This window comes from Numenius arquata, chromosome 1, assembly GCF_964106895.1.
Source record: "Numenius arquata chromosome 1, bNumArq3.hap1.1, whole genome shotgun sequence".
Classification (NCBI taxonomy): domain Eukaryota; kingdom Metazoa; phylum Chordata; class Aves; order Charadriiformes; family Scolopacidae; genus Numenius; species Numenius arquata.
Genome location: NC_133576.1, coordinates 10122492 through 10190830, shown reverse-complemented (window position 1 = coordinate 10190830; position 68339 = coordinate 10122492). Strand labels below are relative to the sequence as shown.

The following is a 68339-nucleotide window of genomic DNA, read 5'->3' as shown; positions in this document are numbered from 1 at the left end:
GAAGAAGAAGGTGGCGATGAGGATGAAGGTAGGAATAATTGGTGTAGGGAGAATGGGAAGAATCAGGCTGTGGGGGAATAGAAGATCATGGAGGGAAATTCCTCCTCTGAGCCCTCTGACTGTGATATTACATCCCTTTAAATGCTGCTTCAGTTAACCTGTGATTTCCTCTCTTGCTTGTGCTTAGAAGGAGACGAGAATGGGCAAGAGCAGGATGGTCATGCAGAAAAACGATCTGCAGAGGAGGAAGAGGTGAGTGATAGTGTGAGAGTAATGGCAGTGAGAAGGAATGAGGTTGCCTGCTACGTGCTGACCAAATCCGCGTGGATGCCGTTGCTGAGCATCTCAAATTGGCCTGGGGTCTCTCTCCTTACTGCTGCAGCAGCAGATGGGTAAACAAATCTGACGTGGCAAGGGGATAAAAAACCCCTGTAGACTCCTTGTAGGACCCAGGCCCTTCGGCTAGCAGTCTCAGTGCTGAGTGTTGGAGAGTCAAGGTGCTTGAGATTGTGTTGCGTGATGACCCTTCAGACACCTGTGACCGCTGGGCTTCAGGCCAGAAGATGGATTTGTAAGGGTGGTTCACAGGGTCTGTCTTAAGTGACGTGAGCCCACGCTCATTGTACCTCTGGAAAGTAACAGCGGGGATGTTCCTCCATTCGGAGCTATCCGTGTCTTAACCCTGACTGTCAACAGAACAGTTGTGATCCTTCAAAGAGGAATGGATTTAGGGCGGGCCAGACGGAGATTTCCATATGGAGGAAAGAGCAGCAGTAAGAATTTTGTGGGGAAATGGTGTGCCTTGGTGTGGTGACTGTTTGGTAGTAACTGTTGGTTTTTTTTTTTTTTTTCCTCTCTCTTTGTCCTATGTAGGATGAAGTGGATCCAAAGAGACAGAAGACAGAGAACGGGTCTTCAGCTTGAGTCCTCCCCTCCCATCTCCTCTGTTCCGTCCATCTCTCCTCCTCCATTCCAGCCTGTGCTTGCACTGTCCATTAGCCTCTGGCTTCACACAGTCTCAGATGAGGAAAGATTAGAAATGCTCTCAAACAGGGAAGACAGCAGCTTCCTTCTCACCCGAAGACCTAGCCCATCCCTGACCTTCCCCAGCTGAAATTATTCCAGCCCCCAACCCCCCTATCCTTTCAGCTCTGACCCACTTCCAAGTGATCCTCTTCCTTCAGGAATCTCATCGTTTCCGGGGGCCATGTATGTGACCTTGCCAGGCCCGTGTGCCAGGCTCCTCGCCCGCCTCCTCCTTCCCTTTTCACTTGCCCTATTTTTTTTTTTTTTATTTTTTTTAATTATTTTTTTCTTTTTGTCACTGGTGTGTCTGAGATCCTTGACAACTTCTGCTCCCAGACCTGCTGTCAGATCTCCTCCCTGAGTCCAGGAGGCTGCAGGCACAGATCTCATGGAGCGTTTTCCAGTCCTAGGCCTCCTCTCGCCTGCTTTCCCGCTGAACCCTGAGAGACAAAGGAAAAGAATCTTACAAGCAAATAACGGTTCTATTAAACGACACAAGGAGACAGAATTTATTTTAAGCTTCTTTTTTTTTTTCTAGTTTACATGACAGCAAGCTGGCCCTCGTGAATTTTTTCAGAAGATGAGGCTTGTTTTTATATACGAATTTCATCTGAACTGCGTATTTTTTTAATTTGGAGGCTTTTTTAAAACAAACCAAGAGAGAAACGATTGGGGACCAAACTTTGATTTCCATTTTTTTTCCCTTCAGATTTTCTTGTGACCATTTTTTGTAAATTAAAGGCAATACAGCCACAGCATTTTCTATGGCACAGACATCACGAGGATGATAGATATAAATATATATATTGTTTTCAACTAGCACTGTAAATAAAAGCGTTTAAAAATATTTCAAACAGCTTGTGTTGGAGGGTCGTGTCTGTACCTCTTGGGTTATGTCCTGAGCCGCTCGGCAGAAGCTGGTTTGTGGAAAGATGGGGTGGCTGGGCCAGCAGCAGGTTGAGCGAGGAACCCGAAGGTCTTAATTACCCGTGTTAATTACACAGGTGGCCCCTGTGTGCTGGAGACAAGAGTGGGGGGGTCTCTGCCAGGTGGTGACAGGTGGAAGCCATCACTGGTCCTCAGCACCAGGGGACGGAGGCTCGGAGGGAGCCCGAGCTGGGGCTGCAGGACACGGCTGAGGGTGGCTCTGAGCGAGCGCTGCTCGGTGGCCTCTCGGCCCCGCTGGCTTCAGGCGTGACCCACCCCGTGTCGGTGGCAGCAATGGGGGACGTGTTTTAAGAGGCAACAGCTTCAGTTCTTTGTCCCGCCAGCTGCCCGGGAGAGATCTGCCAGGCGTTTTGTCTCTTTATCTTTGCAGACCTTTAAAGCTGCTGTTACTGTTCCTTCCTTTTTAAACTCGCGCTCTGGCAGTCACACAAGGAGGCACCGAGAGCGGGAGCTGTAAATGATACCAGCTTTTGTCTGAGCAGCAGTGGCTTCGTGCTTGTCCGACGGCGGCAGCAGATCGGCAGATACTGGACGTGCGCAGAGTTGCTGGGCTCCAGAGGGGCCAAGTGTCGACCGTCATTTTCCCTGAACATCCCGTGTGTGGCTGTGGGACTGGCCCCAGGGTGCAGAGGGACACCAAAGCGTGGTGCAAGTGGGACAGCTGCCACCAAGCCCCTTCCCACCCACAAAGGTCTCTGGCGGCCTGTGCCAGCCCGGTGGGATCTCACAGCACTGCTCCCTCAGCTCCCACTTGGTGGTGGAACCTCAGCTGGGTCTGGACCCATCTCAGCCCAGGGGCCACCACAGCCTTGGTGCTCCTGCTTCAGTCCCATCCCACCTTCCCAGCTCAGTGTCAGGGAGGAGATTTGGGCCCTTCTCCTCCAGCAGGGATGGGCCTGGGGCATCCCCATCTCCAGCTGGAATTGTGTGCTGGGCCCTGCATCCCCTCTCTCTCTGCTGCCCTGGGTCACCCTCAGCCACGTTTGCTGCAGCCCCATCCCACCCCGCAGACCTCCGTCGGCAGATACTTTCACACTGGAGCAAGTCCTCAGGACTCCCCCAGACTTTCTGCTGGCCGGTTGCCTTTTACTGTTTGGTACTGAAGATAAATTGTTAGCGGATGATACAATCTCTGCAGAGGCTGACGACAGTTTTCACGCTTCTTCCCCACCACTGCAGCAGCGCCTGACTACGAGTAGTGAAGAATGTACTCACCAATGAGAAGTTGTGGAGAGATAACTCCATCTCTGCTTTCTATGTGGATCAAACACCAGTACCTGTGGCTCTATCCAGCTGGTCACCCAGAAGGAAGTGAGGAAGCACCCAATTATCGGGCCATCATGAGCAATGTGAGCAGCCATCCCTCATTTCCTCTGAGGGAAGCACTGCAGGACAGAGGGAAGTGACAAAGGGCTCCCAGCCAGGTTTCCCATGTCTCTATGGACCCCTTGACTCCACAGCTTCTACTAGTTCTTCCATCATATTCAGTTTTATTGAACACCTTTTTCATCATCTGTGGATAGTTAGAAGATAGAGCTATAGTTATGCAAATAGAAGAATATCTGCTTTGCCATTTTTTCATCTCGGTGATCTGTGGGACATCATCACTGACTTGAGGTGAGGGCTACAGACAACATAATGGAAAATCGCACAGTTTCTTCCCTTTCCTTGGACCTGCAAAGATCCATGCTGTACCTGGTGGCGTTTTAGCTGACAAGGCCACCACAGCAAGAAGTTGCATAGATTTCCAGAAAAGGTTGGTTGAGGATACACGGTTCTGCACTGCACTTTATCTCAATCCTGCCCATGTGCTTGATTTGCATCCAAACTTCAAGATGCTTTTCATCGTTCTGTCTAATTCTTCTTCCACAGTGAGATCAACAGTGTGGTGCTGGTGTCATCAAGGTAAGAACAAAGCCCATCTCTGTCAGTGATTCCTCAGAAGTAATGATACCAATCAGGGGCCATATTCACCTCCTGGGCTCTGTGCTCCACTCATCTAATTTAATTCCTGTGGCCACCTGTCAACCTCATCAGCTGGGGGCAGAGCTCCCTCAAGGCTCTCAGTTTTGCCAAAACTGACACTAAGAGTCAATGTGTGCTGGGATTAAACTGCAGGAGACTGTCTGTGCAGAAGTGTGTACTGGCTGAACCTAACTGTCTTTTGATTAGGTCTTACCACTGGGTCAGGTGTGATCGTAGACCAGACCTTGGTTTTCAATAAGCCCGCAACAAAGTCCTCAGTGGTTTCACCTGAGAGAGGTTTTGGTGTCAGGAGACCTTTCCTAAGGGGCTTGCTCGCTCCAGTCACAGTATCATTAGAGCTGTCAAGGAGGTGTCTGGTGCTCATGGTCCCTTCCTTGCTTCTGATGGCACCTGTTCCAAGTTTCTAGCAGCTCTGGTCCTGCCAACAGAGCGGCACTGGAGACTTCCTTCTTTCTCATCCTCCTCTGGGTCTGCTTGCTTTGAGAGGGTTGTGGAGGTGGCACAGTCATGCTCTCGCAGGCTCCGTTAGACTTCCCTCTAGACTGACAATTTCTGCTTCTGAGGGCCCTTTTGTGTGGTTTAGAAAAGCAAACGCAGACACCACTGCAGAGAACGGGTAGAGCCGCCTGCCAGGTCTTATCTGGGTCCCTCTCCTACCTCAGACAAGCGAGTGACCCCTGGCTCCCTGGCAGGGATCACCAGATGGCTGGGACCTGGACCCACCAGGTCAGGGAGCTCACCACCTGAAGGCTGTGGCCGGGGGTGCCAAGCCTGCCTAGGACAGCACCCCTGGGATGCAGGCTGCTCTTTGTTGGGTGACTGTGCAGGCGCAGCCCCCTGAAGAGGACAGCTCTGGGTGCGGTGGTGAACGGCAGATGACAAGGATGAGAGGAGGCAGCTGAACTCCATGTTAATTGAATAAAACCAGTTAATGCTTCTGGTTAAGTAGAGCAACCTGAGCTAGCTTTGGAGACAGCGCTGCTGTAACCAAGGGGGTTGGGGCTAGAGATCTCCAGAGGTCCCTTTCCACCTACATCTTTCTGCAATATATGAACAAACAGAGGCCACCGTGGAAAGTTTGAGCTGAGTCTGAAGATATTTTGAAGCTCTGAGCCCAGAAACAAATGCTCTTTGCATTTTATAACTCCTCATTTCCCCCTTAGGCAAATGATCCTCGCCACCCAGCCTCTTTGGTCTTTCACACCAGTTTAAAGCTCATAAATGAAACGAGACCAGCATAATCAAAACCATCACACGGGCAGAACTGTGAACCCTCCTTCAGACCTGGAAAAAGTGAGCCCTCCAGCCACAGCTGCTCTGGGAGGAAACCCCTTCTTGCTTCAGGAAAGTCCATAATGACCCTGTGGTGCTAACTTAAAAAAAGTAATGAAGATTAATTACTTCTCTCCCCCACATCTTCCTCTGGGATCTGGGGCTTCTTTAGGCCCTCTGGTTAGGAGACACATTGCTCAGCCGCTTCTCATATGCCATATGGGAAACTGAAACAACTTGCCTTCCCAGATCCTTAAGAAGCCCGTGTACTTTTCCCTCCCACCTCTCTCCCTTATTTCAAGAGCAGAGTCAAAGGCAGACACGCTCATGGACGATCCAGTCTGTGTGTTTTCTCAGGCAAGAAGTCTGTGTTTACATGTGTGGGCTCAGACTGGGGACATATGGCAGATGGACAGGACTGGAGTGCCTGGTACTATCAGTGGATGAGTTTGGGTTTTGTTTCCTGGTGAGCTCTTATGGTTCAAGCAAAACATGGACATTCACAGGGGTGAGAAGAGACCTAGGGTGTAACTATTCAAGGGTCTCAGCCACAGAAGATGGCTTATGGACCAAGCAGGTGCCATCAGATACAGCTTCACTTTTGTGGGAGGCATTTTCTATCAGGCATAGAAGAGTATGGTTTCCCATCTCAAGCTGTTCAGGAAGCCTGACTCCCAGCTGGAAGTATCTGTGCACAACAGTAGTTCCTTAGCTGAGCCTCAGAGAACTGGGACATCAGAGCAGATAAGCTTCACCTTGTCAGGTGTACACAAGCAGGCAGGTTATGGTAGATGACCAGGTGGCTTACCGTAAATCACCCATTAAAGAGGACAGAAGAGCAGGTGATCCATGTATATGCTGTGGGTGATATCTAGCTGATGCTACTTGTCATTGGGAGGCTGTAGCAGCCTCATGTTCTACAGATCTCCAGCGTTTTTTATGATGACTTTTATTGTCCCCATTCTCTACCATGTACTTTGTCGCAAAAAGCCCAGTTGAACATTTCCAATGTCCTAGTGGGGTTCAAGATGCTTTGTTTTCAATTCAGTCGCTTAATCCATGAAGTGGTGTCCTAATGTCAGCAGGGTGTTTGGCCATATGTCCTGCAATGAAGAATCTTGTCCCTAAGTCTGAAATGCTACTGGAGCTTCACGCATCCAAGATGAAAGATCCTAAAACTAGTAAAGTCTGTAAGATGTAGCAAAACCAGTCAGTTTCCAGAGCTCTGTGATTACATACGTATGCCAATACTTCTCTGGCAGCTCAGGTAGAGTCATGTCTTAGACTTTCCCAGGTCTTTGGTTTTTGGATGCACTTATTAGGCTGCATAATTTGTAATGAAAATTTTCAAAGACCCTTACCTGAAGCATCCTTCAGCAGCTTTTCTGTTGTTGCACATCCAAATGACTTCACAAAAAGATCTTCGCTGGACAGCATGAACTCAGGTAGCGCTGAGCTGGAGCTCAGAAATCCCACCTGAGAACTTCCGGCTAGTTGCTGTTTTCTTATGTGAAGGACAGTTTCTTAACTATGTCAGCTCCAGTACTGAAAACAGCAGAGGCTGTCAGATGTGGCTCCAACAAACCTTCCAGTATAGCAGCATGGTAGATATGGACCCAGATTTGAGCTAGGAATTTGCCAATTCTTCACAAGGTAAATTTCACAGAAGATTCAGTGGAGAAGTCTGGAAAAGCCAACGTTGTAATTCAAATAAGTCGTGAGGTTTTGCTCATAACTAAAGAATATACAGACTGCTTCAGGGCCTGTGAGTCCCTTTTCCTAGCTGTAGAAATAAACATTCTTGTAGAACACTGCTAGCAGTGTGCTGTGTTGACTGTAGTTTCTTGTTGGGAGAGGACCCTGTCCCACCTCAGTTTCTCTGTTTTAAAGTGTTTCCAGATCAGATTCCTACAGGCGTTCCCAGTATTCCTGTTGCTTTTACTTCCCAGGATAAAAAGCCTGCAGATAGCTGATGGAATCATAGACTGCAGACAAGAAGGAAGACTGCTACCATGGAATCGGAATACAGTGGTGACACCTGTGGTGTCCCAGTTACTATACTGTAGAACATCTCAGCTCCGTACATGCTCTCATCATTGAAGACTCCAAGGAGACGTCCAGGAAACCCAGTCCTCCTGCATAATTTGGGACACAAAGGCTAAACCCAATCTTTTCTTTCAAGACCTCTGCTTCTTATGAAAAAGATCGCCACTCTGGGAGAATAGGCAGTACAACCAAATGTGCCTCAAACTGATACCTCTTTCAGCTTGGAGGGTGCACCTTATGTTGCTTTTCTTGATCCTCTTGAACGGATTTACTAGTGAGAGACGAATCTCTGGAGTCCTTTAAGAATAGGTCTACAGCTTTCCTGCCTAAAGGGCCCCCTGGTGGCACCAAACTTGACATGCCTGTAAGCACTTGACTGAAAGATTGTGTGCAGCCCTCATCCGAGTTTCCACATACCCAAAATGCCTGGCACAGAGCACGCTGTGAGCTGTTTCTTAGAACGGAGGAACCAGGAATGGCTCTCATCACACTGCTGGTGTTATGAAAGGCCTAACTCAAACCTGGAGAAATGAGAAGTACCTGCGTGGTCAGTCAACATCGGATTTGCCTTGGCTGGGTGTCCACAGGGTGATTTGAACACACACAGGTTGCTCTCTGGCTTCCAGGAGAAACGGTCCTTTGCCTCGAGAGTCCAAGGCAGGTCCAGGAGTCCCCAGGCAACCATAGTAACTGCCCCAAGTGTCTTAAAATCTGTCAGGGCTGCACTGTCAGCTAGGTTTAGGACCCTGCTCGGGTAGTCCACTTCTCCCAGAGCCGTTTACAGACATCAGCCAGCCATTCAGAATGTAATTCTACGTGACAGCAATGGCATTTTAAAGGTTTTCCGTCCTTTCCGCTCCTCAGCACAGTTTCTCCTCCGCTCAGTTGTGCTCGGGCAGCTGCCTGTAGGAACCTGCCATGGAAGTCGTTTGAGTTATTCCCTATTCTAATTACGCACTCACCTTTCCTTCTCCTCCTCCTTTCAAACCTCATGTTTACATTGCTCTGGCTTACAGCCCTAGGAAGGGCCGCATTAAGCCCCATGAAGGGCCATATTCCCAGAAACCGTGCGGGGGGGGGGGGGGTGAGTCATTCCCAGTGGCATTGAGACAGGAAGGGAAACATGGAAGGGAGTCTCTTGGATCAGTTTCCTCAGGAGAGCAACTGTAAGGTGGAATCCCACCCTCAGGCACCTGGGAAGGTTTCCAGGTCATCTTCTGACCCTTCAATGAGCATGCCCCTTCACTTTGAGGAGCTCTCTTTTTTTTTTTTTTTATCCACCTCAAACGTTTGTTTTTCACCAACCAGGGCAGGAAATCCTCTTAGTCTCTTTTTTTTGTTGTTGTTGTTGTTTTGGTTTTGGTGGGGGCTTTTTTGTTTGTTTGTTTTGTTTTGTTGTTTTTTCTTTTGAATAACTACTCTTGGGCCAGTATTTTGGCTGTAGCCTCCTTTTCCATTATTAAGGTTTCTGAACTTTACCTTGGCTCATGACTGGACCATTTTGTCCGTATTTCCTCCTCTACACGAGCTGAACTGGTCTCACAGTTCAGACAGGGGGCACACAGAACCCTTGAGGTTACCGGTCTTTCAGAGTGACTTTTATTTTGACTTAATGAGCAACACACAGAAGAAAATGATAGTAATTAAAAAAAAAAAAAAAAAAGGCATGAAAAGAAGAGAAACCCCTGTATCTCCTTCAAGTCTGGAACAAGTGAGCCCTCTGAACACCTGTAGCTAGGGAAAAAACAGCAGGTCCCTGCTAAACTCAGGGGAAAGTCCCCACACCTACATGCCGCCACCACCTCAGTTCGTTTGAGTCCAGGAGCCTTTTCCTTCCTTTTCCCTGTGGGTTTATGTGCCTCAGCTCAGCAGTCGTGCTCCTCTGCTGTTCCCCAGCCCTGTGCTGGAGTTTTCTTGCAGAGCAAGTCTAGCTGGCATTTTTCCTGAGTCTCAAAAGAGGCCCCCATACACTCTTAGGGAAGCCCTCCAGTCAGGGCTGTGAGTAAGGGAAAAGCCTGGGGAAATACAAATAGGTAGTGTTTTATTCTCATGATGGTGATCAGCTGGCTTGGCTTCCTCATTCCTGCAGAGCGCCCCACATCCCAGGGCAGGGCAAGAGTATGCCATCAGTCATTTTTCACGTCAACAGCCTGCAGGTGGTGAAGGGGCCACCACCTGAGTTCTTCCCATGTTAGAACCTTGCTGTGAAAAACATGGACCTCATTTCCAGCCAGATTTTGGTTTTAATTTCGAGCCACTGGTCATCCTTATGCTCCTCTGCTGGAGTGGAGAACCTGCCTCTACTTCACATCTTCTCCTCATGGGGAGAAAATATCAAAGACAGATTGTGAATGTAGGAGTGTAAAAATGGTTGTCCCAATGGTCCCTCTCCGCTATGGCTGATAAAATATCCCTAAGGAAAGGCACTGAGAGACACAGGATCATACAGAAGCTTCCTGTAAGCAAGAGCTAAGGGTATCCCAAGCTGGCAGGCATACCCAGGCCATCAAATTCAAAAGCCAGCGAGGAACTGATCCTCTACAAATCACCTAATTTATACTCCTGGTCTCCACAACATCCTCTAACAATAATTCTACTGTCTTCGTGACACATAAGATTAATTTCCTTTTGTTTGCAGTAAAATTGCTGCCTGAGCTCACCACTCTTTCCTTCGGATTAGGTAAAATATATCAAACGCCTCAAGTTCTGTACATTCAAAAGCAAGATCTCCAGGCCCCAAGTCATTTTTTTTTTTTTTACCACTCTTCTAAATCCTTTCCCATTTTTCCACATCCTTTTTTTGAATCATGGACACGTTCCAGTAACTTGTGCTGTAAACAGAGGTAACACAATCTGTTCGCTCTTTGAGATCCCATTTTATACAGCATGCTATCATGTATCTCGCTCCCTGGAGTCTTTTCTTCCCAGGATACTGTATTCTGTTCTGGAAGTGTGATCCACATACTTTGTTCCTCAACATATAACCTTATGTTTTAATTCTAAGTGTGATTTTACCAGGGGTCTTAGAAGGCAGTTGCTTCCTGTTAACCTTGCCAGATATGAAGTGTGCACCATGCCAGGAGAGACAGTCACACCTGCAGAGCTGTGAAGCCCTCCTAACCACATTTTGGCAGCGTTAAGACAGACATGGACATCAGAAAGCAGTTGGATGTTGAGCAAATCATGTGGCAGCCTAGCACTGGAAGCTCCACAGAGTCTGAATTTCTAGGGCGCTTTCATGTCATCAGCAAAGGGTCTGAAGTATTTACACAGGACACAAAAGCATTAGCCGCTTTATCTTCTACTCTCACGCACACTGTACAGCTAAAGAGGGTCCTTTGGTCTTTTGTGGCTTTCTGTGAAAAAACTGGCAGAGAAGCCTGTTACAGCGGAGAAAACGCTGCTCTGCACGGCTTGCTTACCTCCTCAAGAATGGGACCTGACACCTGCAAACAGAAATTTCTTAGAAGTAGGAAAAATGATAAACGGTACTAAACCAAAAAAAAAATAAAAATCATGCTTAAACTCATGTTTTCCCCATGTGGTCTTAATTGCACCCTAGTGACCAACTCCTGGTGCAATTTTCTAACATTTGGTTTGCTGTCTCTCCATCTTGGGAACCTAGACCTCTCTCAGCCCTCATGGTGACATGGGAGGTCTGGACCCTTCTTGGGAATTTTAAAGCCCCTTTACACAGAAGTACAGTTCCATCTCTTTGGTCCCAGCCTCCTCTGAGGGTAAATAAGAGTCAGTCCTTGCACCAACGAAGCCTGTTGTATGTGCCATAATGACAGCCAGTCACCTTCCAGCGTGGTGAGAATGGGGGTACCTCCAGAACCAGCGGGGTCTCTTTGCAGTGCTGAAGGCTAGCCAAAGCACAAGAAAAGGCACGAGACAAGGACCACAGGTTGCAACAAATGAACTTCCTATAGGACACAAGGAAAAGCCTCTCCTGTGAGCGTGTTTCAGCAGTGGAACAGGTTTTTGGAGAGGCTGGAGAGTCTCCACGATTGGAGGTGTTCAGGATTTGCCTGGGCCAGGCCTTGAGCAACCCAGTCTAGTTTGAGAGCCACCCTGCTGGGAGCAGAGGGACCCCAGAAGTCCTTTCCCACATGAATCTTCCTGTGATGCTGTGACTAGCAAGGGGGTTTATTTGATTTTGTAGGTTTTTTTTGTTAGTAGAAGCTATCTTACAAAATGATGCAGGCTGCCACCTGCCATGAGGTGCCAAATGGAGAAGAAATTGGAAAAACAGCTCAGCTGCCACCACACTCTGAATTTCAGTCTGTCATACAATCATGTTAATCCAGCATAAATGCGTAGTGTTGCAGAAAGGGGCAATCCCATCTTCCCTTTCATCTCTCCTGCTCCCTCTCTTTTGTCAACACTGATGGGCACCAGAGAATTGATCCAGCTGAAAAGTAAACTATAAAGAAATAAATCCCTTTTGATTTACAATGAGCCCTTTCTGTTTAAAAATGCACCATCTCCCTCCCTAGCAATTTTTGTTGAAAGCAAAGTGGTTTGGGATCACCAAATCAGAGACATTATTCTCTTCAGGAGTATTCTGGAGGACTGCTGTCCCATTTCTTGCCGTGCCATCATCCACGTGAACCTTCCCAGGGATTGTATTCTTCTGCAAATGATTTGTCATAGCATCACATGCTTCTTTAGTTACCCTCAACTTCTTTGTATCTAGCTTTCCCACTAAAAAGGAAATAACATATTCTTTATTAATAAGTATTTGCCTGTAGCCTCCAGAGCTCCAGTGTGCCATAAGCTACAGGCTCGTGTTCTCCTGCCATGACGCACCATGAAAACACAGCACATGGATCAGATCTACTTCTTCACTGCTCCTCAGGACACATGCGATTGAGCCTAGAGCCAGACCCCTTTGTGCCCTCTGCAGCGCTCAGCCCCCAGCATCTGAAACATGTCCAAGGTGCCGCTACTGTGTCAGCAAGACCCACACTGCTGCCAAGAGTAAGACATAGAGAGGATTCAAGCCCCATGAACAGAAGGCACGTCCTTCTGTGGCAGTTTTTGAGGGGATATTTGCTGTATTGTCAGTTGAGAGTAACAGCAGCACTGGGGATCTGAGCCTGGCATATCTGGATCAGCCTACCTCTCTCTCGGTACCAAGGACACCATTGATGTTTCCCCCAGATCAGGTCTTGGAAGGTCTCACACCTCCAGACACAACCCACATCAGCTCTGGAGATCCCCCAAGCCAAAACAGACCTCAGGAAAGGCAGACATACAGTCTCCCTGCAAAACCAGCAGTGACTGGCAAAACAAAGAAGCCACACCTAAGAAGGGGCTTGCATGTAATCCACCAGGGGAATCTGGGTACCTTGGTTTCGCTACATGTCCAGCATCATCCTCCAAGCCTGTCCTAACACCACTCTTACCACCAGTCTTGGTGCTGACAGCTCTTTCAGAGGTCTTGTTTGCTGGCCATTTCTTCCAGTCCTCACCCGCTTTCTGGACTACCCCGACGTCCAGCAGTTTTCTATCATCCAGCTCCACTGTTGGCACTGGAGCTCCCAGCCCTCCGGGGCCCAGGGACCCTGCAGATGGTGAAACCTTCTCTCTCTCACTACCCCTGGGAGAACAGACCATATTTTGGGAGTCCCACTCTCAGATCGAGGTTCAGCTCCGACCAGAGCACTCCTCAGCCCCTTTCAGCCCATATCTGAGTCAAGGGAATCTTGTAGGACCGTTCTGCTACTGCTCCAGTCACTCAGCGATACGTGGCACATCGGGTCACTGCCTGACTCCTTCACCCCAGTTTCAGTCCACTGTAACTGAGAGCTTTATCCTCGCAGCTGGCACGCTTCTCCCACGCCTGGGCTGGAGACCTGGGTATCTCTTTGCTCTTGAGAAAACTCACTGCAGCCCTGGGATGTTTGGGAGGCTATCACATATTTTTCCATTGAATTAAAAGCGTGGTGTGAACGCTGCAGTGAGAAGTGAGTCAAATTGTAACCTAGTTTGCTGCATGGCTTTTTGTAGTTGATCCACCTCGCCCTCTCTGTTGCGAAACACAGAGGCTGTGGCATCAAAGACATCCTGCAGCATCAAAGATGCTGTGTATCTAGGTATTGGCCAAGGTGCCAATATCCATCACCGTCTCCACAGGTAGTTGTGGATGTCCAAAGATTATCCTGAAGCATCCCATCTCTTCCACAGGAAGGACCTTGGAGGCCTTGTGAAAGAGTACAGTTACACACTGCACTCTGCAGCTAATGCTGGCCAGATACAAGACGCTAGCTGCCAAATATGCCCATGAATGCTGCAGAATCTCTTCAGTGATTAAATCACCGTGGGGTTTTTTTTTAGCAGAAATGCAGCCCACAGCTTCACTCAGTACCCTCCAGTGTTGTTCCTGACTTTCTGATTCAGGCTTCTCTGGGATATTCAGCTGCTGAGGATTGTCACACGAAGGTCGCTCACCTTTTAGCGTTGTAAAGAAAGAGGCTGCAGACTTGTCCAAAGACTCCACAGAGCTATGCTTTCCTAAAGGTGTTCCCCTGGGACTCTGGGAAGCAGGCCACCGCTAGATTCTCCTCAGCTCCACATCAGAGAGCTGTGGTGACCCAGGCACTGTCCATTCAGCAAATCCTCTAAAAAGGACCTTTTCAAAAGTAAAGAGCCTCCCAATAAATGTCAGGCAGCCAGCCACTCTTCCTCCTCTTAGCACTTCTGCAGAGGCACATTTTGGCTTTGCCAAGATCTACTGGGAGATGTGAACTTTCTCTTTTTTAATCCTCTTCTCCTCAGCCCTTTTTGGGACCTGTCACCTCAGATAAATGGATCCTTCCTCCAAGACCACTCTCTGATGCGCAGGGTACCCTGGCCCTGGGGAGACAACACGCTGCTTCCAGGCATTGCAGAGGGACAGAAGGCTGGAGCAACCACTTCCTCCCATGAGAAAGGAAGCACATTTGGTACCCACCTTGGACTTAGAGAAGCTGAGCAATTTCACATGGATCTCAGGGACAGTGCCTTGGTAGAAATCATCATAACCCTTCACAGCGCAATTTCTTAGGTCAGTCAAAGGTCTGCAAATAAATTATAGGGCACCTCAAAAAGCCAGCACGAAGCAGAAGATGGCGATTAGCTACAGACTTGACGCTGGCAAGGACCAGAACATGAGAGTGGAATCACTCAGAGAAAAACATGGTATCACAGAAATCTGGAAACGCAACGGAAATTTCCTTCAGCAAGACTAACTCAATGACGCTGCACAATAGTGTTTTCTATTCCTATTTTTCTTGGTAAGTGTAGTTTGCACCCGTTAAGACATGCCAAGAGAGACAAGAAAAGCAATGTGTTAAGGTTGTGCGCAAGGTGGCTGCTGCGGGTAAGTCTGGAACCTGGCTGAAGCTCCTTAAAGCCTAACATGGACAAAGGAGTATTTTGTGAGCTGGGCTTCTTCTATGCCTGGTCCTGGGCTAGTCCTGTCGCAGCCTGCCCCTCGTTCCCCATGGCTCTGCCCAGAGTCCCAGACGTCCCCCTCAGCCCCTCTGCCCAGGGGACTCACGCAGGCAGTTCTGAGAAGGTGCCCCTGCGCTGACCTTGCTCCGGTCACTGTTATTTCTGCGGTGGGGTCCTGTTCTGGGAGATGACGAAAATGACATTCAAGGGAGTCAGCATTTAAAATGGGTCGTTAGAGAGAAACGTCACAGGTGTCTTTGCTAAAGATAGCCTGGTGCTGAGTAAAACAGTGCTTCCAAAACCTTCATTTCACAACGTGCTCACTCAGCATAATCACTAACCCCTCGGCCCCAAACGCCCCCCGGTGCCAGGCAGCTCCTGCCACTTTCTTGGGCTCTCCATCAGTCCCTCCTGACCACCTCTCGGGAAGCGGCAGCAGGATGGGAACATGTCTCTCTCCTTTGCCGATTCTTACAAGAAAGAAACATTTCCTAGAGCACGGGTTCAGTTATGGGTGGTCTGGGGGACTAGAGGGGAATAGCCAGGGTGCTGAGGCTAAGAGTGGAGAGCGGTTTGGGGTGGAGGAGGAGAGCAGTGAGCTCAGTGTGTCCTCCTGGCGAAGTCAGGGGAGGGGGAGCAGATGGCACCAGGCTGTGGAGCTCTAAGTATCTCCCCACCACGGTTCCATCTCCCTTCTCTCTCTCTCGTGTTCACCCACACACTCACACCATTCTCGCACTGCTGATTCAGGGGAAAGAGAGAGGTTGATGCTTTCTGCTTGGACTGGGCACCACAAACTGTTTTTCTTCAACAGTAGGAAAAAACACCTCCCGCCAACGGTGACAAGTTCTCCCCCATCTTCTCTCCTCTCTTCCTCTCTCATACAATCTCATGGACTGCATAACACAGAGGACACGAAGGACCACTACAAAGCAGTCCCCTGAGGACACTGAGGCGCACAAGGTTGCACCAGGTTCCCATACACCAATCTCACTCCTCAGGAGGCTGAAGAGCCGCATGTGATGAAAGAGATGAGAGCCATCACCACAACAGGGAGCTGCTGAAGTGAGGCGTACCACTTGCTCTCTTTTATCCTCCACCTTCAACCACCCAGCGGAGTAAAACTCGAGAGTGAGCAAGGATCCTTCCACAGTGAAGAAGCGGCCACTCTGAGTCACCTCCCTTCCCTCACCCCCAGGAAAAGCCCCAGCCCAGCCCTCAGCGGACAAGCCACAGAGGGGCTCAGGTGTCTGACACCCATCACAAAGGGCTGATTAAGTCTGAAAGAGTCAGATCCAGTGGGTTGCTGGAAAGTGTGAGCCACAACAGTGGGGGTTCTCTGAGGCAAAAGGGACCCCAGGATGAGGCACACAGGTGGAAATGTATTGCCCTATGAAAAGCTCAGCAGCTACAGGGGAGCTATGATGAGCCCCCCTCAGTGCACGAGCTCAGGTGGGTTTTACCCAGCGCTGCTGGAGGAGGAGGGTCCCTTCCTCACACCCCTCGCAGTGCCACAGTGCGCAGCCCCTCTTCTCAGTGCTGGTTGCTTCTCCTGAATGCTCCTATCTGTCTCCTCAGACCACCTCAGCTTTGCCCCACACTGCCCCTGGGTTACAGATTGATGGGTTACATGTGCCCTGGCTGGAGGTCACGATAAACCCTTTCCTGCCTGTGAACTGGCCAATGAGAAGAAGCCAAAATACCAGCGCATTTGAAGGATTAAAGAAGAAAAAACAAAACAAAACAAAAAACAGAAAAACAAAAACAACAACAAAAAAGAACAGCAAGAAAGAGACCAACATGTTCTCAAAAGCCCTGTAACAATTACAGATAAGCTGTAAGAGGCGGAAAGATGAAACCAAAAAAGGTAAGAGATGAAAGAAAAACATGAAGGGCACTTGCTGGGAAGTGTCTTCTACACTTTTTCCATTGTCTATATAGAAGCGAAACTTGTAAGAAAAACAACAGCGACCCAAAGAATTTCCACTAAAAGTTGCTTAGAGCAGTGTCTCCGGTCCCTCCCTCCTCTCTCTCACTGGCTTCAGCTCTGCCTTCACGTGCCTCAGACTTACACCGGTTTCTTTGTCGTGACGCACCTTCTTAGTGATATGAGGAAATTAGCTGCCCACCTGCAATATAAGGGCATCTAGGGAAATACTTTCATCAGAGAGAGAGACAGCACGACAGCAAGCACGTCCAGCTGACACCCCCCACCCTTGGTTCATCCACCCACTTTAAGATCTTCTTCGCCCATGCCTCATTTTTGCTGATCTCTTAAAGCTTCTGATCAAGCACAGACCTGAGTGGGAAGCCGCAGCCCCTCACCTCTCCTGGATGCCACCATGAGGCCGGTGCCCCTGGTGCTGTTCCTCACTTCCACTCTGCTGGCTTTCAATGGTAAGAGGGGCTGAATTTATCAGGGAGGGCAGAATAGCTCAGTAAGCTGAGTCAGGGTGTTACTTCGTCCCTGACAGGTCTGGAAGGGAGAATTTGTGCCCTTCTAACCCATCCAGAGATGGTCAGATATTGCCTTCTGCTCAATGACTCCCACCTTTTGCTCAGCTCTCTGTCTCCTTACAGCTGGCCACATACTACCAGGAGTAGCAGAGCGGGAAAAAAGGGAGCAGAAAGTGTGGGCCAGAGCGGGGAGTTCAGCCATCCTGCCTTGCCACCTGAACCCCAGGAAGATGCGAAAGAGCTGGAAGCAGCTGCCTGACAAGACATCCGTGCTGTGGAAGCGGCATGGGGGAAGGTACACCAGGGCCAAGACAGATCTGTGTCCTTTTGGGGACTGGGGAGGGTGGGAGACACTTTGAACCCCCTTTCTCCTTCCTCACATTCCCCCCTTCCTGTCCCCCACCCTTGATCTCGCCTTTGTCTCCGGCACGAGCTGCTCACTTGCTCTGCTCCCCAGTGCCCACCAGGAGCCACACGTGGTGCTGGAGGTGGGGTACTCCGGCCTCCGGAAGACAGCGCTGCCCATGAGACCCCGGGTATCAGTCCAGGACTCTGCCTTACGCAACGGCAATTTCTCCCTGCAAATCAACCCGGTCCGCAGCGAGGACGCCGGGCTGTATGAGGCACAAGTGGCATATGACACGGAGGTCCAGAGCTGCCAGGTGGAGCTGGGGGTAATTACAGGTAGGAGAGGATGGACACCCTTGGAGAATGTTGATTTTAGGTCCAGGGAGGCTGTAAGGGTGGGATGGGGTGGGAATGCGGTGTTTGCCAGGGCAGGTTAGAATACAGGCAGCAGCCTCCCGAAAGTGCACAGCTTCCTGCTGTCTGCTCCGGAGATATGGCTGCCCAAGGGACAAAGCTAGGACAGGAGGGGCACAAAGAGATGGTTTGGTAGTGCTCCCGTGATCACAGCTTCCCCTCCCTTCCCTCCCTTTCTTTTTCTGGCAGTAACCATCAGTCCACCCAGCCCTGTGGTAGAAAACGAGCCACTCTTGTTGAGCTGCAACTCTAGCCACCGGGCCAGCCTTGTGGAGACATGCTGGTTCCACAACGGGCGCCTGGTCCCCACCTCTGGGACCTTCTGCCCTTTGCATGGGGCTCTCTCCATCCTCCGGCCAGCCATGAGTGATGCGGGCTCCTGGCGCTGCCAGCTCAGATACTCCGATAATGAGATCATTTCTGCCACGTACAACCTGAAAATTCTAGGTGAGCTCTAGCCTCTGCATTGCTACTCCAGCATCCCCAAGTTTCTCCCTTTGATGTGACTGACCAACCCCAGTGTCTCCGGCTTCCCTGCTCCCACCCTGTCCTCACTTCCCAGGCCAGTCAGCTCCCAGCGGAACTCTTTCCAACCACGGCCCCACATTGTCCTTTCTCTTTGGCTCAGGTTTTGATGGCCCAAGTGACCCAGTCTATGCTGCAGCTGGGTCTGCAGCTGATCTACCGTGCACCTTGAGCTACCTTCCCAGTGCCTTTGGGATCAATGTGGTGACAGCCCACTGGAGCCGCCTTGCAGGAGGACACTTGCAAGACCGGGGCATCTCGCAGAATTCGAGCAACAGAAACTTCCCCCTTCATCTCCCTGCAGTGGGGCCAGGTGATGCAGGGCAGTACCGCTGTGCTGTCTCCGTTGGCAGAAAGACAATCAGCAGGGACGTGACCTTGGCAGTGGTTACAGGTGAGACGAGAGACAGGGAGATACATCACCCCTCTGGGGTCCCCCACCGCTTGCAGATAAACCTCCCTGCACATCAAGTGCAGTGAGTGTGGGTTGCTCTTGCTCATAAGTTCTCACCCCAGAGCGGGAAACAAGGTGCAATTCAGGGCATTGCACTGCACTGGACTCTGCTGAAAGCAGGGGTTTTCTCAGGTAACTTGATTATTCTTCTTAAGACTGAGGAAGATGAAGAAAACAAATTAGAGGAAGTAATAATGGAGGGGTGTATTAGAAGAAGGAGGGATGGGAAAGAGATGTGGACCTGCCTGCAGTCTTTCCTGAGGATAGTTTTTTCCTTTGCTGCAGTCACCCCGAGCATCCAAGGACCAGTTTCTGAGGGGTCTCGCTTGCTGCTCATCTGCAGCCTCACGCACCGCCGGGGACATGAACGTTTCCAGTGGAAGCACCTTGACTCTGCCCCCACTAACAGCAAGCGGGCTGCGGCCATCTCCCATAACCTGGAGGAGCACAGGTCCCAGACGGATCCTACCTTGGAAATACCCCGAGTGTCACAAAAGGATACGGGCACATGGGAATGCAGTGTATATGGCCCAGAAGGCAGACTGGCAGCAGTGCAGTACGAGCTGCAGATCACAGGTACTCTCCCCCATGGATCTGTAACCGATCCCTTCTTCTCACCCTGTTCAATGTCCTGGTGCCCTTTCCTCTCTCAGCCTCACCCCTTCCTTTTCCCCTTTGATCGTTTGGATCCCATCTTGTTGTCATCCTGCCTTAGCTCTCACTAGTTCCTCCTGTTTATCCTTCCTGCACCCTTTTCCAGTTTCCCTCTCTTTGTGCAGTCCCAGCCTTGCCCCAAAGCAAAATCAACCTTCCCCTCCTTCCTAACTGTTGTTCCTCCTCACAGGTGCCCAGGTCTCCAGCCCTCCCACCATCTTCAGTGGGCAGGTTACTTTTGGGCTCATGGTCACCCTCTTCCTCCTGCTTACAGTCTGTGTTTTGGCTCTGGCCCTACAAAAAAGGGTAAGTGTCCATCACCCCGTTTCTGTTAGTTTTCCTGTACAACATCCCTTATTATTTGACCTTCCCCTGGGTACGCTAGAGACAGCAGCAAAATGTCTCAGGGACACCACAGCCAGAGGAAGAATGGGGCTCGGGCAGCCTGATGAGGCTGTCAGGGACATGTAGTGAAAGCTCCATCCTGGGCATCGGCAGGTTCGGCTAACTGTGGCATTCATCTAGGGGTAGGTCAGATACTTCAGAGGAGGGGTAAAACCTCCTAGCAGACAATCACATCGCAGGCTTGAGAAGCTTCTTGTTTATTCTTGCAGAGATCAAGCCACGCTGTAATAGAGGAGGGTTAATTTCCAAGCTTTTGTAGGTGTCCTCTCTCTTATCCCTTATCTGGATGCTCTGCTGTAACCAGAGTCTCCAGTTCCACTTAAATGCCTGCTGGTCCCCAGACGCCAATCTCGATGCAGGTCTGTTGCTGCTGGCTCAGCCCTCACACCTCGGCTGTCTGCTTCTGGCAACTTACTGCCCTTCATTTGCTCAGCTTGTTCCAGTATCTCAGCTTCTGAAAAGTCTGCCTCGCCTTTATCATCCAAAGAGCAGGCCAGGACTGACCCCTCCCCAGCATGTCATTGGGAAAAAAAACTGTGCAAACAAGTCAGACCGTTTCTCGGCAGTTTTCATACTGTTTCTCTTCAAATTAGTTGCGTGGCAAATTCTTCCTTCAGGGTTTCTCTTTGCTGACAAGGGACTTCTTTCATGAGTAGCCTTCCACTCAGCTTCTTGGAAAGGGGCCACAGTGAAAACCCCCTTCTAGCGCAGAAGGGGCCGGGGGCTCAGAGTGATCTCAGGTTGGGAGAACTTGCCCTGGCGAAAGAGCTGGGTGCCTTCAACCTGCCTTGAGCTGAAGATGAGGGATGTGACAGCATTGATGCAAATTCTTAGCAAATTCTGGTGGCTGGAGGCTGAAGACAGGCAAGATGGGCCTTTTTGAAAAAAAAAAAAAAACAAATACTGCGGGTAGTGCTAGAGAGACTCGTGACTGGTTCTTCGTCATCGGCCCCTAATCAGCACTGATGGTGAAGGATAATCTAAAGCAGAGATCTACAGTTTCTGGGTGACTCTAGACTGTGGAAGTCCAGGACAAAATGATCAGAACCACCCTTTCTGGCCTAAAACCTCGGACAAATAACCCTTTACAGGGTAACTGTAAACCCTCAACTAGCAGGAAACAGGATACCTGGGCATCCAGCTCTGTTAGTTTAAACAGCTCTAATCCAGCCAGGATACTTACTGCCACTTCGAAACGTTTCCTCACAGCCTTGCTTTGCCAAGTAACTAAGCTCCTCTGCTGCAGCAGAGGTCCTCCATCCACTGGTGGTTCTCCTGCCCTTCTCGGTACAGTCTCCCCAGTGGGCTTATCCTTTGTGAGAGTGGAGATGAGGTGCCTCTAGCAAAGACACTAGCCCTTCTCTTGTTCTCTCCCTCTCTCTGCTGGCACTCTCTGAGATTACATTTGCTCTTCTTACACTGGCTGCTCACCGGTATGTCTTTATGGGCTATTGCCCGCACATTAGGAATTCCTGTTCTGATCCCCTGAGCCTACCATCGTGTGGTTAGTACTGTTGCATTTCATTCACCCTGTCCTTCAGTCTACCCCTCCATTCTCCTAAAATATCTGGGTCTCAGGTGACACTTTCATCCTCTTTTCTTCCAAATGAGGCTCCTCAGTTTTATCAGCTGCATAACCCATTAACACTTTCACACTCCCTGTGCCATTAATGATTGGTCCCACAACTGATCTTTGAAGACTTGCGCTTATCATTTCTCTACAGCCTGGCAGAAACCTGCCAGTAAAATCCCAGTCCCTTCCTCCTAGCTGAGATCACACCTAGCACACCATTCTTTTACTAATCTCGTCTTTCCAGTTGTATTGATTGCCGGTGTGTCACCATATACTTTGCCGTTATCAGGAGCCCTGAGATCGACCTCTTTTCCACTGTCTAGAAAGTCACTTGTTAAAGCAATATGTGAAAGTGGTTCCATCTTTAATTTGTTCTTATCTCATTTTGCCTGAACCTTCATGCCTTTAATTATTCTCTCTGAAAAGGTGTTGTAAAATCTAGCACACCGTTGAACCTGACAATGACCTGACCATTGCCCAGATCATTCTTTGCTCTCACTTAAGCATGTCCTGTCTTTCTTATTGCTTATGCCCATGACACCACAGAGGATGGTGTTGAGCCAGCCTTCCCCGGAAGAAACTGTGTGTCTCAGAGAGGGGACTGGGGCTCTTCCCTATCTCTAGGAGGGAACGGGAGCCTTGCGGTTGCAAGCAGTAGGACCATGTCTTCCAGGGCAGGGAGAAGCCCAGACTTGTTCCATTCAGTCTCCCTTCCACGGCTGATATAGCCCCTTTCTTCCCTTTCAGGCACGGCCTCCTGTCTTCCCAGCGCTGGAAGGGATGGTTGCAGTCACTGTGCCGAAGAAGAAGGAGATGGAGGAGAACCAGAAAGAGAAGATCCAGCAAACTGAGTGCTGATGGGAGCGGGGATGCCGGGCCCGGTCTGCATGGGAGGATGAAACTCTGCGTGCCATGCTGCAGAGAGATGGGCACCACGCAGATCTCTCAGGAGGGACATAGGGATGGCGTGAACATAGCAGGAGGCCACGCGAGCACTGTACCTGCAGAGAGGCTGGAAGCTGTGTGCCAGGGCAAGACGAGACTCACTGCTGCAGTAAGGTGGCAGGCAGCACAGATGCTTTGGAGCTATTGGAAGTATTTTAGCCAGTAGCTATTGCCTGCTTCAGTGCCAATTCTCTCTCCCACCCTTTGCCCCTCTGTCACAGCCTCTCTCACAGCCTTTCACTGGTGGGACACTTGAATGTGGGAGACGGCTGGAACCCAGCTCTCCTGCAGCCTGATGGTGTTTTCTCCCCTCTGCCCATTTTCTTCTCCCTTTCCCCACACTGCCCTGCTCTTGCGCTCACTCGGTGGCAGAGGGGACCCCACAGAGGACTGCACATGTTGCACAATTTGAGCATTTTATTTTATTAGAAACTCATTTTAGAACCTAAAATAAATCTGTCTGACAAAAAAACCCTCTCGTCCCTGCGTGTGCTTGTGGAGGATCGCGCCTATTGACAGTGCTGGGTGTACCTCTGTCTGTGTGAAGCAGCTTCTAAGGACTTTGCTGCCTTCTGTTTCTCTTTCAGTTCTGTTTTACTGAAGTTGCCTGTTCATTTCTGACATTTTGACAGCGGGGAAGGGGAAATTAAATGCCACTAGAGAAGAAAGAATCACAGGTTCCGTCTATCCTTTCTGCTGTGCTTCAGAGTCTTTTTTCTTTCTCCTGTCTGGCTGCCCCTGTTCATTCATTCATTTATGCCTTTAGTCCTCACCTTTTCCTGATAGAATTTCAGTTGATGTGAGGGGTCTCTGTCACTGTCCTCTGGCTAAGGACGTACTTATTTATGTAAGTGTGAGTCTGCCAGGTCCCATCTCCCACGACCCTCAATGGGTTTAGGTTTCGCTTAGAGAATTCTCTTCACCTTCTTTCCCAATGGCCGCAGAGGACTCTGGTACTGCTCTTGAACAGTCATTGCATGCCACCCCAGAAGAAAGCCTCAGTACTAGAGAGAGTCACAGATGTAGCTTCTCACATATGGGTCACTGGGCAGTGGCTGCTCAAGGAGGCGGTGGTACAAAAATGAAACTCCCAGTTTTCAGGAAGAGAGATTCTCTTGACTTGAGCAGAGGACTTCACTACCAGGCCAGCTTTTCATTATTTCAGCAGACACACAAAGAGGTGTTCTTGCTGTGTGGCCCTCACCTTCCCACCAAGAGCTTCAGGCACACAGGTAATTAATGGACTCTGAGATGCTCAGGTAGTAGAGCAGCACCTAAAAAGTCCCAACTAGCCCACTCTAGGGAGCATGTCTGGACTCCACAGCTCTTCAACTGCTCAGCTAACCATGTATTTTACTGTAAATGATACCCATTTCTCCACTACTACCTAGAGAAATGCAAACAGAGGTGTGAGGTAGACTGTTTTACTTCAACTATCTCATGCAGTTTCAGGGAGACACTGAACCAGAGACCCCATAACAAAGGACAGTCCAGCCTGGTACCAGGCATCTTCCTGGGAAAATGATAATGTTGCAGTTTTTTCAGGTTGGAGTGATCTGTCTAGCTCAGTCTCCTCTCTCTGTCAGATGCTCTGGAGACAGAGAAGAGGTGGGTTAGCAAAGAGGTAGCATTAGAGATAGAGAAGAGGTGGCATTAAGGGCCAATCCAATATTCAGCAGGACCACATCATATTCCCTCAGTGCCTGACAGCAGTTTTCTCTCTCTTTTCATGCACAATGGGATGCTCTCTCCTCCTGTAGGTAATACTTTTAGCATTGTCTGTTACCAGCCTGGATGTTCTCATTGCTCAGATGTGTGCCCGGTCTCTCTTTAAACCTGACTGTTTTATTGTACTCTCTCACTTCCTCTGGCAATCAGTACTCAGATCTGCTTATTCACTGTGTGCAAATGGTTCCTCTTTATCAGTTTTGAATTCAAAGCTTCCCACTTTCATCATGTTTTCTTTTCTTGTGTCACAAAGGCTGGAAGAAGAGGGACTCCCAATCTATCGTTTCGCAGACGGTCATTATTCTACAGCCTTTTATCACATCCCTTTTTTCTTATTTCCCCAATCCCTCCTGACTCATTGCCCTTCGGGTACAAATCCAAGATTCTGGGGACTTTCTCCCTGACAGTTTGCTCAGGCCCATCTCTATGCATGGCCAACTCTCCTCAGTTCCTTTGCTCTGGAAGAGGAGCCCACAGCCCAATGGGGGAGCAGAGCTGGCTTACATGGAGGCACCAGTGCCCTTCTCCACATTACTTCCATCCTGTCCTTCATGGCTCCCGATGTCTCATCTGCTCTTCTGACTGTCGCTCCCCACTGAACAGCACTGAGCTTGTACCAAGCTGTTCACTGTGTCCTCAATGAAGTGCCTGTCGTGATGCCCGGGGCTCTTGCCTGACCTGGTACAGTTAGAGTAAGCCAAAGCCTAGAAGTATTTGTGCAGTTTGCATTTTCCCTCCAGCTACACGACTTCGGGAACAGTGACGCTGAATCTCATCTGCCTTCTTGTTGCTGATGAGCACAGCTTTCTTACGTGTCTCCAAAGCCCTTGTCATTCTCTCGTCTACTGACAAATTTGAATAGCTCCGTGTCATCTACATACTTGGCCTTCTTGCTGCTTGCCGCCTTGAACACTAGTAACTCATGTCTTAATTCAGGTGCTTTTGGGCCTCACTGCTGCCTCCGATGACAACTGGCAGTGTAATCCTCCTTCTGGCTTCCTGCCCTGGAGCCAGTCTCAGGCGCACAGCAGAGCTGTCCTACTCGCCCTGTGCAGGCTGAGTCCATTGCCCTGGTTACCCCTGCAGCTCCGAGGGGGCAAGGAGAAGGTGCGAGCTGTTCGAAGATGCAAAACACAAGCTGAGCACTGGATTATTTACTGTAACACAGGCACTCTTGCTTCATGACTCTTCACCAAGAACTGGTGATACCTGGAGCCAGGTTGACCAGAGGCACTCACGCAATTACTTACAGTTACACTGCCAGACCTGGGTAGGCAATAGGCACCTCCGCAATCACTGTAATACCTGTACCAGGTCCCAAAAATACTTAATAGAGAGGACAATGGTGGCTGAGGTGCATAATCTGTGTAGGTTAGGGTGACACCATCTACAAAGGCTACAAGGCCTCAGACATGATTGCATATAAATACAAATTCCACCAGCTCTGGGGCACTGAGAACAGTATCTGAAGCTTCACAGATGTTGCAATCTTGCTTTTGTAACCTGCAGAGCACTTCACGCATGCGAGCATTACTGACAAAGTTCAGGCAAAGTGACAAGCGTGGCCATTGAGCTGTTTTGTTTGGCAGACCTCAAGGAAAACTGCTCAAAAGTCAGCCACCACCAGGGCAGAAGTAACTGTCTATGGCCACAGGAAGGTTTACGTCCTAAATGCTGCAGGATAAAGAATGGATCAGTGCAACACAAGGAAGCGGGAAAACGTTTCCAAATACCTAGGGAATCGAGATGGCACAAGACAAATCAGTACAGCTGAAGTGGAAGGACCAAGAGTCTGTACAGTAAAGCAAACAGATCTGGAAAACTGTCCCAGGTGGAGTCAATAAGCAGAGTGGCAAATAAAGCAAACGTCATATGAAGGGAAGAGACCTGTTGCTTTTCCACAAGGATACAGCTACAGGTGCAAAAATCAGATAAGTATTTTCAATGAACCAGAAGCAGAAAGCTCGAGAAAAGCACAGGAAACCCAGTGGATTCCCTTTTGGCAAAGGGGAGCAGTAAAGGAAGGCAAAGAAAGTACTATGCATACAAATTCTTTTGCATCTTACTCCTCCAAAAGGAATGGGAAGAGGATCTTCAATCCCGAATTAATCTTTTTTGATAAGAAACACCAGCACTATCAGAAAAAAATCATGACTAGGTCCAAGTGTTTTCCATCCAAGACTTCTAAGGGATTTCAAATGAGAGGCTAAATAAGTGCTAGCGAATAGTGTAAGCTGACAAGCAACTAGAAACAACACATCTGTTGGGCTCTTGGTACATTCTGCACAGACTTTTAAAAATAATAAAAAATTAGAACCAGATCTGGAATGATCTAGGACACTAAGGCACGCTGAGTTTTACATCTGCTTGGCAAATTGGTGGGAACGATATCAGCACCAACTCTGCAAAAATAACCCCCCATGCCTCCCTACTCTGCCTGGATTTCTTCAACACTTCGACGCAGCAGTAATTAAAACCAAAATCATTTTGCCTTCCAAAGGTTCCCTCAAACCGAGCTCCTTGCAGGAACGCTGTTCTTGTAGGTGCCACCCACTGAGACCCAAGGCATCTTGGACAGTTGTTAGATAGTTGTTGGCTTTATCATAGAACCATAGAATAGTCTAGGTTGGCAGGGACCTTTAAGATCATTGAGTCCAACCGTTATCCTAACACTGCCGAAACCACCACTAAACCACATCCCTAAGCACAACAACTACCCGACTACCCGTCTTTTAAATACCTCCAGGGAAGGCGATTCAATCACTTCCCTGGGCGTGCTCCAGAACTTCTACTCCTGGGTTTCCATCTTGCTGGCCTGCCGGTTTGATGCAACTCACTCTAGCTCTCAAAGGCTGCCATACAGTGTACCTCTGAAACGGCTGTTCCTCCCACCTGAAGGGACAGATTTTGGAGGTAAGAGGACATAGGACACTCTCTGTGCCTAGGAAAGATGGCAGGAGGTGATGCACAAGGGCAGCTTGTGGAAGGACTTGTTATTGCTCATGAATATTGCGGTTTCTCATGTTCTTCTTTTACTAATACTGGGCCTCATCTTCTCTTGTCACCAGGTCAGCATACCCCATTCTTCATGGAAAAAAACACAATGTTTTGGACTGAGGAGGAGGCACCAGCAGAGTCCCCTAGCAAGCTTTGGGGGCTGGCAGGAGCTCAGCCAGCACCCCTTCCCCAGCCTTTCGAAATCTCACCCCTGGGTGAGCGCAGGCACCCCGGGTCCCCCGAAAGGGACTCCCTGCCTGCCCCCACCACTCTGCCCCAAGGCATTCCGCAGCCCCGGCTGCCCGGTGGCGGAGGCCCTGTGCCTCCATCACTCGTGTCTCACCGACCGAGGGGTGTCCTTGGGGCTGGGTGACCAGCTGGGGGACGCCGCTGGGGCTGGCCGGCCCTTTCCCCCCGCCGGGGCCGCTGCTGCGGCGCCTCCTCCTCTTCTCCCTCCCCGGCATAAGGTCCTCTCCTTGGCCCGGGTTTCTGCCGCCATCTAGTGTCCACGCACGACGGGGATTACCCGCCCACCCGCGCCTGTGTTATCAGGTACATCCATCATTTGTTCCTTTTGTGCTGCGAACACCCGTGACTCAGCTCTCCCGTGACCGGTTAGTACTGCCGGGACCGTCCCTCCCTTTGCTTTCAGCTAAGGAAGTTAAAGCAAAAATTCCTATTATTGCTACTCAGAGGCACAACCTTACGGCGTGTGCTATTAAATTGCGTCTCGCTTTAATGCTCTGAGCCTCAAGCTGCTTCCAGTGCGATATTCCAGACCCTCTCTGTACTGATGAAACCCCTCCAGCTGCGCATCATAACAAATACTGTCGCTAACTTCCCCTCCTCCCATTTGCCAAGGTCATTACTAGTAAGACAGTAAGTAACACCCATCCCATACAGCTCCTTACCACCTCCCCAGGCACCTCTCTCCTGCCTGTTGCATTTCTGACGCCTATTTGACATCGGCTCAGTTTTGTTTTGGGCTCGCTTTAGCCCCTGTCACTTTCGGTGACACGCTTTTGCAGTGCGTCATTCTTGGGACTACCCCTCTCTCCAGTGCTCCCGAGCAGTCCCTGCCTCCCCAACGTATCTGGCTAGTCTTTCCTCATCAGACTTCTCACCCCCCCACACTAAAATACAGGGGAACCCCTTGCTCAGGGAGAACATCTCTAGGAGATTTCCTAATTTTCCACTGTGACCAGCAAATGAACCTTCATGACATCTGCTTAGAGCCCTCCCTTCCCAATTTAAGCTCTTGCAGAGAGGGATCTCCTCCCAGCACAACCTAGGAGTAGAACCTTCCTCCTCTCCCAGGTACGTAGCTGCGCTGGGGCAAATCGCCAGGCCTCCTCGCCAGAAGGCTGGATGTTTCTAGCTCTCCACATCTAGCATCAGAAACGCTCCTCCACAAGCTCAACAGGTGGCAGCCCTTCTGTTGCAAAGAGGCAGATCCTGGCCTTTGAAGTCGCTGACATTCAGGTGCCTGTAGATACGGTTCTCATGCTGTATTCAACACTTGGCCTTCTTTCTCTGCAGTACCACTGAGAAATTGCTAATTTTCTAGTACATCTGGCTATCCTTTACCGATCAGAGTTCACAGGCACTGACTTGCAGGGAACTTGGTTTTAAGGAGACCATCTCTGGAGGTTTCTTGACTTTCCTTTGGAGTCAATGAAAGATTCTTCTCAACATCTGATTTCTGAGACCCTTTTTTTTCCCCTTTTCACACTTTCTCGGGGAGACTTTGTGTGCCTGCAGACTGTGACCTCCATCCAGCATAGCCTGGCAGCCTCCTCTCTCCACAGAGATCTACAAGAATCTGTTACTCACCAGCCCCAGTTTGCGAAAATATTGCTGGTGATGGGTTTAGGGCAAAGAGGGCCAGCATGGGGTGGGTGAGGAATGTCTCTGCAGGGGAGAAAACAGTGGAAAATGACAGCCACAAATTTGGCTGGCGGGGGGCTGGGGGGAGAGCGGTGTGTGATGTTCAAGCTCTTCTCACTCTGCTGCAGGGTCATTGTGTGATGCTGGATAAGCCCCACTTTCCCCAGGGGTGCAGTACAGCAACTGTCCCAGCGAGGTGAGAACCAGACTCACATGGAATTTAAAAACCAGTTAAATATTTATCAGAAATATTACATTCAGAAGAGAGACTGGCTGGCTATTATTATTCATCCCTCCTGGATTCTGATGTTTAATTAATGCTTGCAAAGTGCTTTGAGATGCTTGGATGAAAGTGATCCAAACACGTCACCGCACGCTGTGACCCTCAGTCCCAGAGGTACCTGTTCACCACACAGCTGTAGCAGCTCTGAGAGATGAGACTCCCTCCTGAATCCCTCCTCTGGGGTGAGAATGGGTCTGAGTGGGGGGCAAGCCTGCAGCTTTTGTCACCTCAGACCCACAGCCCTGCTTCTCCTTGCAACTCTACAGTGAGTTCAAGTGCATTTTAGAAGCTTTGCCCCTTCAGGGAATGCTATTTCTGGTAAGTATTTGTAGTGACATAAACCAACTGTTTAAAAACAAGCCAGTGTCTCTGCATTACAGCATGCTGGGACGACAAAATGCAAGCCAGAATCCATGCAAACTGAACCAATGACCCAGAGCCCCAAACCCCGAGACATCAAGGTGTTATAATCCCAACCTGACTTTTCTCAGCTCTGCTTTTCCCAGGACAGCCCCTCTATGGCAGCTAGGGACCAGAAGGGACATTTCTATTTGCAGGCGCGTGAGAGCATTTTGAAGACATTGATACGGTGCCGCAGGCTCTAGAGGGAGAGCCCTGCTAGAACAGCCTCAGAAGCCTCAGAACAGGGCTTTCACAGGCTTTGGACACTTGCACCCATGTCATTCCATGCCATGCCATGCCATCCCATCCAGTCCCGTAGCCCATATCCCACACTAGAAAGTTCCTGTCTCACACAAGTGGCTCTTTCCCTGTGACGGGATGGCTTCATCTTTCTCCAAAGACACAACCAACGGACCAGCTGTTGCACTCAAGGCCTGATCAGCACTGTTCCTTTCACTCCTGGCAGCACATTATGAACCTCACTGCTGTGTCTGTCTGTCCCTGCTCCTCCGAAGCCTGGGTGCAACTCGCACCCCCATCCTCCAGACAAAGGGGCAAGTGACTGCCAGGAGGAGAAGAGTGGGTGGCACAGAGATGAAATCTCAGCCGTGTCTGGGGCTCGGTGGGTTTCCGCCGTCTTGGCTGAGGCTGGGATTCAGAGAGAGAGACAATAAATGTGGGTGGAAAACCACAAAAGCCCCCTCCTCCACCCTACAGAGAAGGGAAGCAGCTGAGATTCAGCAGTGCTACAGCTTACCTAAGAGTAAACTTGCATTGGGTTTGCATGGCAAGGTTTTGGTAGCAGAGGGACTGCATGGGTGGCTTCTGTGAGATATGAGCAGAAGCTGGCTCCATGTCAGCCAGAGCCGTGTCCAGCCAGCTCCAAAACAGATCCACCGCAGTCCACAGCTGAGCCAATCAGCAATGCTGGTGGTGCCTCTGTGATAATATATTTAAGAAAGGGTAAAAACCACTGCAGAGCAGCTATGAGAGAGATGAGTGAGAAAATGTGAAGGAAACAGCCCTGCAGACACCGAGGTCAGTGAAGAAAGAGGGGGAGGATGTGCTCCATCCAGGCACTGGAGCAGAAGTTCCCCTGAAGCCCCTGGAGAAGACAATAGTGATGCAGGTTGTCCCCCTGCAGCCCATGGAGGTCCACATTGCAGCAGATACCACCCTGCAGCCCCTGGAGGAGTCTGCGCTGGAGCAGGCTCCTGGCAGGAGCTGTGGCTCGTGAAGAGGAGCTCACGCTAGAGCAGGTTTTCTGGTAGCAGCTGCAGCCCATGGAAGACCCACGCTGGAACAGTCCACTCCTGAAGGACAGTATCCCATGCAGAGGACCCATGCTGGAGTAGTTAGAATCATCAAATCATAGAATAGCCCAGGTTGGACAGGACCTCAAAAGATCATCTGGTCCAGCCTCTCATGGGAAAGGGGCCCTAGATGCGATTATCTAGCACTTTGTCCAATTGCTTCTTGAAAGCCTCCAGCGATGGGGACTCATCCCTGGGGAGGTTGTTCCAGTGAATTATTGTTCTCACTGTAAAAGATGTCTTTCTTATGTCAAGATGAACATCAAGAACTGCAGCCCATGAGAAGGATCCACATTGGAGCACTTTATGAAGGAGTAGGGGAACAGCGTGAGAAGGAAGGAGCGGCAGAGATGAAGTGCTATGAACTGACCACAACCCCCACTACCCTCCCCCTCTGACACTCTGTGAGGGGAAAGAAGGGCAGAGCAGTGAGGTGTAAAGATAAGCCTGAGAAGAAAAGTGGGGTGGGGGAAGGTGGTTTTAATTTTGTTTTTATTTCTCACTATCCTACTCTATTTTTAATTGCCCATAAATTAATTAATCTTTCCCCAAGTCGAGCCTGTTTTGTCCACAATGGTAACTGGTGAATGATCTCCCTGTCCTTATCTTGACCTATGAGGTTTTTTCATCTTATTTCTTCCCCTGCCTTACCGAGGAGGGAGAGTGAGAGAGCAGCTGGGTGGGCAGCTGGTGGCCAGCCAAGGTCAACCCGCCACCTCTGTAAAGAAAACATTCTCTCTTCTCACCCCAAATCTCAGCCGTACTCCACAGATAGGTTCCCCTAACATACTGTCAGGGGTTCTGTCTTCCTCTGTTACTACCCCTGTTCAATCCCTGGGGTCAGATCCATGGCCCACTCCTCAGAGGTGCCTCTGCTTAGTGGTGACGCAGGAGACAGGCTGGGAAATGGAGGTTGTCTTGATCTTACAGAGTATCAGAGGTGCGGCCTAGGTCCGGATCTGCTCAGCTAACATGTTAATCTGCGAGCTTTCTTTGTCAGTAGAGCAGAACCAGTTTCCAACCATTCACTTTTAAGTTTCAGCCCCGTCACAGCCTCCCATCAGCTGCCATATGGCCAATAGGCTCTCTCTGTTTTACACACTCATTCTCCCCGGGCTCTGCAGTACATCGCCTTCCGTTATGGTCTCCATTTCTGTTCACACCCAGAATTGAGATCACATGCATTTGGAAAACCACCATCTACCCAGAGAAGCTGGCGGATATCAGCAGAACCTGGACTGGCAGCAAGACCTTGCTGACACTCTGGCTGGAGAGGAGGAGACATCAAGGCCAACGTCTGTTGAACTGCTTTCTGAACATCAACTTCATTCTTCTTTTGTTTCAGCTGTAGCTGGGTGAGATCAATTACCGCAGGTGACAAACACAAGGAGACAGAAGCACAGAGGCAGAGAGGAAAGAAAAAAGAGGTAAGGAAACTTTCTTTCTTTCTTTCTCTGAGAAAAGAGGCCAATCTGTTTTCGTTTTTTTTTAATGTTACGAACTTTACTATTCCACACAAGTTGCTGTTTCGGCACGGATGCATTGGTTTTGCCCCACTTAAAGGTCTGATGTAAAACCATCTTGAACCTTTGACTTGATAATACTTCTGGCTGTGCAATTCTCCAAGGCCTTTTAGCTTTAACTAGGATGTGTTTGTCTCCCTGGATTTTTCCTGAAATGGGGGCTACAAAAACCTCAAACTGGCTCAGAGCCCAGGGATCTCACAGATCTTTCAAACCCACGTATAGGGAAAAATGTCAAATATGAGGGCCTGTCACTGGTGACCATATATCCCCTAGGGTCAGAAATGCACTGGGGAGCAGCCCTCCACCAGCTGCCACTTGCTATCACCTTCTCCATGTGCCCTCCAGCCAGGAGAACTTTATTCTAAAAAAAGCCTGAAAAATAAGAAGATTCTGGTCTCTAGCTAACTAGGGATGTCTGCTTTCATCTATACGTGCTGAGACCGGAGGGGTCTGTTCTGCTAATCCAGGCTGACTGTCTCACTGCCTGACACCGGCTGCCGATGCAGCCCAATCCATTAGCTTAGGGCTGAGCGAGCAGTGCTTCTTGGAGAAAGAGGGATCCTTTCGATGTAAGGACACCAGAAAAGACACTTGCCTTACCTTTCCCTGGGCTGCTGCACTGTTGAAAATGGGAGTTTCATTTCTGGTTGAATTTTTCAACTTTCAGGTGGTGTAGCCTACTCAACCTTCATCAAGCCACCTCAGATATTCCTCTACATGCTGCATTAAGGGTTGAGCTCAGGTTACTGCTTAACGTTCTCCATTATAAACTGAACAGTCCTCTTAAGTCGCTGGTGCATGTTAGCCACAAATCAGTTCACAGACTTTTCCTCAGTGTTTCACAAACATGGCTGCCAAAGCTGCCTGCAATACAGCAGGGCTTGTCTCACCTAAACTGAGCATCCGTCCCCTTCCCGCTTGCGGTTCTTGGGCACCCAGGGACACTGTCCACATGATCTGCCACAGCCTTGCACGGAGATCCCTTATTCACCAGGGAAAATTAAGGAGGGGTGTCTCCTGGGCTCCCTAGGCGTAACAGAGGCATTTTTGCTCTGAATAGGGCATGTATACGCCATTTTGCCGTGCTGACCTTACCAATATTTATATAGACCCTTCTCAGGTCTGGGCTGCACATCAAGTATGGTAAGATCTCACTGTTCCCGCTTTGGCAGCTGCGTTAATGATACCTGAACATCATCCCGTGCTTGCACATGGCTTGGGAGGGTGATGGAGGGCCTGCCTTCTGAGGGCATCTCAGTGCCTTTGCCAGTCATAGCCTGCAGTGGCTTTAGAAAGTCACCCCTGGGCTGCGGGTGCAAACTGCAGGATGAAAGGTTGTTTGTGGAGCCAAAAAGAGGAGGGTTAGGAGGAAAGAAGGGGGTTAAGATGAAAAGGGAAAAGCTCAGGAAGCAAGTGCTGACATGCCGTGAGGCAAAGGCAGGTCTTGGCGTCCCTTTAGGCTGCCGGAGTGGTTAGAGGCTGCAGGGAGCCGCCCTGGCTGCAGAGATGGAGCCACTTCTCATGGCTTCCAGATAGGTCACGGCACACAGCTAGGCCATGGGGACTTCAGGGCTGAAGAGAGCTCGGCTGGTGCTGAGATGGTGGCCTCCTCCTGATGGTGGGACCTCTCTCTGTGAGGGATCGGCAGTGCCATCCGCCGGGCCCCATGGACACTGCCCCAGCAGCTCCCAAGTCTGGCCACCGCTCTCAGATGAAGGGCCAGAAGCGCCTGAGGGGAAACTGGGACAGGGTCGGCCAGTCTCGGGGGGACAGTGGGGCCTGTGACATGGCTTCCACTGCTATTGTCTCTTTGCTCTCTGATGGCTAATTTTGTTGCATTTCATTGAACAGTTAGAGTTGGAAGGGACCTTAAAGGTCATCCAGTTCCAACCCCCCTGCCCCTGGTCAGGGACACCTCCCACTAGACCAGGTTGCTCAAAGCCCGGACTTAAAGACCTCCAGGGATGGTCTCTTACCCTGCTGCTCCTCACATATGTTTGCTTTAACATTAATAATTAATTTTTAAGAAACCGCTGCTGCGTAAAGCAGCCGGCTCGGCTTTGCTTGAGAGGTTGAAACTGAGGAAAAGAGAGGCGGATCCTCTGTAGCCCAGAGCCCCACAGCCGAGCCAAGCCGAGGTGCGGGGACAGGGGGCGGCTGCCTCCCTCAGCTCTGGCCTGGCAGCCATGGCCAGGGGAAGGGCAGCCCAGCGGCGGGGGAGGCTGAAGCTGAGGTGGGAAGGCCTCGGCGGACAGATGGCTGGGAGGGCAGGCCCCCCCCCACCCCCAACCCTGCCCCGGCAGAGCGAGCTGCTGCCGCCAGATCAAAAAGCGCAGCCACAAGCAAAGGGTGAGAGAAGAAAACAAGAAAACCGCACGGCATGAAAGAGGCGCAGGGCGAGATGGCCCGCTCTGCATCAGGAGCGGTTTCTGAGTTTTGGGGCTGTGTTTTTTGTTTGTTGGGTTTTTTTTGTTGTTGTTATTGGTTTTTTTTTTTAACTTCTTCAGTTTCCTCCCGTGTCATGCCAATGCCAGCCTCGGGGAGAGCTCTCTGCAGCTGTCGCCTGCCGGGGCTCGGTGCTGGAGGGAGCAAGGGGCTGCCAGCCCCTCTCCCAAGCAGATGTTCTCCAGGCCAGACCTGGTCCTGCAGGCATCATCCCCCGGGCTGCTCGCTACCTCAGCTCTCCTCTTCCTATCCCTCAGAGAGGCAGGGATTATTAAAAGAAGTCAAGAAGGAAATTAAACCAGTTTAATAAGAGGGGGAAGTTGAAATGAAATGGAAATCGATGTTCACTTGGGACGGAGCCCTGCTCCTCCGTTGCTAGACGTGCTAATAAATCAAGTATGCCTGGACTGTTTCTGGCACAGAGGCCAACTGGCATGAGACGGTCTGGGCTATTAAACTCACTTAACCTCTAAAATGAACTGGCTACATGCCAGCCACCTAATGGGAGTGGTCCCTGGCCCCTGCTAACACCTAAATGCATCCCGGGAGTTGCTTGGGAGAGCGAGAGTTGTCCTGGGCCAAAAATGTGTCAGGAGATGTTCTAGCAATTTAACAGGACTGATGAGTGTGTTCCAGTGCCTGGGGACATTCCCTGACACCACTTAATTTATGAGTGCCACCATAAGATACAGCTGGGCTGCTTGTAAGGAGGCTGCAGGTCTGCTACAGGCATCTGCTAATGAGAGCAACTTGCTCAGTTACCGTAGCAGAGCCTTGCTCGCCGAGATCTGTAAACTCCAGAGTAGCATCGCCTGTGATGTGACCTGGAGGGATACAGAAGGAGATAGAAAGGCAGGGGGAAAATAGGAAGTGGCACGCATGAGAAGTAGAGATAAACAGGGAGAGAGAAAGTGTATGAAAGAAATTCTAGCTGAAGGCAACCCATTTTCCCTGCTGACTTGTAAGATGTAGGTGGCAAACATCGTAGAGATATGACACAGAAATACAAAGATTAGCGTGAATGAAGTAGGAATGCAAAACGGGTGAAACCTCAAGAAGAAACAGAAAAACGAAGGTGCATCAACCTGCATCTACCAAGCTGTGCAAGGTCAGCAGTTCACCAGTCCCACGGTGCTCTGGTTGTGTGGTTTCACTCAGTAACCAGCTAGCAAGAAGGCGAAGAACAAACTGAAGCCATAAGATGACAGGAAAATAGAGATTCCCTGCCAAAACAAAATGATGAGGTGTGACTCAGCGATTTCATTAATTTTTACCTGTTCCAGTATCTTCAGGTTTTATAAAAAGTTTAATGACTTAAAATATTTGAAACCCAGCATTGACCCGGTTAATTTGTAGATACCGCTTTAAAGTGGGGGCTGATTTTTCCTGCTGCTCCCACTGGGACAGGTGATGCCAGTGATCACAGTGGGGAGGAGGTTTCTTCTGTCATCTCAGGAATGGCTCTTACGCAGGGCCCTGTGCCAGTTCTCAGTTATAGATATTTCTTCAGAGTGAGATGCATACAGATGCCTTGTTGTTGCCCCTTTCTTTATTCTGTAGCATCGCCCAGCAAACTGCTTGGTCACTGCTACTGCATCTTGCTAGAAGTGGTCTCCAATCACACGCACCGGCTCCTTTGTTTTGCTGTTTTTGCACAAAACAGCTCATGCAGATATTCCCTGGGGATGGGATGGGTTTTTCACTTTACACGAGGCAAGCCACAAATCTTCTCTGGCTGTGCCTTTGCCATCTATGCCTCTTCTGGTGGTGCACATGGTTTCTGCCTAGCTCTCGCACCTGTATTTTTCATGTGTGTATGTGTGTACATCTGTCTAGCTGTCAGATTGTCGGTTATGCTGACCTGATCTCTCTGTAAATGTAGTGCTGATGTTTTCATCTACTCTTTGATAGTTTCATGTGCTCTGATCATTTAAATTAATTTCAATATTAAATTATCCTATTATATTTAATATTGCACATTGTACATATAAATATTGTATAAAAGTATTCTTGTATTTCTTTTGAGTTCAATCCCATTATGACTCCAGCCTTCGGTGTATCAAGCTACCTGTGAAAGGAGGTTTCTATTATCAGCTTGAGCTGAGTGACCTTCCCACCAGTTTTACTACTGACTTCTCTGAAAACCGGTGTGAATTTTTTTGTTAGGAATCCAGAACTCCTTGGGCTTCGATCTCTCCTCCACGTCCCCACTACTTATCAGTTCTGCTTCTGATATCTGACTTTCTCCATCAGTAGCATCCATAGTGTTTGCCCATACTCCATTAAAACAGGACTTGGTTTGTTCACCTTGCTTCCCCCTGCTGGTTCCTTGAGCTCTATCAGCTTCTGTCTGACCCTTCACTTGAGGAGGTTTTTGTGTTTCGGATGCTTCAGCCCACATAATATGCTCATCTATATTTGTTGGATTCTCCCCAACCTTTGTTTAAAAAAGTTCTTACCTTATATGTCAGCAGCCAGGTTCTGGTTTACTTTAAATGAAGCCTCTCTTGCTTTAGAGCAAGCACATGCTTTCTGTACAGTCCCCCTAGCGCTCCCCAAGTTCCCTGGTTCCTGATGACCCCATACTCCCTTTCTTTACACTACTTTCTCTGTCGTGCGTTGTAACTCTAGCACTCTGCCTCATCCTACGCATGTTTCTAGAAGCATTTCCAGCTTTGAACTTCCTGCCTTACATGTTAAGCTATGCCCGTAAGACCTTTTCTGACCTGTCTGTATCCTGTCAGCGTTCACACAGCACCCCTGTCATCGTTTCGGCTGAATTTGCCAAAACCAGACCGACAGATGGCCCTTCCCTCCCCCTCCCTCCCCAAAAGAGGAGAGAGGAAGAGAAAGAGATAAGGAGATTTAGAAGTTTAGAATGAACTAAACTACTTTAATGAAGAATTAATATTAAAATAAAAATAAAGAAGAAAATAATGAAATAGATACAATATATACAAAACCGTATCAAGCTCCCAGGATGACAGTCACGTCACCGGCAGGCACTGGGGAAGTCCCAGACTGGACTCAGCGACGGATGGGAACTGGATTCCAGCTCTGGAGTCAGGAACACACGGATCGGGATCAAAGGCAGATGAACAGAGTCCTCTCCGGATGTCGGCCATTGCAGGAAGGGGCTGACCCTTTGATCCCTCAGCTTTTATACTGAGCATGGGGCAGATGGGATGCAATACCCCAGTTGATCAGGTTTGGGTCACCTGTCCTGTCCACTCCTCCCCACCGATGTGACCCCTCTACGTTTTTTCCATTTCTGACCCTCTAAGGGGGCAAATAACGAAATTGGCTGCCCTTGGTTATTATAGCAATAAGTGTAAGCAAGGGCCTCCCTGCATGCCATTCCTTGGCATGGAGCACAAACATTGGTCTTATCACTCTGAGAACGAGCAGTTTTCTCCACAATATGCCGTTAATTTCAGAGAGTTAGAGGAGGCCTAGCTAGGATGTAAAGTTACAGAACAGAAAATTGGTTCGGTTTTACTTCAAACAGGGACAACCCCCCAGCTCCCCTTCACAAACCTGGAATCCTCCAGCCTCTGCCTCATCCCGACCAGTACTGAGTTTGGAGGTGGGGTGCTTCTGAGCTGCCCCCCTGCCTCATCGGCTGGATCCATGGCACCTTGAGCTTCCCCTCTTGGCTCAGCCACCCCGGCAGCAAGAGGCCCCTTGGAGGTCTCTGTCTGAGGGATGGTGGATGCCTGCCAGGGACAAGTCTTCGTAGGGCTGACATCTTATACAAGCAAAAGAAAAGGTCTGTCCCAAGGGCCTCTTGGCATGGGGAGTGCCTGCTTTCAGAGAGGTGAGGTCACCTCACTGTTTTCTGCTTGCTTCCTGGACCGGTTAACCTGCTTGGCTTCCTTTTTGTGATATATGCCTTGGTTTAGAGCTTGCTAGTCTCCACGCACCAGCAGCCATGGTCTCCTTCACCTTGTGAGCCCACCCAGCTGCAGCTGGTACCAGCACTTGATCTCTGCTACAGTCAGATACTTCATCTAATTTGATAACTCACCTTAACATGACAGTTAGTTCCCAGTTCTCAGTTAAGGTTCTGATACCATCAATGCAACTTCTTCTTTCTGACCTCATTCCTGCCTTTTCCCCAGACTTTTAGTTGAATAGTCCTAGGAATTCAAGCAAGTCTTTGCAACAACACCAGACTTGGTGGTTATTGAGATTTTTAAGGTAAGAAATAAGTAGACAAAAAAAAAAAACACTAAGCAAAAATATTAATGAGAGCCTAAAGATGGCCTTAATCACAGAATCCCGAAATTGCACAGAAATATTTAGATTTAGGGACCTCTGGAGGTCTGCAGTCCAACCTCCTGCACACAGCTGGGCCAACTCTAAAACTACAACGTGTTGCTCAGGGAACCTCCGCACATCTCCAAGGGTGGAGGTTGCCTGGCATCTCTTGACATCTATTCCAATGCTAAATCACCTTCAGTGGGAAGAAATTTTCCCTGGTATCTAGTCAGGAGTTCCCTGCCTCAACCTGTGGCTGCTGCCTTGTGTTCCTCTCCTGTGCACCTCTGAGAAGAATGCAGCTCCTTCTCCTAGGTAATATCCTTTAATTAGAGGGAGACTAAAAAAAGATCCCACCATGGGTCTCTTCTCCCTGGCAAACCCAGATTTCTGTCCCTTCCCGTATATCACGTGCTCCAGTCCCTCACTGTCCCAGTAGACCTCCATTGGAGTCTGTCCCATTCGTTGGCATCCATCTTGTACTGGGGGCCCAAAACTGAATCCTCTGTTCTAGATGAGACCTCAGGTGTGCCAAATAGAGGGAAATAATTGCTTCCCTCATCCTGCTGGCTGTGCTCTTGTTAACGCAGCCCTGTATGTGTTTAGCCTTAATTGCTGCAAGAGCGATGATAAGCCACCATAGAGAAGTAAAAAAAGCACAGAACTCTTAGCAGTATAAACACCTGCAGTCCAGTGAATGCCAGAAACCTAGGGATGAGTAAAATAAAACATTTAATACCAAACTCTAGAGGGAACACTGCAGCTGGATTCTTTGCTGAAACACAGGGCTCAGGTGACTTTACCAACGAGTTTCCGCTTCACTGCACTGAAGGATGGTGGGTACTGAGTGGGAACATGGGCCCCATCCACTGAGGTCTGAAAATCAACTGTTATTAACAGAGCATTTGGGTCTTCCAGGATAGCATCCCTTGGCAGTGACAGCGTTTCCAGCCCTGCGGTCCACAGCAGGGAGGAGCGTTCCTGCAGTGATGAAGACATGCGGCATGGTGGTGAGCAGCATGCTTGCCATCTTCTTGGTTCTGCACCTGGGTGAGTCCTCAGCTCAACGAACCTTCCCAGTTCTTACAGCCTTTCCATGAGCCTCACAACTTTTGGGGTGTTTTTAGGCTCCTCCTGATCTGCCATGTAACATACCTCACACGGCTTAGAGCAGGTTCGTTCCAGAGACACAGCTGTGACAGCTATCTTCTTATCTTTCCTGGCCCACCTGCACTGCCCAACAGCTGTCTGGGGGGCCGTGCAGTGGAGATTAAGACAGAGGGGCTAGAAGCTGAGGGGCTCCCTAGATCCGTACCCTGTTATTTCAGAGGCGACAAGCACAGCTCAAGATCTGGGACTCAGGCTGTTCCCAGCTTGCCTGCCGAGCCTGCCAGCTGAAATCTGGGTGTCTGGAGCATCACCAGGTTTGGGGAGCTGCCTGGTAGAGACGCAGGAGTGGGATTCCTGTGGGAGCCAGGGTGCCTGTCACTTTGCTTTAAACCTCACACCGGAGGGGTGAGCAGGAGAGGCAGGGACAGTGAGTGCATAAGACACACACACCAGCGTGTGACTCGGACAATGTTGCCATGAAAGAACAAGACCACCAGCTGGGGAAGGCATTGTGCAATTCAGAGTCAAAGTTCACAAAAAATTGTATGAATATGAAGAAATGCTTGATGAGGGACTTGTCCTTTGGGCAGAGCCATGTCCTGAGCCAAACACAGCCCAGATCCTGCACACTGAGCACAGAGTGGAAAATACTGCCCTCCGCACTCCTTCCAGCTGCCTGGGCAAAAACTTGTGTGTTTCTCATGACAGATTCGCCTTTACAGATGTGATGCTACCGGTTTTCTCAGTTTGATTGCTAATGTTATAAGATTAGGTGGACTTTTAAGTGCTCATTTTCCAAGAAAGGAATAAGGGCAAACCTTATTCTCAGTATTCTCATAGTCAGCTTTGATTCCTCTGGTTGCAGAGGAAAGCTTGGAAATCTATGCACCTTAGCACCAAAAGCAAAGCAAAATATACCAACTCTTATTAATAGCATTTATAATTTCACATTTTAAGACAAATGCATCATTTTCTGTGGTCCAGTGTGTGATTATTGAAAACCTGTATTGGCAATGTTGCAGATTACCCATGCCCTTAGAGAAATATGTAACTTGTGGAAAACCCTCCATTAAACTCACATAAACTTTTTATTTTGCACTTCTGTGGCTCTTTGTACAAGGGTCACCTGGGGGATTCTCAGGCTAGGCAGCTCTGAGAACTTAACAGCAGTGAGGCAGAAGACCATAACCCCCTTATTCCCAGTTGTACCTCTGGCAACTCCATCTCCTCTTATGGCCTCCTGCAGAAATCCTCTTCACAGTGAACGAAAGGAAGTGGTTCTTCCAAGACACCACTCCTAATGTTTCTTCAACCTTATACATCCTACTTCTTTTACTGTCACACAGCCCTCATCCCAAGAACAGGAACCTGGCATGAGGCCAGCCCTCTTGTTTCTTTTTCACTTTGTCCTTTCTTTTTCCTGGACTTTAAGTCTTGCTCCATGCAAAAATTGGAAGAAAGGGCTGAGCAAATTTGCCAGTGCTGCCTCAGGTGTTGACCGGGGAGTGAAGGAGGGCTGGTGTATGCTGTTCTGTTTTTGCTACCAGTGGGATAACTACAACTTGTCCAGTGGAAAAAGGTTGTTTCAGTAAAGCTGTTGACATCTCAAAATTGTAAATGGTGGTGAATCCACCACAACCACTGTAATTTTCCCTGTTTCTGAATGTATGTGAAACAGAATAGCCGTCAGCTGGGTAAAGAGCCCAAAGTGGAGGGAAGTTATGGAGCTGAAAAGAAAAGGGATTGATTAATGAGACAAAAGAGTGTAAAATTCAGAAACTGAGGATAGTCTTCCCAGTATCTGGAAAACGGAGGAGAAATGTCTGCATCTTTCTGGAGGGATGGGAAGTATTCACTGAGCCACCCTTCAGAAAGTGAATGTATGCCTTTTTTGGTGGGTATTGTCTTTCAGGTCTGATCCCCATTATGGGTGAGAAAAATGAACTACAGATTGGGGTCGCAGGCCAGCTGGTGGTCCTGAACTGCAAAGGGGTACCTCGTGACACAAAAGTGACCTGGAGGTACTATAAGTCTGTCATAAGGATGTATACAACTACATCTTTGAAAGGTGAGGCTTCCAATTCATCACCCCTTCTCCCCAGTGTATGGCTGAGAAACCTCTTTCCTCCTAACCAAGCTTATTGTTTCAAAAGGTAAAGCCACCATGACCGATCGATCTGAAATCATCCCCAATAGTAAAGATCTGAAGGTGTCGGACTTAAAGCTCTCCGATGCTGGCATCTACACCTGTGAATATGGCTCTCAAACAGTCAGTATCTCACTGCATGTCTTTGAATGTGAGTGATTAAAGGTCTTTTATCCATGAGGAGGTGAGGGGGGAGGAGACCGGGAGACTGCAGATCTTGGAGAATCTCTGCTGGGATTCTTTATCCAGCTGCCATTTCTTCTGGCCTGGGCTATTACAATTAATTTCTCCTACATCTCCAGGGCACAAAGTTTTCCACATTCTTTTTACTGTGATACTTGTCCCTCTCTCGCAGGGCGAGGAGTTGACTTATTGGCTGCACTTTTTCTCTTTACAGTGACAATTTCTTCAGGTGGGCACTTTCTGCCAAATGAAGTCCCCCAGCTGACTATAATGCAAAATTCATCCCATCCTCTACCCAATCTCGACTTCGCATTATTTAACAGTAATAGTAGCACAGTAAGACCAAAACTCTTACAAAACAACACCCGTGAAAAATACATACTGGTGTTAAAGAAACTGGAGGCTACGGACAGTGGGACCTGGATGTGTCGCGTCCAGTCAGTCTCTCCATCGATTAATCATAACATCGCCTTTGATGTGAAGGTATTAGGTATGCAACAACAAAAATGCAGCTCACACACAGGCTCAGGAACCAGTGCTCCCTCACGAGAGCTCACGAGACGAGCTTTTACTTTCCAGCATCCCAAGCAATGGTGCCCCAGGGTCAATCTCCCAGGGCTTCCAACACTGCAGCTTGGGGATTGCTCTGCTGCCTGCGCTCTGTCCCACGCTTGCTCCTATTTTCCTCTCCAGGCTTGCCCTAACAGACCCCAGGGAGAGAGACCCTGGGGTCTGTTCTTCTCAGCTCTGGTGAGCTTGGGAGCTTTGGCTCTTTAAACCTATCATCAGACACTAATTGTTTATGCTTCCTGGGTTATCTTGTGGCTTCCCTTCAAGTCCTCTTTTAACTGAGCACAGCGTGCATCTCTCCAGATCAAGGGTGGGCATGGGGAAGTGTAGCCATGGCTTTCGCTGTCTCAGTATTCCTTGTCTGTTCTGAATTCAGGTTTTCAGAATCCAGACTCAGAAAGAAAGTATGCAACCGTTAATAGCACTGTCGTCTTGTCATGGCATCTGAACTTCCGGAAGATAATATGGAAAGAAGGTTTCACAGGACAACTGAAATGGACACAACAGGAAAATGCAATCCCTCATGAGCTACTTGATTTCAATGTCACAGCACGGGGAGAGATGCATGAGACCCAAAAAAGCAGCCACTTTCGGTTTGAGATACCTGAAAGGAAATCTGAAAGCAACATAGAAGTGAAACTGCCCAAAATCCGCTTCGACCATTCTGGGCAGTACCAGTGCCAGCTGGCGTACAACAGAAGACACACAGAGAGCATGATAGAGCTGGTGGTAATGAAAGGTGAGAAAAAGAGAAGTGGGTCAAGAGATGAAGAACTGCAGAAACCTAGAAGCCACAAGAGTATGAATGGGCCCGTCTTCCCACCCTCTCACTCACATGTCCTTTTCTTGCCTTCACAGTCTCAGCTAACCCTGCTGGGCCACTCCCCAGAGGGGCCAAGATGACCCTGATCTGCCAGGTATCTAGTCAACTCCCACCCAACGCCCACTTGCACTGGGAACGTGTGAATGGGACTCAGGCGGACGTCAGGAAGTCAAAGCAGAATGAAGCAAAAGTGGAGGTGAACGTGAGTGCGGCAGGTCTGTGGAACTGTCGCCTCATAGAAGACGATGAAGTGAAGATCAGCCTTAATTACCTCGTGGGTATGGAAATTAGTGTAACGTGCCTGCCTCCACTCAAAAGCCTTAAAGTTCTTTTTGTATCTGTCACTGAATACTTTTCTCCTTCCACAGAGGAAGCTCCTGTTTGGATGAGCTATGTGGTAATTGGAACAAGTATTGCAGGCAGTGTGCTGGTGTTTGGCCTAGCGTGCCTGTGCATCGTCAGTGGTATAAACTGGCAGCAGAGAAGGGTGAGTGCCCTGGTCCCTGTGAAAGGTGAAGAGATGACAGGTCTTCCCAAACCATAGGAGGAGTCTGATTTTTCTGTCTGGGTGCAGGGCAGAACACATAAAGGGTCAGTTCTTAGACTCAAAGCAAATCGTTAGAAAGCGTTTGAAGCAGGAAAATATCCAATCGTTATTTATCCCTTCTTTCCTGGCAGAAACGGGCAAAAAGGATGATACAAGCAAGACAACACTTGCTGGAAAACAAGACATGCCAGTGTCAACAGTAAGTGGCAATGAGGGCATCCGGAATGGGCAAAGAGTCTGTTTTCAAGACAGGGGAGCTTGATGGTCAAGTGGGGGAAAAATGGAACTTGGGCCTGCTTAGTGCTACAGTACAGCTGCATTTCATCATTTTCAGCTCTTACTCACGTTAAGTCATGTTTAAGAGTTATGAGCGATATTTAATGAATTTCCTGTTATGCTCCAAACCTATGGTAGCACTGTGCTGGGCAGAGAGTTTTCATTTGAATTCCCTTGATGTTGAAGAGGAGTTGGCCAAACCCAAGCAGGAGCTCCAGAGCCCTTTGATGAGTTCCACAGTGGATCTGGGACCTGGATATTGAGGTTGTGGAGGTAGAAGGCACACAACCAGGCTCAAGGATGAAAGCTGAGTTTTAAAAATCCATGATGTCCATAATGTGATTCCAGCTCTGCTAGCACAGTGCTGGACTGCAATTTGTGAAAATTGCCAATAACTTCTTGGGGGCAAGGAAAAAGAGGAGAAAAACACAGCACACTGTGAACCATGCCCTCTCCTAAAGGCCTTGGGTGATATGAAATACACCATCATGTCCTGGCCCTTTTCATGGGAGCAAGGATTTCTCAGCTGAGTAGCTGCCTTTTTCCAGGTCTTTAAGCTTATTATGGTATCAGGCACTATAGCATCTCTGAAGAAACACTGGCAGCTATTCTGTCACTGGAAGCGGAGAGCTAAGATGATGCATGAACCGATTCAATGAATGCATAGGTACAGAACTGTACTTCTGCTTCATTTTCACTGGTGACAGGGGCAAATTGTGATAGTTTTTACTTACTTTATTTTCACTGTCACTGAGAATTCAGTGAGAATGTTTATTGGCGAATGTTACTTCATAGCTGGGGTGCGTGTGCGGTGAGGAGTTGGTTAGTGCAACGTGTGTCAAAGAATTCACCTTGTTTTCATCTACTTTTTATCAAGGTTAAAAAATAATCCCCATAAGGAGAGGACAAAGCCTATACGACTGCATCAAAAACTAGACAAATCTATGCAATACAAGTGCTGATACAGTTGTTCTTTAACTCTCTCTGCCAAGTAAGCAGCTCAGTGTAACTGAAACCTAAACCGCAGCCGTGTGGATGCACAAATAACTGTTTGCATCCTCAGCTACAGGGGCAAACAGCCATTCTCCACACTAAGCAAAAGAAAAGTCGGGGTTGGCTGGCTCTGAGGTGACTGAGTGGAACCTTTCACCTCTACAGTACTGGTACTCACATAATACTTTTCTCTTGCAGCCGGCTGAATAAGTAGTATTGCAGCACTGGAGTCAGAAGGACTGATGAAGTCTCTGCCTGTACCTCAGCACCTGCCAGCCCATAATGCTCTGTGAATCCATCTCCCTTTCTCCTGTTCTGATGTAATTCTTTATTCCTTTGTCATTCCCCCAGTCTACTGCTGTGGAGGGATGTTGTCTGGCTAGGAGCCAATGGACAAGACAAGAAACCCTTAAGGGTGAAGATTGATCCTCAATTCTATAATGAGAGATACTGAATAGAATATATATAAACACATATATATATATATATGCTTGTATTTTGCTCATGCACTTGATTTGACCTTCTTGTGGAACCGATTTTATGTGCTTCTTTTATCTGCCTGAGCTACAATAAATTACTTCAGAGTTGGGTTTCTTTCTTTTTTTTTTTTTTTTTTTTGCAAGCTGGACTAAATTTTTTCCGAGGCACTCTCATCTGGTTCAAATCCACACTTCTCCCTTTCCTCCTAGGATTTGGAATCCTGATCCTCACTATCTCCCACCTCCCTGGCTGCCATGAGCCTTCCTTAACATACCAGCCCTCTGCTCTCCGTGAAACCCGTCCATCCTCATTTGCCTTTCCTGGGCAGTCTGAGCCCTGCAGTGTCATAGAATTGTCTGGGTTGGAAGGGACCTTTAAGGTCATCTAGTCCAACCATCAACCTAGCTCTGAAAAAAAACCATCACTAAACCATGTGCCCCAGCTCCATCCCTCAGCCTGTAGTCTTCCCCTCTCCCACAACAAACCAATGCACAAGTGAAAACACCGTGAGCAGCGGGCTAATTCAGGACTAATTTTGTCAGGAAGGCAGGTCAGGATACCAATGGCTTCTGGAAATCAGAGCCTGAAGAAGTTGTGAATGTTGATGGGAAGAGGGTGACAAAGTCATTTCCTAGGAGAACAAGCCAGCCTCGGACTGTGCAAGCCTGAAGGGTGCAGAGAAGAGATGCTTGTGAGAAAACCACCGAAAATGGCTCCCTGTTGTCTCAAGGAGATGGGAAGAGGGAGCGAAAAGCCCAGGACATTTAGGATGGGAGTAAAAGCATGTTGCAGAGATGTTGCCAGAATGTCCTGAAAGAAAAGTACTGTTAAAATATGTACACAGAAGCCTTGTGTTTATAGAAGTTATTCTACTGTCTGCTAGCAGCGGGTCAAAAAGGCCCTGAGGACCTACAGCTGCCACTGGCTGCGCTCCAGGTCTGTTCGCCTGCGCTGGGCTTGCTGGGGAGAGGCAGAGAGGGGCTCTGGGCTGTGGGAAGGGATCCCCGTGGAGGAGACACCCCCCGCAGGACCCCTGGTGCTAGAGGTGAGGGTTTCTCTGTAGCAGTCACACCAGCATCCCACCGTTGCTGAGGGTGAAAAGACAGGTGGCAACAACGGCGGAGACAACACCTGTGAGACGGGGGAAATCTTCCCCCCACACACACACAACCCCATCTCACCCCTGGAGTGGGGACGTATCCCCCAGGCAGCTGTGGCAGCAGGTGTGGGCCACCAGCAGGGTCATGCCTGCTCCTCCACCGTCGTCCTCACACAAACAGGAGTGACGAAGGCTCGTGCTAGCGCCATTTTCCTTCCCATAGCTTGTGCTTGTGCACACAAAGCTCCACTAATTTTGGAAAAGCCTTGGTGCATATCCCAGTGCATGCAGTCACTCCTCCTGCTCCTGTCCTGTCCCTGGACTGTCAGTGTAGCTTAGGAGCCAGCTGAGGCCCATCACTCTGCTAAACAAGGCACCGTCAGGTCTTAAGGAGAGGTCAGTTTGGGGAGCTGTATGAGGGAAAATGAGCACAGGGTCAGTGGTGGTCAATATCACGATCACGATAAAGTGCTTGGCGTAGTCCCCTCAACCAAAACCAACCTCTGCTCCTGCAGTCCAGACCTTTCTCCTCAAGTACCCAAGTCTGCTCCTCTTTCCACTCACACAGGTGTCCGGAGCAGAGGGATTATCCTGTACCACCAGATCCCTGGGTGGGACAAAGCAGCAAGCTGGGTGAGCATCCACCATGAGTTCCTCTGGCACTGCAGCCATCTCCAGCAGTTCAAGTGCTCACCCGAGGCTCTGGCAGCTGAACCAACCACCTCTGTACCTAAAAACACAAGTCTTGATTTTTTTCAGGAAGAGGATCAGCCAGTGGGTGCAGGACCCTTAGCTCAGCAACCCCAGTTCTGCTCTTTTCCAAGGGCTGGAAGAGGCATGCTGCGTCCCCACAAGCAACCAAAGCCTATGTCCCCATTCACAGCTGGGACCGACCTGCGAAGTGTGGTCAGGCTCCCAGCCCCACCATCGATGCAGGAGGTCCCTCCACCTGTTTCCAGGTGGCCTGGTCGGCGTTACAGCGGATGTGATGGTGCCGCTGGGATGCCTGTAAATGCACAGCCGTGTCCACAGATGCACAGCTTCCAGTTCTCCCCTCTGGATCGGCATAACAAGAATGATAAGCCTTCCTCAATGCTGCACACTTCCTCAGTAGGTCTCCCGATCTCAGCAATCATGACCCTGCCCTACTCTACTTGAAACTCACCTCTAAGTACAAACTACTCTAGGCTCCAAGCTCATAAATCTCCTTTTTTGGCAGCTCTCCTGTCTGTATCTTTTCACATGACGACATGCTTTGTTCCCTAGATGCACAGGCTGCCCTGATTGAGAGAAAAGTCATCCACAGAGCGAGTCCCAGATGGGCTTTGCTTTCCATCTGAGTGTAATACTAAAAGCTTCAGTGTGGGCTTCAAGGTAGTACGGAGGTGGAGGTTCAGACAGATAAGAACAAGCTTGCACAAAACAAAAGACAGAGATGAGAAGCCAGGTGTCCCTATCAGATCACTTTTGTGTGGTCCCTTCCTTGTGGTATCCCAGGGCTTTACAGGCTGCGTTGCACGTATCCTGGTCCTCCTTCTCAGGAGGCATTGAGGAGACTTCCCCCTTTGCTCAGTGTGGCGAGGGTGTATCTACACTATGCAATGGAATAATTCCTCTGTGCGATGCAAACCACAGCCTTGTACAACTCTACAAAGCAGCAAACACAATGACAGACATATTTTACCATGTGGTGACAGCTCATCAGAGTAGCCCTGAGACGATGGCAGGACTCAGAAGGACATGCATGGCAATACTTACAAAATGACAAGGGCAGCAAGAGCTCTGTGCAGTGATGTGGAAACATCACAGAAAGCAGGAGTTTGGAAAAAACTGAGAAGTGCTGTTTTTCCCTAATGTGTCGGTCTTTCTGGTACTACTGTTCCCCACGTTTCTGGGCTGCAGAAGGGACAAAGCACACACTCCAGTCCTTTGGAGCCACCTATGATGCATGGTCCCCCATCAGGACTCACAGACCTGCTTGCTCCAGCGGAGGAAGAGCCTTCGACACAGCTGAGGCTACACTGCCCTGTCCAGTTCTGCTGAACCAGAAATGCACAGGCTGAAATAACCTCGGCCCAGAGCCCTACCTCCCCACGCCCCTCCTGCTTCCCAGTTTATTTCTGCCCTTTGAGTGCAACGGGAGGCGGTGATTCGGTGGATGCTGTCAGCCCGGATCTGCCGAGGCAGTCCATGTGACTCATGCTCCCCGCGGGCTCTGCAGCGAAGCACTCGCATCCCTCAGCCTTCAGAGCCAAATGACCCTGTGTGTTTCTTCGCATGTTCCCAAGGTCTCGAAGGGAGGAAGCTGTGCACTTCAGCCTCTTCTAATTTCTATTTATCTCGGGGGGGAGAGGGGGGGAGAAAAAAAAGAACAGTTTTCAGCATCCATTTGAGTGTCTCATCAGCCTAATGCAGCTGCAGAGAGAGAGAAGCTTCTATCTGCCCATCTGGGAGGTGAAGGTAGAGCAGAAGTACCAGATCCTTGCAGATGCTCAGCTCTGGACTAGTTCCTTTCTGAGAGTATTCCCAAGTGTGTGCTTCCTAGGAGGGGTCTCAGGGTTCGTTAGCGCGCTCACATCCGAGCAACACCCCCAGACCACAGCGGGCTGCCTTTGCCCCATGCGTGTCAGCATCCTTCCCCAGCATCCCCCCTGAAGAAGTCTTTGGCTCTCCTCCTGCTCATTTTATAGCCAGCTTGGCTGAGCCTTAGAGGTACTTCCAGATTGGGAGAACTAGAGAACAGTAGAATAAGAGGTGATGGCAGAGACTGCCTCGCTGGCAAGGAATCAAAAGGGAAGAGAGGAGAAACCCCAGCTCCTCAATGCTTCGGCATCAGCTTGCTGGTGTCCAAGTGCCTGTTTTGGGCTCCGGTGCTGGCAAGTCCCTCCTCTGAGTTTGTCTGTGTGCTGTGTGGAGGTGAGGTCCTGGAGATGAACAGCAGTAACAGTGACACTGGCTCTGTGAGAACCACAGCTCCTGAGGGGCCACCACACCAGCTGGGAGCCAGAAAGCTTCCCTGGCATGAGCCAGCTGCATCCAGCATGTCAGTGGCAGTCCTAAAATCCCAGCCTATTTCTGAACTAAAAAAAGATTGTTCTGGTCTTGAGAAACCTCAGGAATACCTAGGCAAGCTAGGGGAACAGGTAGTAAAAAAAAAAAAATCACAATTCTGTGTCACAAATCCAAAGAAAATAAATCATTCATCCCAGATTAATGATTCAAGAGCTCCTAATTATCCTTTCTGTGTATGAGAACAAACAAGTAAGTGTTCGGTAATTTTGGAAAGTGGCGCAATTAAATTCTGAAGTGACATTTTTACATCCTTAACAGATTGGAGCTCGCTACACTGGGATATCAGTGAGGCCAGAAGGGCAGGAGGGATGAAAAAGAGGTCAGTAACATACAGAAGAGAAGAACACTCATCGGGTGGGTAGGGGAATGGGGGAAGCAGGAGGGTATATACACCTCTGCTAAATGTCATGCAGCTTCATAACAAACGTGCATTTGACGAGCCTACCCTGGTACTTCCTTTTCTCAAGGAAAATATCATATACAAATATTTATGTATGTGGCAGAGGAAAAAAAATCTTTTAGAAGGTGCCCAGCTGTGTGAGGAAAAACATTCAGCTGTAAGAGGGCATCGACAAGTCCAAACCCCAGTTTTTAGACTGTAAACCCTTCATATTTCTGTGTAGCTCATGACCAGCATTAGTCGTCTGTCCCCTGGTGTGAGCTATTATCACTTGCCCATTTTGCAGATGAATTATCCGAGAAATCTCACTAAATCTTTCCGTACGGTGCTAGAAATAGAACCTAAGGTTTGGATATGACAAATCTACATTGCAGTCACTGTCTTTTCCGCAGGAATATGCTAACGTGTCTGCTTGGCTGGGTTCTTGCTAGCCATTAACCACACCCTGCTCAAAAAGCCAGGAAGGATGCCAGGAGACCTGTTAGCAAGCACACCAGCGTCGCCCCACAAGAGGCTGTGTGAGCCATGTTGGGGCTCAAGGGATGGATTTAACTGCATCCATGACCTGCGAGAAACACATGTGAAACCTCCCACGGTCGCTATCAAAGTCCTGAGTGAGAGCTGTAAACCACCAAAAGCCCTGTGAAGTGAATTTGGCTATTCTGTTCGTGCTTTTGCTTTTATGATTCCGGTGTTTGTTTCTTGGTTAATGAGCTCTGTTCCTTTAAGGATCCAGGGCACCTCTGGGAAGAGCGTTTCCCTGGACCTGCAGAGCTGCTGTCCAGAAATAACTGATCTTTATACAATGAACTTTTCCAGAAAATATTTCCTACCCTGCCATTGTAACAGTGGTGCTTCTTTGGGCCTGGATGCCTTGGGATATTCTAGTGAGCTACTGAGCCTTTAGACAGCAGATCACTGTCCGACATCAAGCCTGGCTCTGTAGGAATGAAAAATGACTCCCAGCTCTGTGAATCCTTCTAGGAGATGAGCCGGGGGGGGGGGCTGGGGGGGGTGGTGTCCTCACTTTTAGCCTGGACTTCCTAGGTACACAGGGAACCTTGCACTCACAGGGAATCTTGCTCCGTGGGGCTTCAGGATTTCCAGATCCGAGCACTGGTGCTCTTTCGCCTGTGCACCATCAATATACAGCACATATGCAGTTGTGACCCATCTCTTATCAAAACCAGGGAAACCAGGTGTCTGGAAATCCTAGGCAAATAAAGAGAGTCTTTGGAATCCATTTAGATGAGGTGAGATGAGATGAGATGAGATGAGATGAGATGAGATGAGATGAGATGAGATGAGATGGATGGACGAGCATCTGCTTGGGAGAACGACAGCCCTAGGGTAAATGCTCTTCTCCTTCCCACAGAGTTCATTCCTCTTCACAGTAAATCTTCAATTCTGTGCTTTCATTCAAACTAAGAACCCAGCCACATTTGCAAACACAAGAAGCTTCCTCGAGATAGGAGGACCTGTCCTCATGCAGCTCTGCTCACCGATCTCTGTCAGGTGTAGCCCAAGCCATCAAGAGACGAGGGGCTGCAGAACATCCCTACCTGAGCGGAACTGAGGCGGACAGGCAGCACAGAAAGTGCCGGAAGCTTGGTTTGCTGTTTCCCTGAGATAACAAGAGGATTTATTCACCCACGCAGGCAGGCTAACAACTCACACTAAGGAGACTCAACTTCTGAATCAGAAGAGCATGGTAATGTGGAAGTTATCACATTAAGTGTTTCATACAAATGACACAACTGGAGCTGCACAATGCTTACATTTGTGGATACAGACCTTCTCACTTCAAGGCATAAACCTCCTGCAAATGATAGGCGCTGAAATGATTGACGGGAGCCATAGTTGTCCCTTCTCAAGTCCCTGGCTCCCGCCATTGCTGGACTGACCACTGAGATGAACCACCTCAGGGCTGGTTCACCATGGCAGTTCCTACGCACCAAAGAATAGCCAGAGCACAGCAGCATCACTGCCACCTGCTTTCCTCAAAAACATCTCTTAACACCTACCTGACGCAAAGCCAGATCTATTCTAGTGTTTCCTGAATCTACTCACTGTCTCTAAAAAACAGTGCAATGCAAACAGGTCTTGTCTTCGAGATGATCTCTTTTATACCTCTGGAACTGCCTTTGCTGCTGCCCCTGCGCCTAAGAACCAGCAGTACCTCCAGCTTTCTTACTCAGGAGTCTCTCCTGCCGCTGACCATACAAACCTCAGATGAAGTTCCTGGGTATCCAAGGCGCTTGGGATCACCTCAGACAGTATTTAGAACAATGTGTGGAATCTGCCCTGTCGGAGCGGGTGTTAAAGCTGAGCAGACTCTGGATCTACAGGGTCAGGTCCACTTTAGGGTGATGCAGCAGGAGCAGATCTGTAGAAGAAAACAACTGATGCTGAGGACTTAGTGGCTGTGCTGTAAATGTTTGGGGGCTTACTTCAGACTATCCCTAACACTAAGCAATTATCCTCAGAGCCTCCTTGCAGGTCCTTTCACCTAAATTGCTCATGTTCTCCTGATCCAAACCGATGCTAATGCAGCTGTACCCTAAGTGCCCAGAAACATGGACTCCCATCCCACCCCAGTTCCAATGGAGGAGTGTGAAGATTTTGGTAGACATCAATTCCTAAAAGGAACAAGGACAAGGAAGGTGTAGCAGGAGAGTCACTGAGGAACACGAGATGTCTGTTGTCTTATGAAGCCAAGATAGCCTTCACTGACATGACACAGCTGGAGGGGGAGCTTTATCCCTCCGACACGGCCAACCCATTCCTCTGAGCACTGCTCCTGCTCTGGCTCCTTCCTTCTCTTCCCCCTTCCCTGTTCGTGGGACCACGCTGCTGGCTGGCGATGGAAGAGGCCACCACAGCAGCTGAGCAAACCGAGTCAGCTCTGCTGCCATGGCTCGCCTTGGGCAGGGGGTGGTGTCCTGGGCACCCCACTCTCCAAGCACCCCTTGCAGGCCCCTCTCTCTTTGCCTGTCCCTTCATGTCGGCATTTGTTCTCTTGAAGCTCTTAGGGTGCCTCTTCACAACCCTCTTTCTTTGGGAACGGGAGCCCGGTGCCGCCTTGTCCCGAAACTCCTATTCCTGGGGATGGCCAGCCTTGCCCCGTGGGGCAGGAGGGATGCGTACGAGGGGGAGGGCCGGCCGGGGCCCGGCAGCAGCAGCCCCTGTGGCCGGGCCCTGGCCAAGACCACCTCCGGAAGCCGCCCGCACCCCGACACAGGCGGCCCCGTCACCCCGCGCCCGCCGGGACCACCGGGAGGGGCCGGAGCCGGGGCCGGGGCGGCGGCTCCCGCGCCCGTCCGGCCGTCCCGCCCCCTGGCTGCTCGGCCCGGCGGTGCTCCCGCCGCCGTCTCCCCGCCGGCGCTCCCCGCCCCTCGCCCCTCGCCGTCGCCCCGCCTGGCGGATGGCCGGAGCGCGGGGCCGGGGCCGGCTGCCTGCGGCGTCCGCTGCGGCGGCCGGGGCCGGGGGCCGGCAGAGCCGGGCAGAGGCGCGCACAGCCGCGCGGGGCGCCCGTCGCCATGGCAGCGCTTGCTCCGGCGAGAGGTAAGATGGGTCCCTCCGGCCCCCGCCGCCGCGATCGGCCCCCGCCGCCGGCCCCCGCTCCGCTCCGCCGCGCACAGGGCGGCGCCGCCGCCGCCGGGCACAGCCGCGCCCCGGGGCGCCCCGCGGGCTCCGCGGCCCCGGCCCCCGCCCAGCCCGACCCAGCCCCGGCCGCGCCGCGCCGCTCCGCAGCCGCCCGGCGAGGCTCGGAGGCGGCCCGGTCCCCCGCGGCCGTGCCCGGGCTGGCGGTCGGGGGGCAAAGGGAGGGGGCGGCGGGGGCAGCACCGCAGCTCGGCCTCGGGCCGGCCGCATCCCCCCGGCACCCCGGTTTTCTCCCCGCTTCCTTACAATTATTCTGGGTCATCTTCCCCGCGGATCCCCCCGCCCTTGCCTTCCCCTGAGTCACCAGCCCCGGGGAGTCTGTCCTCTTCCCGCTGGTGGGATGGGTGGTGGGATGAAGCAGGGAGGGGGCTCTGGCCGGGGAGCAGGGCCAAGTGAGGATGGGTTTCCCCGACCTGGCCATCTCTGCATCAGCTCCGGGGCTCTCCCATCCCTGGGAGCTGCAGGACGGTGGCTCGGAGCAGAATTGGGCCCCAAACCCAGCAGAGGTGGGAGGGTTCCTGCCTCCTGGAGGGAACGGCGTGGGCCACCCAGAACAAGCCGGGTGGGAAGGGCGGCAGAAGGAGATGCTGCAAGGAAATTCATTCCCCTGGGATTATCAGGGCCGGCTAGCGTGGTAACTGTCTCCAGAGGCCACAGGCCTAACTGCAAGAGTGATGGCACTTGGGGGGGAAAATACGAGCCAGGGCAGAACGGCAGCATCGCCAATCTGGTCATGACAAACTGCTCCAAGCAGGGAGGAGAGGAGGAAAAGCCTCAGGTGGTTACAGAGAGGGTGAGAAAGTACAGAGAAGCAGAAGGAAGGGGAGGGGTGGGAAGAGAGCCACTAGCTCAGATTTGGGGGGAGGACACCGATCCATCCACAGAAAGACTAAGTTTACATCTGCTCCGGTCGAGGCATGGAGCAGGCCTATACCTTCCTGGAATATACTGCTTGGGCGTCCCCTATAGATGAAGACCAGGAGAGGGGGTTTGAGCTGGTAGGACCAGGGGTCACTGGCAAAGGTGAGTAGTCTCAGGACTAGGTTAGCAGTTGTCTTGGCTGGGTTTGTAACCGTGGGGTCTCTGGAGACCCGGAGCTGCTCTAGCTGAAACGCACTAGGTGGGCGAGCCGTGTGGCCGAAAGACTTGTGCTTCAAGACTGTGGGACAGCAGGGTATCGCTGGAGCAGTGGCACGCACCGTGGATGGGATGGGATGGGACGGGAGCGGCAGTCCAGAGCACTGGCAGAGAAAAGCTGAGGTCCAAAGACTGGCCTAGCTGTGGGAACTGTACGGCAGGAGCGAGGGGGGGTCGCAGCGGGTGCGTGGGGAGGGCAGGACCAGAATGGAGGGAGCGATGAGAGTTAGACCTTCTGTTAAAAAAAATGGCATTAGTAACGCGTTGGGTGCAGAGCCTGAGACTGGAAGGGGCAGGGAGCTCTGGGTGTCTCAGCAGCACTGGAAGGAATTGCTGGGGGCCCAGAGTCTGGCCTGAAGTATACAGGAACTGCTGCAAATCCAGCTCTTCTGTTCCCTGAAAGACACAAGGAGTGCTCTGCACAGCCTAAATCATGACAAGGTGTTTGTGTGGGCAAAGAGAGAGAGAGAAAGAGAGAGATCTGGGGAGATAGAATGATCTTAAATTACTTTTTCTCTTTTCTCTCTTCTACAGTGAACCTCGTGCCCTGAATCTCCAAGGGAACCTTTGAAAAGGATCTTCCTCTCCCTGCCATCTCCTTATTGTTTGCCAGCTCTGCCCTGCGCCGTGCAGGGAGGCTTGAAAGTGCAGGCTGAGCCCTGGAGGACAGCAAAAAGGACAATGTAGTGAGAGTGCCGTGAGGCCTTGGATAGAGAACCCTCTGAATCTTGTTCACTCTCCGCTGATGGCTCTCTGACTGCCTTGGCAGGAACCTCTACCTGGCCACGAGCGTGGCATTTGGTGAGAGGGGAATTACACACAGTGTATGCGCCTCCCTCACCATTTCTGCAGGACCTTTTGTCCTGCCTTCCGTCTCCTCTGAAGCTCTTGGCTAGGTCCTCATTGACTAGGACACTGGGCAGCAGGCACCTGCTACTACCAAATTGTTTGGAGTCCCCAGCAGTCCCTGTTTGCGTGTGGCCTTCACCAGTGCCAGGAGAAGGTGGTCCCTGAGACAGAAGGTGCCTGGTGGGCACATGAAGTAAGGAGAGCTTTTTCTTTAGGGGAAGAGTGGAGGAGGGGGATGAAATAGATGGGGAGGAAAAAAGAAAGTGAGCCCAAGCAACTGAGGGAAGAAGCACTGGAAAGCGTTCATGAGAAAGAGAGAGAACAAAGGTGGAAGAGAGAAAGAGAACAAGGGAAAAAACAGGTGAAAAAGTTAGAACGAGGGAAAGAAATATAAGCAACAGAAGGGAAAGGCAGGACTGAAAGTGAGACAGAGTTGACGGCTGTTCCGCCTAGCACCTGGTGGCAATGCCTTGAGGAACCCCTCCGGCGTGCGTACACCTCGCATCACCACAGCAGCAGCAGATGAGGAGGGACGTGGCTCCACCAGTGCGGAGTCCCACTGACCCTCTTACAAACTCCCAGCAGCAGGGACAGGGTGCAGCCTAGCAGGGGTGGCAGCATGGGGGACTCTGAATCAGAGTCCACCTTGCACAACAACTCCCTGTGGTGGCTGGCATGTGGGATGTTAGCCCTGTTGGCCAACTCTTGGATTATCCTCAGCATCACGGCCAAACAGCAGAAACACAAGCCCCTGGAGCTGCTGCTATGCTTCCTCGCTGGGACCCACATCCTCATGGCAGCAGTTCCCCTCACCACCTATGCCGTGGTGCAGCTGCGGCGCGAGTCCTCCGACTACGACTGGAACGAAAGCATCTGCAAGGTCTTTGTCTCCACATACTACACCCTGGCGCTGGCCACCTGCTTCACAGTGGCCTCCCTTTCCTACCACCGGATGTGGATGGTGAGATGGCCAGTCAACTACCGGCTGAGCAACGCCAAGAAGCAGGCTCTGCACGCAGTCATGGGTATCTGGATGGTATCATTCATCCTCTCCACCCTGCCCTCCATCGGCTGGCACAACAACGGCGAGCGCTACTATGCCCGTGGCTGCCAGTTCATTGTCAGCAAGATAGGGCTGGGCTTTGGTGTCTGCTTTAGCCTCCTGCTGTTGGGAGGAATTGTCATGGGCTTGGTGTGCGTGGGTATCACTTTCTACCAGACCCTGTGGGCACACAGAAGACGCCGGCGGTGCCGCCATCAGCGGGCAGAGGAAGCGTCATCCTGCTCTTCATCAGCACACACCACTTTCAATGTACCAGCCATTGTAGTGGAGGATGTACGAGGCAAAAGGAGGTCTTCACTGGATGGCTCTGAGTCAGCCAAGACCTCCTTGCAGATGACCAACCTCATCAGTGCTATTGTCTTCCTCTATGACACACTCACTGGGGTGCCTATCTTGGTAAGCAGCAAGTTCTCCCTTTCCCTTCAGAGTCTGCCATTAAACTAGATTTCCTTTTCTCTCAAGTTTTAGAGAAGAAACTCTGCCTTCTGTCCACCAGCCACAGAGTTGCCACATCCGAATCTGTGTTATTCTGGGGGCTGGTTTTAAAAAGATGGCAGTAATCCTCTCATCCTTCCGCAGCAGCGTTTTCTTAAAACAAGTCTAAGCCTGGGGGATACGCACCACACAGCTAAAACCACTGTGAAAGTTTTAAGTGGCTAAGAGGAAGAGGAAATTATTCTGCAAACTTACAGGGGGATCTACCTCTGTAAAAACAATGAGATTTCTATTTCTCCAGTTTGCTTCTGGGGAACTGATACACTAGCTTTAAAAGCTGCTGCAGACAATTTTTTTTTTCCTTCTACTTTTATGGTCATTGTCAGCATTCAGGTTTTGTCTGGCTTGTTGATTTTCTGCAAAATTGGAGAGCTGGGGAAGTTCTCAAAGGGAACCATTAAGAGAATAGAGGCTTAGTCACAGCTTTTTTTTTCCAGTTGGCTGTGTCCTTGTTAGCACCTATTTAGCTCCAGCTCATAATGAGCACAGGAAAGAAGAGACACTTACACCAGGTGTCACGTTTGAGATCTGACAGCTCAGAATATGGTCGGGCAAACCTGGGGGCAACACCCCAGGAAAAGTTCTTCAAAGGGGCACAGGGTGATTATTTGACGAATCCTTTACAGACAGATTTAGGTTGTACTACAGAATTGACTCCCATTATCTTTCTCCCTTGATCCCCACTTCTGTCTTCTCTCTCTGCATCCTTTCTCCTCTTACCTCAAAGGTCGTGAGCTTTTTTAGCCTGCGCTATGATACGGCCCCCACCTGGATGGTCCTGGCTGTGCTCTGGTGCTCCATGGTGCAGACCCTGCTGCTCCCCTCCTTCATCTGGTCCTGCGAGCGCTACCGAGCAGATCTCCGCACCGTGTGGGAGCAGTGCGTGGCTATCATGTCTGAGGAAGATGGAGATGATGGTAAGCTCCTCACCACCCCCAGTCACTTTTCTTCACTAACCCCCTCCCCGAAAGACTACAGAGGAAAGAGGGGTCTGCCTTGGGAGAAGGACCTGAGTGGTGTCGTGGGTGGCTAGGTGGGATTCATGTCATAGCTTGGAGTCAGCAACCATGAGAAAATTTCTTCTGGAGAAGGCTCTGCCACTCACTCGCTGCCTTAGGACTTGCTGGCATCCAGGAAAAATTGGTGCAACATCCCTCACAGTAGATGCAAGAGTAGAGATGATGTGTACAGCTGCCAAACCACAACAAAAGTGACACGCTGGGCCTCGGCCCAACTTGCTGATCCAAAGGTCCAAGTTCTGGCAGAGCGCAATTCAAAAGCAAGACAGAAGAAACAGGGCAGTCTCTGGGTGCTTTAGTGCTGCTGCAAGCAGAAAGGCGAGGTCCTTGTTCAGAGGTGAGCCCTGAGGGCTGCAAGTAGGGCGGCAGAAGTCAGACAAGCATTAGGATGGCATCCAGGTGCCCTGATAATGCTCCGCTCCTGGCTGAAAAGTGTTGACTGCCATTCTCCTCTTTGCCAACAGATGGTGTGTGCGATGATTATGGCGATGGCAGGATCTGCAAAGTGAGATTTGATGCGAATGGTGCTGCAGCTGTGAAGCGGGACTCCCGGGACATCAAGCTGCTACCCATGCACCACATGTTGTTGCCCCAGGACAAGGTGCACTACCTGCAGGTGAGCTGAGAGCTAGCAGTGGCAGCCACAAAACCCAGTTCCTTCTCTGTCAGTCTCCCACGCTTTTATGTCCTCTTGACTCTCTTCTCTGAGAAAGCCTCAGCTACTCCCCTCCTGTTCTGTCTCTTCAAGTCTTCCATCACCTGCCTCCTTCTCTGTTTTCCAGGTCCCTATCTCCCGGAGAATGTCACATGATGAGACTAACATCTTCTCCGCCCACCGCTCTGCTCCATCCTTCCTACACAAGTGGTCTTCATCTGACGACATCCGCATTTCCACCCCCCGCAAGCCTGGAGGCCCTGGCTTCTTGCCTCCTCAGCTGCATGACTACCAGCACCGCCGGCGGCCCCCAGAAGATGAGCTGACGACCCTACGGCAGTTTTTGGAAGGGGGCCTGATGCCCCGGGGCTCCAGCTCCAGCGCCTGCTTCTTCCGAGATGAGATCACTACGTTCATTGACGAGACACCTCAACCCACCCCAGCCTGCAGCCCATGGCATTCCCGTATCCCACTCGCATCACGCCGCGATCGCCGCCTCTCCCTTGGCAGCAGAGAGGAGGAGAACGCCGACCGGCCACGGCGCTGCTCCTTGGCTGGCAACGAAGCCTGGCATCTGCAGGACGGAGAGCAGGCGCCGTGTGAAAGGACCCTTGAGGCCTGCGAGGCACAGACCTTCCAGGATCCCAAACTATGAGAGACAGCATCTAACATTCAGTGCCATCACGATTTTTAAATAAAACTTCAAGTGTTCCCTTTGTCCTGGGACCCGATCACTAATCTGCATTCTCATCTTTCTCGCCAGCAGGCAGGAAACATGGCACCCCACGCTGGTGGGGGAAAAAGAAGTGGGACAGACCCGCAGAAGGGAGCGCCTGACGGACAGACGGACAGCCTGTGCCTGCTCTCAGGTTACAAACACACCCACCGCTGTCACCGCCACTTGGCACCCTCGCCAGTCCCGTCCCCTTTGTGAACTCCACCCTCGCATCCGCGCTGCCCTAAGAGACAAGGCAGGCGCAGAATGGTATTAAAATTCTATATTTGGAGTGTCAATCGTGTGTCTGTTTTTAAAATAATATATTAGTAATAATTTTGTTTCCATAGAAACAAAATGACTGGCCCAATGTTTAATGAAGCTTCACAGGCTTCTGGAAGGGAAATGTGTAACGTGCGAGGCTCCTTTCCTCCCTCGCCATCCCTGTCTTGTCAGTGCACCTGGAGGGCAGCAGGTGCTCAGCAGCCCAGGGAAGGGAACGAAGCCCGTACAGGAGTTGTCATGGGAGACTGGGGGAAAAGTTTTCCTGTCCATTTCAGGGGAGACTCAGGCTGCCTACAGCTAAGCAGGAGCGGCTTCTGTGCTGTCTAGTATCACTCAGCAAAAGATATTGCTCTGAGGCAATCCCAGGCTTGAAAACAGTTAAGTTCTCCCTAAAAAGACCCTGACCCATAACATTTCATTTCACCGGTGCAAACTGTTGATTCCAGTGTGAACTTTACATCAAACGTGATGGCCCAAACTTCTCACCCAAACAGGAGGGCTGACAGAGTCGGCCGAGGGGAAGGCCCCCGCCTGCCCGCACTGTCAAAGCTGGAAGCGGTGAGGTCTGGAGCAAAACTCTTGGAAGGGAGGTGCAGAGGTAGTGTGTGGGAGACGGACCTTCTGCACGGCAGAAGTAGCTGGCATAGTGGGTGTAGTTCCAGCCCTGTGGGCAAGGGTTCGGCTGCAACGGAGGAGGTGTGGGAGACAGGGAGCCCTTCACCTCCAAAGCGCTGCTCCACGTGATGGGACTTGCTCCATGAACTGTCAAAGCGTGCTTCATCCCCGACGTGGAGACTGATAGATTAACCGTAACCTCTTATGAGACGTCTCATTGGAGGGTGACCAGTACCAAAGGGTGGGATGGTGCTGGGGGATGCTCTGCAGGTGCCTGGATGAAGGACCACCTCAGACAACGAGGTGCCGGGGCGCTGATGGGCCCCCACAGGACCAACGCCGGGCTGCTCCAGGCGCCCACGATGAGGCGGCAGGTCTCGGCTGGCTCCCATGGAGAGACGCGGGGATGGCGGGTGGGCGAGGCGGCCCTTGCCCCCGGGCAGCCGCCCTCTCCCCGGCTCCCCAACCTGGACGCCCAGCTGCCCGCCCGGCCGCCCACCGGCGGCACCGCCCGCCCGGCCCGGCCCCCTGGGTGGGCCTACCCGCCCCGGACCCCCTCTCCTCCTCCTCCTCCCCGGCAGCTCGGCCATGGCCTCCCTCCGCTGCCTCTGCCTCCTCCTCGCCACCGCCACCGCCGCCACGTCGCCGGGCCGGCTGGTCCCCTACGACCTGCTGTACGCCGACGGGGTACGGGCCTACTTCGCCCGGGACTGGGGGCGGGCGGCCGAGCTGCTGCAACGCGCCCTCCACAGCTACGCGGGGCTGCGGGCGGCCCGCCGCGCCTGCCGCGCCGCCTGCCGCCGGGAAGCGGCTTTCCTCGGCGGGCCGGCGGCGGAGCCCTGGGAGGCCGCCCTCTTCGGCCGGGTGCTGCAGCGGGCCGACTGCCTGCAGCACTGCCTGGGGCGCCGGCTGGGCGCCGCGCCCTCCGCCCACCGGGCCAGCCCCACCATCCGCCGGGACTTCGAGCAGAGGGAGCCCTACAACTACCTGCAGGTGGCCTTCTTCCAGGTGGGGACCGCCCCAGGGGTGGGCTCCTCACAGCGGGGTGGGAGTCGTTCTGTCTCGCGAGGGTGGCTGTCTGCAGAGCTGGGGGGGGGGGGGGCATCGGCCGGCTGAGGAGGCTCGCCAGCCCGGGAGAGGGGCACAGGAACCTTGTGGGTGACCCCAGGGAGCGGCTGGGGTGAGGGGTGAAGAGGGGGCAGTGTGACAGGCGCTGCTGCCTTCTCTCCGCAGCTGAAGAAGCTGGATCAGGCCGTGTCCGCCGCCCACACCTTCTTCGTGGCTAATCCCCAGCACCTCCAAATGCGGGAGGACATCGAGAAGTACCGGCGTATGTCAGGGGTGAAGTCGGACAACTTCCGGGACCTGGAGGCCACGCCGCACTGGGTGAGGGTTCCATGCAGAGCCAGGCGTCAGCAGCTCTTACCCCTTCCTAGGGACTGGTCTGGGACCCTGATTTGTTCCCACAAAAGGGCCATGGCTTGAGACAGGGGCCCCGTACACAGAACGATTTAGGCTGGAAGGGACCTTTAAAGATTACCTAGCCCAACCCCCTGCCATAAGCAGGGACATCTTTCACTAGACCAAGTTGCCAAGAGGCCCGTCCAACTTGACTTTGAACGCTTCCAGTGATGGGGCATCCAGACCTTCTCTGGGCAGCCTGCTCCAGTGTCTCACCACCCTCATCGTAACAAATGTCTTCCTTATCTCCAATCTAAATCTACCCTCTTTCAGTTTAAAACTGTTGTCCCTTGTCCTGTCACTACAGGCCTTGGTCAAAAGTCTCGCTCAGTCTTTCTTACAAGCCCCTTTTATCTTTGAAAGTCTGCAAGAAGGCCTCCCTGAAGCCTTCTCTTCAGGGTGAAGACAAACCATTGCAAGTGTGACACAGATACTTTCTGGTGACACTTATGACAGGCTGCAGGGCCTTTGAGAAGTATATTTGGCTTAAGTCCAGAAGATTTGCTGTCACTGCCTGGTGGGCTGTGCATGATCAGGCAGGCCCCTAGATGTCACCACTACCCTGTGAGTGACTGGAAGTGTCAGAGCATCCTTTGGTTGTCACCCACACTGATGAGGGACCTGGATCTATCCTTCACAGGAAGCATATGAGGCTGGGGTGCAGCACTACAATGCAGATGAGTACCTGCAGGCTGTGGCCAGGCTGGAGGAGTCACTCAGAGAGGCGCTGTCGGCACTGGAAGAATGTCGTGCCCTGTGTGAAGGGCCTTGGGAGGATGAAGATGACGAGGAGGAGGAGGAGATGCAACCTGGCCTGTATGAAGCCATTGCAGGTAGCGTTAGAGGCACAGAGGTTTGGGTAGGAAAGCCGTACTCCCCACACTGGACATGCCCCATTTCCTAGCATTCCTGTCTGGAAGAATTGTGGGCTACTGCCTTTCTTGCCTCTCTCTCTTGCAGCCCATTATGTTCAGGTTTTGAAGTGCAGACAGCAGTGCGTCCTTGAAATTGCCACAAAGCCGGGGCGGATTTCTGCCACGGAAGATTTCATACCCTCTCATCTTGATTTACTGCAGTTTGCCTATGATCAAGGTGAGTAGAGCCACAACCCCGTGGGTTATGCTGTGGCACCCCTAAGCTTGCACTTTGCCTCTGGACCTGGAGGGCAGCATGTCACGGGGAGAACCGGCAGACTGACCTGAGCTCTACCTCTGTCTTCCCCTTTCTGCCCCCCCAACTGTTCCCAGAACCTCTCTTCTCTTGCTTAAGCCTGTGTGCACCTTGGGAGAGGTCCCGCTCACTTGTGGTCCACTTCAGTCTTCTTGTACAGCTTCTGTAATGTGTGGCTGTTCCCACTTCTTTTATCCAGCAATCTCCGTTTCAAGTCCTTGCTCCAACTATCTGCTGTGTATTTTGTACCCTCCTTTTCAGTACCTGGCTCCAGATGAGGGCCCCCACTTCCTATCTAGAGCATGTGCATGTATCTCATTTCAATAGTGGTTGACTCCTGACTCAGCCCTGCCTGTCCTCACTGACCTGACGGCCTGTTGTGAAAGTGGTCGTCCTGTCAGTCACTTTCACAGGTCCCTCAGCTCTTCTCTTGGATACCTCTGCTCCTTCCCACACTGACCCAGCTGTCTCTGGGCTCCTCTGTCACACCATTGGTAAAACTTGTATCTCAAAGAAGCCTCCAGACCCCTCATCACGTCTATTGGCTGAGGGAGGTGGGACTGTCTTTCTTCCAAATATATACTTGCTCTCTCGCTGTCTCCTGTGAACAAGCCCCCAATGAATATTGAAAGTTGGCCCATTCTTTACTGGGCTCATTCCCTGTATTCTCTGCCCATTGTTGGGTAGAGGCCCAACTAGGCAGGGCTTGATGTGTACTCAGTGTAAGGCCTTCTGCTGCTGGATCTTGACCAGGGCATTGGGTGCTGCTGGCCTATACATATTTGCTGCTGACATCAAATCTTTCAGAGACATATTTTTGTTCTGTTCTATCCCTGCCCAAGTTGGGAACCAGGCACTGGCTGCTGAATGTGCTGCTTCCTACTTACTCTTCTATCCCACGGATGAGCCAATGTTGGAGAAAATGAAACAGTATCTCACAGAATTGGGAGAGGACACAGCTGTCTCAGCCAGAGAGGTAGTTACAACCCCAGGTCTGTACTGCTTGGCCCTCCCCCGTCCCATATGATGGGATCACAGTCGAGGAGACAAAAAGGGAAATGTGTTTCATGGCAGATGTGCACCAAGCCCATCTCCAGAAGAAAATGGAGCCTGAGTTTACTTACAGTCTGTATCAGGCAAGGTCCCTTCAGGACAGAACCGGGCTTTCATAGTGCACAGCAGTGTGTTGGGGCAGGTTTCTGCCCTGGACACGGATAGTGTTATCTTTCATGGGGTGATTGTGTGACAGCCTCTTTGCTTCCTTTAGAGTATTCAACATTATGTGCAGAGATCTTTGATGGAGAAGAAGTTGATTTATTATGCAGTGGAGCATCTAGGAGGAACTTTTAATGACCCTGTAAGTAACAGTATCATCTTAACCTTCCTACTGTGATTTCACCAAGACAGTTGCCAGAACTCACTTCAGTAGCACATGATCCAGAAAGGATCATATGCTGATGAGAAGGATCCCCAGGTCCTTATGAGGACTGCTCCAGGACTGAACTTAGTTTCAAACTGGTGCTGTAACCATATGCTTTAGCTCAATCTGGCTGTCATCAGAAGCAGGCCAGAACCATTGGTCTGATACTCACTGGAGAAGCAGAACAAGGGACTGGTGGTTTGATGTGATCCAGTGTGGGAGAAGTTTGTTGTTTACTGAACCGTCTGCATTTGTTCCTCCAGGATCTTTGGACTCCAGATGAACTGATTCCTGAAAACCTAAAGGAAAAATACAGGTAAGGTTGGCCAAGTTGACTAGGACTGAAATACAAGTGTTGGAAGTAGAGAATGGGGTTGGACTGGCAGGGGTGGTACAAGGAGCAGTAATACCTACTGAGGAATGTGCAAAACGGGAACATGAAGGATGTGAAATGCTACCACAGAGGAGGGTTAGGCATAGCTCTGTGTACTGACAGCCCTGGTCTCTGTTTTTTCGCTTCCTCCCGAGAGAGGATCAGGAGAAGCAAAAGCAGGAAACGCTGGATATGGAAGAGAGTGAGAAGAGGGGTGAGTAAAAGAGCTTGAAGAAGGACTTGGATGCAGTCAACCAGGCTAAGTGCTGTCTTTTCTTCCATCCTCAGACATTTGAATGCTAGCGTAGATGCAGACTGACTGGAATGGCTCGGCAAGTCTTCTCACTGTTTCTTTCTCCCTCTTTGATGCATGTATAATCTTGCAAAATCTCACTGCATACATCCCTGGGATGGGAACTCAAAGAGCACTGTGGCTGGAGAAGCTGAGAGCAGTGGTGCCTGAATACGTGACAAGCCTGTGGACATGCAGATCCCTGTTCAGTGTGGCTGGAGTGTCTACACCAAACCTGGTTCAACTCCACCAGCCTGACTTCAAACAACATTGTTCTGAAGGGGACAAGGAGAGATGGGGGGAAATGGAAACCGGAAGCACACTATTTGGCTTGGGCAAGTCTTTCCCTGAAAAACACAAGTCCAAATGGTTTGTGGCTGAATGCTGTAGACTGCAGTGCAGACTCCTGTGTTCTTGCTGGTTCTCTCTTCTTATTTGTGGACACACAGCCTCATGCAGGGCTCTGTCCTGGAGTCTTTGCTTGAAGTGACCCCAAGCGGTTCTCTGCTGTGATTCATGGGAGAGCAGATCAATCTAAGGGCTTGAGTGCCGTGGCATTCCTGACCATCCAGAGGTCAGAAGGGAGTGAAAAAAAGGCCAAAGATCAAAAGATCAGATCACCAAACTAATACCCATTGCTTCTCTTTGGGGCTGAAGAAAGTAGAAAGATTCACCGGAGATAATTCTGGGATAAGATGTGTGATTGAAAGGAGGGTTGATGGAGGTGTTTACCTGCTTCTTTTCTCCAGAGCCTCACCCCAGTAGCCTGGACCTGTTCTGCTGCTGTGATCCACAACTTTCCCCAGCTCCCTGCTGCTCTCCCAGCAAGCCCCAAGTTTCTGCTGGCTCCTGAAGCACTCGCTGTAGGCCAGCTTCCCCAGCTGATGCTCTGGTTCCCCTGAAGCATGTGAGGGGTGCAAGTGGCCCAGGTCTGCGAGGAACGGGCACTTCTGGGGAACTGTCCTGTCTTCTCAGAGAATGTATGGTGTCTCTCCACTTCCTTATCCAGGCTGGGGGTTGGTGTCTGAGGGCTTCTTGTCCAAAGCTTGCTCATGCCTATCTGTACTTGCTTCTCAGCAGGTCCTTTGCCTTTTGAGGGTATTGCTGTCACGATGGATTCCCGTCGGATGAATGGAACCCAGAGGGTTGTGTTTGACAGAGTGCTGACGGAGTCTGAGTGTAAGGACCTTCTCCGGTTGACAAAGGTGAGGCCTGGGTCTTGTAGGAGCTTGTAGGAGCTCCTGTATGTTTCCATGGAGGAGAGATGGCAACCTAATGTGTGTCATGTGTATCATTCTATTCCAGGCAGCAGGAGAAGCAGGGGATGGCTACCGGACAAGACGGTCTCCTCACACCCCACATGAGAGATTTGAAGGGTTAACTGTTTTGAAGGCCATGCAGGTAAGTGTGCAGTCTTACTCTGTGAGTCTGCCACCTCCTTGATTGTCCAGAAAGAGTGTTTGCCACCTGAGCACTTTTCTCTGTGAAGTGCACTCTGGATGGTGTCATGGGTGTGTTATCTTCCTCACAAGCACATGTGTGGTCTCCCCTGACCCTCTTCTTCCACAATCACATTGGGGCACTTTGTACATGGAGGGCTTGACAAATGCTTTCTCTCCTTTGAGACAGTTTCAGGAATGCTACTTGTCCCCATACAGTAGTCTTACAGACATGCTTAGCTTAGAATTGGAGAATAAATTAAGGTGGAAGGAGACTCTGGAGATCTCTAGTCTGACTCCCTGCATGCAGCACGGCTAATTCCAAAGCTAGGTGAGATCCCTCAAGGCTTTGCGCAGGCAAGTCCTGAACATCTCCAAGGGTGGAGATTCCCCAGCCTCTCCAGACACCTGTTTCAGTGCTGTGCCACTCTCAGGAGGATGAAATTTTTCTTTATATCTAGCCAAAATTTCCCTTGCTGCAGCTTTTGCCTGTTGTCTCTTGTCTTTTCAGTGTGTCCCTCTGAGAAGAAACTGTCTCCATCTTCTCTATAACCCCTTTTAGGTGGAAGGAGACTGTAGTTAGATCCTCCTTTGGCCTTCTCTTCTCTAGGCTGAAGAAACCCAGCCCTTGCAGCCTCTGTTTCTATGTCATGTG

At 50.6% G+C, this 68339-nt stretch overlaps 5 protein-coding genes across 6 annotated transcripts in view; all 5 read left to right on the top strand.

Moving 5' to 3' along the window:
- Positions 1-1877, top strand: part of PTMS (parathymosin) — a 4264-nt gene extending 2387 nt beyond the window's left edge. For both annotated transcript variants that reach the window (XM_074148345.1, XM_074148415.1), the window contains exons 3-5: positions 1-28; positions 188-252; positions 874-1877. The exon at positions 1-28 is cut by the window's left edge and continues 54 nt beyond it. In XM_074148345.1, the coding sequence (XP_074004446.1) occupies positions 1-28; positions 188-252; positions 874-924 (144 nt within the window). In that variant the 3' untranslated portion in view covers positions 925-1877. The remainder of the gene's footprint in view (positions 29-187; positions 253-873) is intronic.
- A 15183-nt stretch (positions 1878-17060) lies between these two features.
- Positions 17061-22406, top strand: LAG3 (lymphocyte activating 3). Its single transcript, XM_074158051.1, has 8 exons — positions 17061-17115; positions 17299-17470; positions 17633-17859; positions 18127-18384; positions 18566-18856; positions 19202-19492; positions 19761-19876; positions 22296-22406. Exons 1-8 carry the CDS (start codon positions 17061-17063, stop codon positions 22404-22406), a joined length of 1521 nt encoding a protein of 506 aa, XP_074014152.1.
- Positions 22407-40323: 17917 nt separating this feature from the next.
- CD4 (CD4 molecule) lies at positions 40324-54995 on the top strand. Its single transcript, XM_074159596.1, has 10 exons — positions 40324-40384; positions 42357-42512; positions 42598-42741; positions 42988-43263; positions 43720-44082; positions 44202-44444; positions 44535-44653; positions 44845-44912; positions 54168-54597; positions 54675-54995. Exons 1-10 carry the CDS (start codon positions 40324-40326, stop codon positions 54993-54995), a joined length of 2181 nt encoding a protein of 726 aa, XP_074015697.1.
- A 2306-nt stretch (positions 54996-57301) lies between these two features.
- GPR162 (G protein-coupled receptor 162) lies at positions 57302-60926 on the top strand. The gene is made up of 4 exons (XM_074155834.1): positions 57302-58141; positions 58968-59157; positions 59724-59875; positions 60042-60926. Exons 1-4 carry the CDS (start codon positions 57302-57304, stop codon positions 60567-60569), a joined length of 1710 nt encoding a protein of 569 aa, XP_074011935.1. The 3' UTR covers positions 60570-60926.
- Positions 60927-62117: 1191 nt separating this feature from the next.
- P3H3 (prolyl 3-hydroxylase 3) overlaps positions 62118-68339 on the top strand; it is a 10988-nt gene continuing 4766 nt past the window's right edge. Inside the window, exons 1-10 of the mRNA XM_074144334.1 lie at positions 62118-62537; positions 62763-62915; positions 63631-63823; positions 63951-64082; positions 65003-65136; positions 65428-65517; positions 65844-65896; positions 66109-66167; positions 67326-67450; positions 67551-67646. Coding sequence (XP_074000435.1) covers positions 62118-62537; positions 62763-62915; positions 63631-63823; positions 63951-64082; positions 65003-65136; positions 65428-65517; positions 65844-65896; positions 66109-66167; positions 67326-67450; positions 67551-67646 — 1455 coding nt within the window. The remainder of the gene's footprint in view (positions 62538-62762; positions 62916-63630; positions 63824-63950; positions 64083-65002; positions 65137-65427; positions 65518-65843; positions 65897-66108; positions 66168-67325; positions 67451-67550; positions 67647-68339) is intronic.

Bases quoted from the DNA above. Each gene is read 5' to 3' on its own strand.
- CD4 (XM_074159596.1), top strand. From the start codon at position 40,324: ATGAAGACATGCGGCATGGTGGTGAGCAGCATGCTTGCCATCTTCTTG. The intron at 44,083-44,201 runs GTGAGAAAAAGA...TTGCCTTCACAG, and splicing joins AGAGCTGGTGGTAATGAAAG to TCTCAGCTAACCCTGCTGGG. The intron at 44,654-44,844 runs GTGAGTGCCCTG...CTTTCCTGGCAG, and splicing joins TAAACTGGCAGCAGAGAAGG to AAACGGGCAAAAAGGATGAT.
- LAG3 (XM_074158051.1), top strand. From the start codon at position 17,061: ATGAGGCCGGTGCCCCTGGTGCTGTTCCTCACTTCCACTCTGCTGGCT. The intron at 17,116-17,298 runs GTAAGAGGGGCT...GTCTCCTTACAG, and splicing joins CACTCTGCTGGCTTTCAATG to CTGGCCACATACTACCAGGA. The intron at 18,385-18,565 runs GTGAGCTCTAGC...TCTTTGGCTCAG, and splicing joins GTACAACCTGAAAATTCTAG to GTTTTGATGGCCCAAGTGAC.
- GPR162 (XM_074155834.1), top strand. From the start codon at position 57,302: ATGGGGGACTCTGAATCAGAGTCCACCTTGCACAACAACTCCCTGTGG. The intron at 58,142-58,967 runs GTAAGCAGCAAG...CTTACCTCAAAG, and splicing joins TCACTGGGGTGCCTATCTTG to GTCGTGAGCTTTTTTAGCCT. The intron at 59,876-60,041 runs GTGAGCTGAGAG...TCTGTTTTCCAG, and splicing joins ACAAGGTGCACTACCTGCAG to GTCCCTATCTCCCGGAGAAT.